This window comes from Salvelinus sp. IW2-2015, unplaced genomic scaffold, assembly GCF_002910315.2.
Source record: "Salvelinus sp. IW2-2015 unplaced genomic scaffold, ASM291031v2 Un_scaffold1063, whole genome shotgun sequence".
Lineage (NCBI taxonomy): Eukaryota > Metazoa > Chordata > Actinopteri > Salmoniformes > Salmonidae > Salvelinus > Salvelinus sp. IW2-2015.
Window position 1 is genome coordinate 287,487 of NW_019942713.1, and position 72,089 is coordinate 359,575.

Sequence of the window (72,089 nt, forward strand, 5' to 3'; positions counted from 1 at the left end):
GACCGAGTCTGTAATACCAATATGTTCAAGCAGACCACCATAGCCCCTGTGCCCAATAACACCAAGGTAACCTTCTTAAATGATTACTGACCCATAGCCCTCAAGTCTGTAACCATGAAGTGCTTTGAAAGTCTGGTCACGATTCACTTCAACACCATTATCACCCACTATTACCCACTGCAATTTGCATACCGCCCCAACAGATCCACAGATAATGAAATCTCTATTGCACTCCACACTGCCCTTTCCCACCTGGACAAAAGGAACACCTACGGGAGAATGCTGTTCATTGACTCCAGCTCAGCGTTCAACACCATAGTGTCCTCAAAGCTCATCACTAAGCTAAGGGCCCTGGGACTAAACACCTCCCTCTGTAACTGGATCCTGGACTTCCTGACGGGCCGCGCCCAGGTGGTAAGGGTAGGTAACAACACATCTGCCACGCTGATCCTCAACACGGGGGCCCCTCAGGGGCGCGTGCTCGATCCCCTCCTGTACTCCCTGTTCACCCATGACAGCATGGCCAAGCACGACTCCAACACCATCATTATGCCCCCATTCTCATCGACGGGGCTGTAGTGGAATAGGTTGAGAGCTTCAAGTTCCTTGGTGTCCACAACACCAACAAACTATCATGTTCCAAACACACCAAGACAGTTGTGAAGAAAGCACGACAACTCCTATTCCCCCTCAGGAAAAGATTTGGCATGGGTCCTCAGATCCTCAAAGAGTTCTACAGCTGCACCATCGAGAGCATCCTGCCTCATTGCATCATCGTATGGTATGGCAACTGCTCGGGCCTCCGACCGCATCTCAATACAGAGGGGGCCAAGCTTCCTGCCATCCAGGACCTCTATTCCAGGCGGTGTCAGAGGAAGGCCCAAAAATTTGGCAAAGAATCCATCCACCCTAGTCATAGACTGTTCTCTCTGCTACCGCACGGCAAGCGGTACCGGAGCGCCAAGTCTAGGTCGAAAAGGCTTCTTAACAGCTTCTACCCCCAAGCCATAAGACTCCTGAACAGCTAATCAAATGGCTACCCAGACTATTTGCATTTCCCCCCCCCCCCCGTTTTATACTGCTGCTACTCTCTTTTTATTATCCATGCATAGTCCCTTTACCTTTACCTACATGTACATATTATCTCAATTACCTCGACTAACCGGTGCCCCCGCACATTGACTCTTTACCGGTACCCCCTGTATATAGCCTACTGCTATTTTATTGTTGCTCCTTAATTATTCATTATTTTTCTGTTTTTCTTATTATTATTACTCCTATTTATTATAAAAAATGTTTTACTTCAGTTTATTTCAGTTAATACTTTCTTAACAATTATTTTCCCCTTAAAACTACATTGTTGGTTAAGGGCTTGTAAGTAAGCATTTCACTGTAAGGTCTACACCTGTTGTATTCGACGCATGTGACAAATTCGATTTGATTTGATTTTGATTCGATTTGGTTTCTCAAAGGAGGCTGTGCAGTCTTGCCCTTTACCGGTGTCCATTCAGATAGGACAGGTTAAGCCTGAAACAGAGGCAATTTCTTTTGGGCTATTGCCAGTGTATATGTGGTAAATCTACTTGATATGATATGGCGCTTTCACCATTGGATCACCAAGACCTGTGAATAAATCTACACTGAGCACATCAACCTGCCTTGCCATCGGCTGATTTCATGCCCTTACGACTGCCGCAAGGTCCCTATTTTACAATTTTATTGGCTAATCAAAATGTGCTGTTGACAAAATAATGAAAAGGGCTGTCTGGTAGCCCCAATAAATACACAAAGATTTGTAGTTGCATGTAAAGATTGTTGACATGGTCCATCCAATCAAAGCTACTGTACATATAATGTGATTTAATGTAATTTTATCTGTGGCCAATGGCCTTGATTCTTCTTGGATGGGCACTTCTAATGTAACTCTATGGCAGCACCCAAAGGGCTACAATTTCTAAGACAGAACAATCACGGCCCAACAATCCGCATTTTCTGCTGGCTGCCCCACCACCACAAAAAGCACTGAGCTAGGCTGAAACACCTGCATTTTGGAGCTGCCTTACTCAAGAAAACAAAAAAGAGACCATGTTTGTATGCGGCTTTAACTCAATGATATATATTATTTTTACATTGCTTGCAAACTGATATGTGACACTTATTAATGCCACAGGCAAGCCTTTGTGCAAAAAATGTGGGCCTCAAAACAGGTGGGGCTCCGCAGGAAGGTTTTTATGCGTAAAGCCATTAATCTCACACACCTTGCACAGGCAGACCAAGAGTGCGTTCAAAATAGGTTGACAGTTCTACCCCATTACACACACCTCACATATTTCCACCCCTCCCACCTCAGCGCATGCGAGCTGATGTTAAACAGGTCAATTACTGAACCAGGTGTAAGGAGTAGAAAACGCCAGTACGCCTGCTTTTACTTGACGAACGTGCAAACTAACGTGAGTTTCACACTTGCGACTCTTTAGCGCCAGCTGGAAAATGGAGCGCTACAAGGTCCAGAGCCTGCTCGTTTTCTGTTCTACCTGATAATTAATTGCATCCAGATTAGAGGGGAACAATGGAAAAAATGAAGTGGAGCTGGCTTCGAGGTCCAGAGTTTAGTTTGAGGGCCTTAGGGTGTTTGCTCTAGTCTGCCTGGAGTGCCAGGTGGGCACGGTTTGTACTTTTGGTACTTACCCATTGCAACAGGCAAGCTCAAGTATTTGAATTGACAATATGGTTGTGTGTCATTTTGTCAGATGCCTACTATAATTACAGAGGACACTTGAACACTTGAGATGAGAGATGGTGTCTTTTGTTCTGTTTTATCTTCCAGCATACCTTTGGATCATTTCAAGATGTCAGCAAAGCTGTAGACCGAGCCCCGCTAGTGTGCAAATATTTTTACAATGCGAAATTATAGGGGCTTTGGTTGAAAGTGACTGAATATGTCACTACCTTTGTTCAACAAGCTGGCTGCCATAAAGGAAGCAAATTGTCTGGTTTCGGCATAGAGGGGCTTCACTCCTCTGTACAAAAAAAAACGACCACCGTCGGTGGCAGTGGCATGTGGCTTGGCAGATGGGACCATCTCCAGTATACTGGCCCAAAGTGGTTGTTTTTTCCCCAAAGTATGACTCTGTGGTGACGACGCCCAGATGGAGCATGGTCAGTAACCAAACAGCATTACAACCCTTACCCTCCCTTCTGGACCTTTGACCCTATCGGCAAGCCACCAGGCCCTGTGTGTGGTGCTGCATGTCATCATGACTTGACAGCAAGAGACACTCACTGTATTGTCCTATTCCATGGGTTCCATTCAACTCCGACATAGCCTTTTGTGCTTTTGGCAGAGGTTGCGCCTTCAAGATTGGAAGACTGATTACGGAAGGCTGCGGGGTTATTTTGTGTAAATATATTGTCTTTTTCACAGCCAGTTCCACGAGGACAGTCTGTCATTTGCATCCCAATTGAAGGGCTATATGCTTTTCACCCATTGCATTGGTGGGACGAAACGAGGTGACACTGACATACAGATGTCCTTTACTCTCTGTCACGTTCTCTCGATCTGAAGCTGAGCATTGAAACTTTGGACCAGACTGTTTATTTTTGTTCCCAGTCAACCCAGGAACTTTGTATTGATATGCACGTTCTGCATGTAATTGTCCAAATGTATATCCCGTTATTCACAGGACAGAATTGACTGTTTCATCTCTGTGCGTTCTTCAGTAGGCCCTGACAACAAGCCCTTGTCATCACGACACTCACTGCTAGATTTAGAAACGTTGCATATAATAGAACATTGCCGGTGATGAACCCTGTTAGTCACGTTCAGAAGCCATAAGTTGTCTTCCTGTCCGAGTGTCAGCAGCCTGTTTATCCCTTACGCCACAGAGCGAGTGAAAGCGCCTTGGAGGAGGTGAGATATATATGGGATGGGTCATTTTTTACAAGCCTGGGACATACAGCTTCATTTACACACAAGGCAGACACAATTATCAAGGGTTCTGCATCCTTGTTGTTCAATCGCCCCTTTCAGTGCAATAGAGATGGCGTTAGAGCTTTGTCTTATAAAATCAGCTGACAATCTGCACATTCGGGTTGCGTTCATTAGGGCATGCAACGTAAATGTTTTAAATACGTTTTGCAACAGAAAATGTGTGTTTCTTATTGTAGAAGTCCACAGGAAGCCCCTTTCAGTCACATTTTTCCGTTTGGTGCCTAATTAACACAACCCAGTTATTCAGTTCACTAGACAGAATCCCTGACTGCATGTCGAAGATGAATTTGAAGATGAGACGGACAACATCCCGGCAGATTGATGCTCTGTCTTTGTAATGTGTGCGGTTTAACATAACTGACTACAACGCATGTAATCATAAAAGACATCCCAGTGCTATTATTAGAGACGTCCAGCAGTGCTTGTGTCTCCACGCATCTTACAACCAAAGCTAAGTGTTGGGTGGGAACTTTTCTACGGCTCACTTTCTTGCCAATCCCTTTCAGCCACTGTGTGTGTCAAAAACACTCACACGTACTTGATCTACACAAATCTATCAATCTACAAAATGCTAATATGCAGGAATAGCCTACTACATTACTAGTACAGGATAATATGTTCAGTATGTCAGACTGTATAAGTGAGTTAATTAACAGCTGTAGGAAGCTGGCTCAGATTTTTGTCACAGTGTAGGCTACAAAGTGGAGACAGGGTTGGATGGGTGTACTAGCCTTCTAAGTAAGCTAGCTAGGTAAGAAAGGCTTGGTTGTGTGTATTAGCTGTAGTGAGCAAGCTACACTTTGTGTGTTAGCTGTAATGTTGGCACACAGGCTTGGATGTCTGTGTTCGCTGTGACAGGAAAGATATAGGCTTAAAAGGTCTTTCAAGCCACGCTTGGCTTGGCAACTAAAATCTAGCATCAACCATTTTTTTGCTGGTCGAAATTGACACACAATATACAAATAAAACAACTGAAAAAGGTGACATGGCCGGCGGCCCATTTAGCTGTTACGTTTTTCTGTTGTTGTCTTGAGCCCTGTAATAGTAATTTACACTTAGGGTAGGTGTTGATTCAGGGGAACATATGACAGGCACTAATTTGCAATATAGTCTTGTTAGCTTGGCTTTTATAACGTATAAGGCTTAAGCAGACAGACAGACGACAGACAGACAGACAGACAGAGAACACGAAGAAGCACAGAGTGACAGCATAGAAGATGCTGAGACAGATAGAGAGCACAACAGGGAGGCAAATGTAATGGAGCTAAGAACATACCGTAAGCTCACTCCACAACTAGCTTGAATTGTTATCGATGGAGCCATCCAATTGGTACCTTTTGGGTGGCTCAACCCATTTGGACGTTGTCAAGGAGGGCTGTCATGTGTGTTGCAAAGCAGAGGATCACTGGTTTGAGCCCAGTATGGGGCAGTCAGTCAGTGGAGGAAGCTAAGCTGTTAGCAGTACACTGACCCCTGTTACACAAACCTTAGCGTTGAAGAGAGTGCAAAGCTGGCCTACATGTGTTAGCCATAGCCTGTATGTGTTAGCTATAGCGGGTGTGCTAAGCTGGCCTGTGTGTGTTAGCCTAGCAGACATGCTCATGCCAAGATGGGCTGTATGTGTTAGCTGTAGCAGGCGTGAGAAGGTGAGCTGTGTTACCTGTAGCAGGTATGCTAAGCTGAGCTATGTTGTACATGTTCGCTGTAGCGGATGTGCTAAGCTAGACTGTCTGTGTTAGCCGTAGCATAGCAGTCATGCTAAGCTGGGCAGTGTGTGTGCCAGTGATTTATGCAGCTCCTCTGCCATGTTTCTGCTGAATGCAATGTAGTGGCTAGAGTCCCTGCTGCTGGAATGACAGGTCTCCAGTTTGAGCTGCCAGAAACCTCAGCGGGAGAGCACCACCTCCCTGCTGGATCCCTCTCTCATTCTGTCTGTCTATATTTGTATCTCTCTATCTCTCTCTTTTTCTCGAACAGTCTTATTCACAATCAGCTTCTTGTTAGCTTCCTCTGTCTGTCTTGGATTCACATACATGCAAACATATGTACGTACACACACACACACACACACACACGTACACACACACGCACTTACACACAATCCCACACACACACACGTTGGCCTGATAAAACTTTCAAGATGAGTGTCAAATTGGCTATCAAACATTTACACTTTTCAATGTATAAATCCTACCCACTTGTTTTTACCGTGAAAAGGTTCACACTAGTGCTTGCATGTCCATTTCTTTAGCTTGAACATTCTATTCTCCTTTGACGGACGGCACAGTGCCCCTCCTCTTTCTTCCCTCCCAACCAAACATCACTCTAAAAAGACATATCAATCACACGTGGCCATATGTGTTGATGGTAAACCCTCACGGAGAAAGGGAGGGGCCTGATAGGCCCATCTGCTTTGGCTCTTGGAACATTCCTAAACTCTTCCATTTGCATGGCTGTCAGGCGGACATTTAAGAGTTAGTCTCTGTCTGTCCTGGAGAAGAGAACACAAACAACGCCATTATTCCAGAGCCATACATTTAGAAATACATGGCTCTGCTCTATTCAGTTCAATTAGAAGACAGAGAGCATATTTTATAGGCCCACTATCTGATCTCCGGTGACTCATAGGCTGCAGAGGGCCTGAGATTGGATAAAACTTTCAATTGGACTTCTACCGAAATAAAGAATGTGTACGAACACAAAAATACATGACCACGTGAAACCTAAATGCTATGCATATAAAGTTAGAGAATTAAAATGAAAAATGTAATGTTTTAATACACTTACAACATTAATTTGATGAATGGTTATTTATTCATGGCCTCAGTCCTGACTAGTGATTTACTCTCTCTCGCAGACTCTGTGTGAAGACTTTAAAGGAGTGTTGATGACCCTTAACTCGGGGCTGCAGAGGGCACAAACTGACCTTTTACCCTAACTCCTGTAACACACACACCAGCCTCCTAGGATGCTTCATGGGACTCTCAAAGGTGCGAGCAACAACAGTCAAACACCTCCCCTCCTGCTACATGTGCCATGAAGCAATTACCACCAACTATTAACTGCCATGTAAATATTAATTCCAAGCAGGCTCAGGGTTTTTAACTACCTCCCTGCATGGAAAGCACTGGCCCAGTAAATCAAGCTGTGACAAGTCAATGGTGAGCGACACAAAAGGTTAGTGAGCTCGTGAAATGTAAATGTCTATGATACAGCAGGAAAACATACAAAGGTTGAGGGTAGGCGGATATTGTTTGGCAAGTGGGACTATTCCAGCAGAGACATTTGCATAAAATGTACTTACTCTTCATGGATACATCTATTGCATATTGTTTGGAGTTGATCTCACTTTGGATAGCAGTTCAGTAAGGATAAAGGATTAGAAACAGCTTTGTCGTTTGTTTTTGCCTCTGTACCAACCAAGGTTATAATCGTAAACAAAAACTAAATGTGAGACTAAAACAAGCCTTGAAAAACGATTTAATAAACTTAAATAAAAATTAACGGATCCATTTGAGAAAATAAAACTATACTGAAACTATTATCTTTGACAAAAAAAGTACTAAAATTAAAATGAAAACCAAAGCAAATTATATAGTTTCCGTTTTTTGGGTTATGATAGAGAAAGACACTTACGCAAAAGCTGATGAGGCATTTCTAAGTCAGGCTATTCTTCAAGAATCAACGGGTATCCTGATCAAAATTGTACTAGATTGTAGGCTAGCTCTAAAGCTACAATCTGTTAGGGACAAAAAGTAGCCTATATGTAGGAACACTAACACTAAAACTACATAATTGTCACGTTCCTGACCTATTTTTATGTTATTTTGATTATTGTTTAGTTGGTCAGGGCGTGAGTTGGGGTGGGCATTGTATGTTGTGTGTGTTTTGGTTAGTCTATGGGTGTTGTATGTGTATGGGATAGAGTTTGTTAGGTTGTCTAGTTATGTCTATGGCTMSCRAGATTGGGTCTCAATCAGAGACAGCTGTCATTCATTTGTCTCTGATTGGGAGCCATATTTAAGGTAGCCATAGGCAGTAGGCTTTTGTGGGTAGTTGTCTTGTTTAACGTTTGTTGCTTGTCTGTGCACTTGCGTTATTTAGCTTCACGATCATTTGTTGTTTTTTGTTTGTTTGTATAGTGTTTTCGTTTCATGTTCATCTTCGTTCATTTATTAAAAGAAGATGGCTTATTTTCCTCATGCTGCGTTTTGGTCCGAATCTCTTCCACACGATCGTGACAATAATTATAAACTATTAAACTAAACAAAACAGGTTTGAAACTAAACTGAATTACACATAAAAAATGTACAACTAATAGAAAGAAAAACGAATGGAAAAATACAAAACAGTAATAACCTTGGTACCAACCAACAACTGAAAACCAACCGGGTTTATGACTCTGGCAGGGAGCATAGCTGTTCTGTGGTTGAGTGCCATTCATGTGGAAGTGGTTAGAAAGTGATTATGGAAGCCGTATTTGCTGCAGCAGTGTCTTGCCTCTGTAAGTACATCAGAGGGGTATACTACGTACTGGGTTTGAGGAGTTAGCGAGGAAACTTTAGTCAACTCTGAGTTCAATTCGGCATAACCGGTCATACGGAGTGGCTCAACTTTTATCAATGGTACATTTCTATGGCAATGAATCCTTCAGACCTAACCTGCTCCGGGGCAGGCTAACTCAGGCTATCTCCGGGCTCACTCAGACCTAACTCCTGGATGACAGTGTCTGAGCCACGAGTTGAGAACCAATGAAATCAGATACCCACCTTCTCTCGCATCCCCTTCATTTGAGGTAAACAACTGATTCAATATTTTATTATTAAAATGTGTTTTTTTGCATGTAAAAAAAAGTCACGTTAAAATAACTATCACATAAGACATTTAGTAATGATAGCAGTATTTTGAATTTTGCGAAAGATAAATGACAGCCGCAAACAACAATAGATATATAATCCATAGATTGCCATTCCCAATCAAGTCAAGACTGGCAGCCATTGCTAGTTTACCCATGAGTCAAATTGACAGGTTTAGAGGTTCCAAAACTCTTCTATGGATTATACTTTTATGGCCACAATGCAACAAGCTGTTCCACAGATAAAAGGAGCTATAGGAGTGGGAGCACACCAAAGATGGCATTAACGATTAGTAATAAAATAAAGATAGCACTTCTAAAAGCCTATATTACACCATAGCCTACTGAAATGGCAAGATAACGTTTCTTTCATCTTGATTTCGGCACAAATGAAAATGTGGCACTGACTTGCCCATGGATTAATGTTTCAGCTTTGTATCAATGAAGAGTTTGGCGTTTGACTAGCCATGTCTGATATGCACATGCAGTTACAAGCCTGCTAGAGTTAGCGACAAGCGCATGAGCAATATCCACCATCGTAGTACGGATGAAGCCTGAGCTGGAATGTGAAGCTAACTGAAGCTGGTTAGCTTTAGAAAACCCTGAGTAGATCTAGCTTGCTTCAAATGATACCCCTCTGGCTGTGGTCTGGGAGCCATTTTGTGATAACATTTAGCGAGCCTGGCAATAAGAGGTTTTAAAAGCATTACCATAGCTTTTACAGGACCCCCTGTAACTTAGCAGTTTGCCAACAGTTTTGGACAATAGCATGAAGAAGCTACTTTCAATGAAATATTGTACTTTTTGGTATAGAGTAATTTCATTTGTTGAAATTTGGAGTCTTCATTGATAAAGTCTGCACAGGTACAGTACTTCATAGCATTTTCATTATGAATGATTGTTTAACCGTCCAAGTGTTAAGGGATTATGAAGGCTTCAGTTAGCCTTAACAGTTATGTTTTGTTCAAAGTATGATTGATCATTTGTAATAAGTGATTTGTATTTAGGCTTTTTGGACAACCCGGGAACCACCTTTATAAACATGTTTTCTGGTTCTCTAAATGTTTTCGACACATAAAATGGTTCCCTCACAATCACTATAGCAAAATGAAAAAATATATTTTCATCACCTCTTATCAAGACATTGATACTGTATTGTGTTGCGGTAATCTATCCCTTTGTTATAAAACCGGTCCTCTACACTCTCGGTGCTACCATGTAGCTGGCTGTCTAGACATCATGACACCCTACACTTGTTGCATGTGTCTCTGTCTACCCCTACCGTCACCCCCAGTTCATTGATCCCAGTTCAAATTGCACCCTATTCCCTTTACTTTGCACTACTTTTGACCAGGGCACTGTAAAGGAAATAGGATGGGTCGTGGTCTAAAGTAGTGCACAATAAAGGGAATAGGGTGCCATTTGGGATGCACTCCCAGTTCAGCTGAGATGCAGTTTGTTAAGGGACGGAATTAACGATCTGCAACCAAACAGTGTTTTGTAAACCAATATTACATTAAACGGTGCCGGTTTTATGTCCCACAACTTCCTGGCTTGTGTTTTACGACCAATGTGGGGTTAGTACTAGACTGGAATCCAAAATTATATGCTCCGTTTCACCATTGATCAATGCAGCGGTGGCACCACAGGTACGAAAGTGGTGTGGCAAAATGTGTAAATGTCTTTTCTGGGGCCTGGAGTTTTTCCTGATCAAATGACCTGGGCAAGTAAAACTCTGGGTCCTATTTGTAGGCTATGACAAAATTGTATTATTGTACAGTACACTGATAATGCAACAATTTCAAAAATGTTACTGAATTACAGTTCATATATGCAAATCAGTCAATTGCAATAAATTGATTAGGCAATTAATCTATGGATTTTACATGACTGGGAATAAAGATATACGTCTTTTGGTCACAGACACCTTAAAAAGAAGTAGTGGCGTGGATCAGAAAACCAGTCAGTATCTGGTGTTACCACCATTTGCCTCATTCAGCATGACACATCTCCTTTGCATAGAGTTGATCAGGCTGTTGATTGTGGCCTGTGTGGAATGTTGTCTCACTCCTCTTCAATGGGTGTGCGAAGTTGCTGGATATTGGAAGGGAACTGGAACACGCTGTCAAACACGTCGATCCAGAGCATCCCAAACGTGCTCAATGGGTGGGTGACATGTCTGGTGAGCAGTGGAGATTTTAGCATGTAAATCTTGGTGAGCAAAAAAAGAAAGAAAGTGGGATCCATGCCAGCAAAGCCACAACACTAAACAATACATTAATTGCACTATAACGGTGACAAACGGCGTCCACAAACTGTCCCAACAGCAGATTCCTAACAGCAGCCCCAACACCTTACCACTGCTACACCTGGCTATCAACAGAGCCTTGTCTGGCAAAGAAACAGTTCATTCAGCCTCATTTAATGCCTTTTAAAAAACATAGCTGATATGGCTGACTTGCTTAAACAAATGTGGTTTCTACGGACAATTGAGATGTACAAACTATGGCATAAGGGGACAACAAGCAGATGAGAGGCAATCCATAATTTCAATTAAGACATTAATGAGCGAACAAGGACAGACGTAGTCAATATAACTATTTGTTCAGCACTTTTGAAATGTACAGCAACAGAATTCAGAATATGGGCCGTTCTTTCAGTGTTTTCTCTGTACACCAAGTCAGAAATGTAGGATAAATAAAGGGGGCATATAAGCAGACAATGAAAACTCTTAAAATATTAGATGATTGCATTTCTTAAAAACAGGTTATAGGCTACATGTGCACCACCGATTCAAAACAGTAACGTTAGGTGAAATTAAGAGGTGAAAATAGACCAAATTATTAGGGTGAGGCACATGGGCTACTAACAGCTTACGACACAACATACACTTAGTATTACTTTCTTAGCTACAGTATACATATCTCCCTGGAATATTACATAATTTATGCAGCAGCATATAATACATTTTTGGACTCACCTTGTTGTGATGTGCTCACTTGAACAGGAAGGTGGCGCGGTTGTCCTTCGTGGGCAAATTTTGTCATCAAAGAAAGAGAAAGAGAACTCGGATTTACAATTCCGAGTTGAATGAGCGTTCAAAACTTATTTTCCCAGTCTGAGCTTGTTTGTTCCAAACTTCCCAGTTGCAACGCTTGTAGTTAGCCACTGTCACCGATTCCTTCCAAACCACTCATTGTTGAATTTGCAATTTCCAACTTGTTGTATAATGTTTCTTTCCAATGGCTGATGAGCACCGATACATTTTATCTATCATTTCTCTTCATTCTTTCTCTATAATGAACAAGGATTAAAAAGGATTTGCCAGTAGATTGTCGACTTGATTCATGATGATGACTGCTAGCTAAGATTTTGAAAGTATGATGTTGACATGATCAGTCCAATCAAAGCTACTGTATATATAACGTGATTTGACGTCATTTTATCTGTGGCCAATGACCTTGAGCCTTCTTGGATGGGCACTACTAATGTAACTCTAATGGCAGGACCCAAAGGGGTTGAATTTTCGATGTCTGCCCTTACTAAAGACTTAGAATTGGCCGTGACGTAGTTGGAGTGACAGAACACTGAGCCAATCACGACGCAACGCTCCTATTTTCTGCTGGCTTGTCCCACCACAGAAAGCATTGAGCTAGGCTGAAACACCTGCATTTTGGAGCTGCCTTACTCAATAAAACAAAAAAGAGACCATGTTTGTATGCGGCTTTATTATCTCAATGATAAAAAAAATTACATTATTTGCAGACTGATATGTGACTCGTATTAATGCCAAAATAACATGCAAAAGAGGCAACCCCTGCAAAAAAAATAGATACATATATTTCTTTTAAATGCAAAGAATGTGGGGCTCAAAACAGATGGGGGCTCTGCCAAGGAAGAACTGGGACATTTTCAGCTTCCAGGAATTGTGTAGAGATCCGTGCGACATGAGGCCGTGCATTATTATGCTGAAACATGAGGTGATGGCGGCGGATCAATGGCAAGACGAGGGACCTCAGGTCATTATTTACACATGCGCATGCCCCATAAACTATATGACTATAACGATACACAAACACGCATGGACACACGTACACACACACATGTTGTCCTTACAAATGGACACTCATGTACGCTGTGCGTGGACAAACAGAGACACACAAGCAAACCTGTGTGTGCCTGTTAGACACACACACTCAAACCTATGTGTGACTGTGTACACATACTCACATGGATATGGCACATTCATCTTCCCCTCCCCCTACACACACATACACACACTCTCCTATCTCACGCTTCATTCAGACCTGCCTCCTTATGAGTCCCCTGACAGATCCCTGCCGAGTTGTCTCAACACACACTCTCCTATCTCACGCTTCATTCAGACCTGCCTCTTATGAGTCCCCTGACAGATCCCTGCAGTCGACTCAACAGATACACACACACACACTCTCCTATCTCACGCTTCATTCAGACCTGCCTCCTTATGAGTCCCCTGACAGATCCCTGCCGAGTCGGCTCAACACATGCACACAGACATTCAACCAGCGGTTAGAGGACTCTGGACCCTGGTATAAATCCATCCAGTAAGGTATCTCCCAGACTGTTTCCAATGTGAAGCCTGGCATGCATTCCAAATGGCACCCAATTCCCTTCATAATGCACTTATTTTAACCAGGGCACATAGGGCTCTGGTAAAAAGTAGCGCACTATATAGGGAGTAGGGTGCCATTCAAGATGCAGCCCCTGGTTCCGGCTAAGGAGTGTCTGGAGAACAACGTCTGTGATCTATGCCCCTGTAATTGTTAGGAGAACATTTTGAGGCTTGTGATGTCATTAAAACAGAGACAGGCTAAAATGTAGTGTAAATCCGGCTGGTAATTTGCTGTAAATCCTGACGTGTAAAATATATATTTTTCCATTCTGTGGATCGGTCTTTGCTGTTATTAAATGTTTTCTCTTGCCTGTGAATTCTGAAACGTAGTTGCTTTTTTCCCCCTCCTCAGCCTGAATGTGGAGAGTAGCGTTGTCTGTCTTCGCCCTTTCTGGTCTTCGTGCCTGTTCTCCAGAATGGCTGGTTAGCTCGTGCCCAGACACTCACTGCTGCCAATCCACCAGCCCATGTGACCAAGGGGCCGTGTCTACCCCGCTTGGGCATCAATGTAGGGTGGCGACGGGCCTCTCTGCTTTACCTCTTTATCAGTATTGGGAATAGCGAACTACATGTAGTTCAACTAGTAATTTAACCACATTTTGAAGTAGCTTGCCGGTAGCTGAACTAAATTCAAATCTAAGTAGTGTTTTCAGCAGATAATAACTGTTTTGCCGTGTAGCAGTGTATCGAGCGATTGGAACTACACACGAATCAAATCAAACCAAGCTTTATTTATACAACACATTTCAGACATGGAATGCAAAGCAATGTGATTTACAAGAAAAATCGAATGAGAAACAATGAAAATAAAAACAGAAATATYTATTACACTAGAAAAATTACGTAAAAGCAAAAGAATGACACAACCTGAACAACTAAAAGGCACCCTGAGGAAAAGCAAAGAAAAAAATATGTGTTTTAAGATCTTTTTTATATATGTCCACAGTTTTGGCCCCCCTCAGGTTCTCTGGCAGGCTATTCCAGAGGCTGGGGGCATAGTAACTAGAGGCTGCCTCTCCATGCCTCTTGGTCCTAGGCTTTGGGAGAGTTAAAAGGTCAGGACCTGACGTACCAACGGAGTACATAACTTAAAAGCATATCTGACAATCGTGGATTGATTTAAAAAACAATAGAAGAATCTTAAAATGAATTCTAAAACTCACAGGCAGCCAGTGCAAAGACCTTAAAACCGGTGTAATGTGTTCTCTTCGTCTGGTCCTAGTCAGAACCCGTGCTGCAGCATTCTGTATGTTTTACAGTTGACCAATGGCTTCCTTGGGTAGACCAGACAGGAGTACGTTACAGTAGTCAAGCCTGCTTGTAATAAAAACATGGATGAGTCTCTCTGTATCAGCCTGAGAGAGAAACGGCCACACCGTGGCAATGTTCCTCAGGTGGTAAAAAGCTATTTTGGTCACATTACAAATGTGTGATCCTAAATTTAGTTCAGGATCTAAATTTACACCTCGGTTTTTGCCTGGGGTTTTATCTTTATTGCCCATGAATTAAAATGCAAGGCTTGATTCTCTCTCCAACAATAAGTACCTCGTCTTGATTTAGCTGGAGGAAGTTGTGAGACATCCAAGTGTTTAAATCACTAATACAGTCTAATAATTAATCCAGGGATCTAAAATCCTCTGGTGACACAGAAATGTAAAATGATGTATTGTCTGCATAGCAGTGAAAATCAATTCTGTGCTTTCTGATAATGCTGCGAAGGGGTAACATATATAAACTGAACAGTACCGGACCCAAAATCTAACCTTGCGGAATGTGATTTCTCTGAGTTATGTTCACCAACATTTTTCTAAGTTGGGTGAAAGGCAAACTATATTTTCAGAGTAGCTTCCCCAACACTGCTCTTTATGGAAGTGTATAGTATGTGGGTGCAGGACTAGAGCGCAGGAACAGCATATGTCTCTAGGTACAGATCTAGGATCAGGTTCCCGTCCCCCAATCCTAATTAACCATTGAGTGTAGACAGATGAGCACAATATTTTGCTGCCATGATTTACTATATATGACACTGGGGCAATGGTTCAATATGTAAAGGAGAAGAAGACTCAGAAGACCCATTAGAAAACCGTTCATATGTATAGATCAGAAGAGAGCTAGCCGTGCATCGGTCTGTGTCTTTGTCTTTGTGAGCGGAGTCGTCTGCATTTAGCCCGATATAGTAGAATTGAACACACAGACACACACAAGTACTTACACATACATTCCCCCCCCCCCCCCCCTCTCTCTCTCACATACGACACTGTTTTCTCTCTGTCATCCTTGTTGTACTGCAGGTTGCCCTGGTGGGTGACCTCTGGCTGAAGCTGGGTGTTAATGGTCGCCCCCCCCTGGCAGGGTCAGAAAGAGTTTACTTTAACGACATGGGAGAGGGGATCCCAGAGGGGAACATGACCCCCCATCACTCATAAGGAGGTGGAGGCGGGGGTATCCACTGCTTAATATTGTAAATCGGGAGTGGACGGAAGAAAAAGTAGCGAGAGGGTGGGGTGACCTGGGGATCTCTGAGGTACCGGAACGCATAAGAAAGAAATCACCTTATAATAAAGCATTGCGTGCAAATCATCACATTTCCATAGTTGCATAGAGCAGGAGAGTAGAGGCACAACAGAAGTTTGTACACATGGGGGGAAAAAATTGAGATCCAGGAGAATTAATGAAGATGCAACTGAACGAACTTTTTATATTGCAAAAATGTGACAATTATTTTTCAGGCAAACACGAGGAGAGTACCGGATCTGGCCAAATAGATTCTGGAACGAAACAGTCCAAAGCGAAGAGTACCGGATCCGGCCAAATAGGTTCTGGAACGAAACAGTCCAAAGCGGAGAGGTGTCGGATCCGGCCAAATAGGTTCTGGAACGAAACAGTCCAAAGGGAGAGGTACCGATCCGGCCAAATAGGTTCTGGAACGAAACAGTCCAAAGCGGAGAGGATTGTCGATCCGCCAAATAGGTTCTGGAACGAAACAGTCCAAAGCGGAGAGGTACTGGATCCGGCCAAATAGGTTCTGGAACGAAACAGTCCAAAGCGGAGAGGTACCGGATCCTTTTTGCGGGAGGATCCGGCTCAAATTAAGCACTGGTATCGAGGTGGCAAGGGCAAATGACACGGATACCCCCGCTGCTGTACTGTTCTCCTAGTTAGTATGAAAAATGCACGAGTATCGAACATTGTCTGAACATGATGGGCTAATATGTAGGCGTCTAAATAAACTAAAACATTTCAGCAGATTAAACAATAAATGCTCAAACAAGGTTGACAAGATTAAGCAAACGTGCAGCAATACATTTCAACACATTTACATTTCTATGTTTGTGTGTGCTTGCATCCCTGCCTGTCGTGTGTGTTTGTCACCATTCTTATGAACACGTGCCTCACACACACACACACACACACACTCCCTCTGACACACAGGAGATAATCCGAATCGCAGACCCCAATTTCGCTCAATTTCTCCAGGAATCTTGGTAATCCCACTGAAGGGCTGCCTCCCTCCCACGGTGACATCCCATAATGGCCCTAACGCCCGAGTGTCTGGGGCCCCCCAGTTATGGCTTCACATCCTCGGATCAGCCGGCGTTCTCCATCTCTCAACCTGTCTGTATGCAAACATAGACCCCCTCCTCAGCCACTGATCTGACAGCCTTTTACTGAGCCCTGTGTGGACATATTTAATGCCTCAATAATGCCTCAATAACCACTGAGTGATGAACGAAGCCTCGCCGGGAACTTTTGTTATTTAAGTATGTGTGTGTATCAGTAGTGTATGTGCGTGTCCATGTGTGTTAGAGTCAGTGGTCCCACATATAATATGTCTTTGTTTAATTACCTGTTCTGATAGGGAGCATTTTGGGGGGGGAGAAAAAGATTCCAACTGAAGAGACCACAACATTAAGGGGATACCATTTCTCTTAGGATCACAGATGTCCTCCAGGCACTTCCTCCTGTTACCTAAGATTCACTGCTTTCCATTGGATACTCAGCAGCTGGAAGAAAAAGGCAGAGAAGCAGCTGAGACCATAATAACAGCAGGATAACTGTGCAATGGCAACAGCATCAGGGCTTAATACACACGTGGACACGAAACCAAAAACCATAGAAACGTATACACAGATGTACACACACACACACACACACACACAAACAGAAACACAGGATGCAAGTTTGTGGAGGTGATAGAAAGAGCCAAGAGTTTGGTCCTCTGGTCTGTCTTCTCTCTTTGTGTGTGTGTGTGTGTGTGTTTGTGTGTTTTGTGTGCGCGTGCATGTGCATGTGTGTGTGTGTGTGTGTGCGTGTGCGACCAACTGGATTCAAACATGGGTCTCCAGCATCACAAGACTGTGTTGGCCTTCTGAGCTAAAGTTTACATGATTTTCAGGGTGTTCATAGCATATATTTCAGAGCACCTATACCCAGCCGGTTCAAAAAAGTATATTGAAGTGTATAACCACATTTTGAAAGGCATTTATACACTAACAGGCCCATATCCTTAGGCATTGTGTGTGGCCCCTTTTCTCTCCAGCTTCTGTAATGATGAAGATAAAACCCAGGAGGAGTGCATTTCTTCTCCCCAGACACCCCCTCCTCAACCAGGAGAGAGCGCGTGTGTGTGTGTGGGTGCGAGTGTGTGTGTATTGTGTGTATGAGAGAGAGAGAGAAAGAGAAGTGCCGTCGAGCCTGGCAGAGGGATCAATTTGCCCACCGTGCGCAGAAACTGCTAAATGTTAATCACAACTTTAATTTGGACTGCATTAGCATTTTGATGAACTTGCAGTGGTTGGCTGGCGCACTCGAAGCACCTTCAAACGCGACGAGCACAGAGGAAATTACTGTGATTAATTAGGACGCACACACACCAGATGGGCACCGTGAAGGGCCTGAGAGAGAAGTAAGTGTGTGTGTGTGCTGTCTCTTATACACATCTAGATGTGTATAAGAGACAGGTGTGTGTGTGTGTGTGTGTGAGAGAGCCGAGAGAGAGGGGGTGAGTTGATATGTGGTAAAGAAAGAGAAAGAGGGAGAGAGGATTGTTGCTCACAAGAATTGTGTGTGATCTCCAACTGTCACTCTCTACGTCAGATGGTTGGTCTAGAAACACACACACGCACGTGCGTGGTCACCGTAAGGGTCTATAGTGATAGCTACACACAGATTGAACTCAATGAGAACGCGAGCGAGCCAATACAGTCTTTAGCCCAGAAACAAACAGCCAATCCAATCATGTGTGAGCGTTGGCTTACTGAAAACACAACAGGCAAATCCTGATCAAACATACGCCATGTTTACACACCGTTTGAATTATATAGGACAGAATGTCTCTGAAATCATACACTCTCCCACCTTACAGCCTCTTTTCCCTCTCTCTGTTTTCTATCCATCTGTTCTTATTCCCTTTATTATGAATAACAGGAGCACACACACATTCCATTCTCCAGCCCTTGTCTACTTCCCTCTTCTTCTTTCTCCATCTCAGATGAGGTGCAGCCAATCAAGTTATCAGGATCCCGCCCCACAGTCCATTGCACTCAAAGTGTTATTGATGAGACGGGGTTATCAGCGTGAAGTGTAAAGGGAAGGGAAGGCCGAGAGGACTGAACGGGAATGAGGAAATGAAGGAGAAAAAAAGAAATGACAGAGGTGAATTTCCCTCAATGAACCTTGGGCAGTCACATTTCGACTTAACTCAAATGTAATTTTGCTGCTAAACCCTACATTTCAGAGAATGGAGGAAGATGGTTTGGGGGTGGAATACCCGTTGCCTGGGACCTGAAGATGTGTGCTAGTTCCCCCAAATGAATGCCTAGGCTTTAGCTCAAATGGCTAACACAGACCTGTGACATGCAGGAGAGGTTTGAATCCTGGGAAGACACATTGGCTCTGGGCACATCATGTTTACAGACACATATCCTGGTGATATTCCATTATGATAATGTAATTGTTATTATTAACGTTAAATGTTCATTGGATGATCATGCTCGGTGTTTACATTTCTAGCCAACAGCTGATTGGACCAGCCACTCCTGCTGCGTGAAAACTGTTGTGTTATTTTAGCGCGCGAGAGGAGAGATTTTATGGGCTTTAGTGAAAACTCCTGCAAGCAAACACTATTAGCGTTCCATCTTTAAATAACCTTTACCGAGTTCCGTTCGCTTGCTTTTTTCTTTTCGTACTGGGGAGAATTTCAGGCGTTCCACCGCGAAGCCTGATTTGTAAAAAAAAAAATACAAAAAAATACAAATGGAATGACGGGCGGGCGGTGCAACGGGCCAGGACCTGGGAGGCATGGATTCCCTGCGGTGACAGCCTGCAGCAGAGCAGGATGTTCAGGCAGGACAAAACCCATCGACCACGCATTGGCTGAGCTCATGGGCTCATAGCTCATACCCACAGACCACTTCCTGTTTCTATTGGCCTGACAGGCTGTCAATCAATCGCTGTATAAGAGGAAGATGACCTTTCAAAGGGAAGTTGTCTTAAGATACTGTATAGTGTCTTTACAGTAGCTATCAGTCAATCAACTCTGCTTAACGGTATTTGAGTGTTCTACTGTACAGTACATTTAAATTTGACTTTGTGTCCTTGGGATATTAATCCAGACTTTGATATATGTGATTCAGATTCTTTTTTTTTAATGAAGAAGCATTATGCTACTATCTTTTCAAGCACTGTAAACCGATGACCAAAACTCCCATTTGTTTGGCGATTGTAATATTCTCGACGTGTGCATAGGCCTATACATTTTAAATCTCAAAAGGTACCGAAGAGCAAAAAAACTGTCTACAGTCGTGTTGTGTGTTCTTGCTCGGTGGAGATGATTATAACAAGCAAACCACACCACCAAGACGAACTCTGACTGCGGGTGTCTCCGTCAGCTCTGTCGAACAGGTGAAAAATTGTCACAGGAAATGAGTGGATTGGTCACAGAGAGGGATGGGCTCCTCTGGAATTGATTTACCGCTTTGAACAAGGCTGCAGTCTGGCTTCAAAAGGCATCGTATAGATAGATGGTGTGGTCAACCACGTCACTAGTTGATATATGTGCTGCTACATATTACAGACTCAGGGAGATCACATTAACGGAGGTGACTGGATCGGCACCCACAGATGTTCTGTGGGGTTTGTTTGTTTATTTGTTTGTTTGAATAGTCCTTGCGAGTAGATCATTAAGTTGCAATACAGGAAGTAAGGAACGCTTTCTATTTGCCTAATGATCTCTCCTGCCATTCAAATAATCTCATCTATTTTTATGTGTGGTGCTAAATCCCTATGCAAGGTCTCTCGCTCTCTCTCTCTTTCTCTCACACACACACACACACACACACACGCACACGCACACGCACACACTCTATGATTGCTACAGCGGGTTGGCGAGCTGCTCTCGGGCATCTCCAGAATCCCCAATTATCGCAGGATGCAGCATCAATTTAAGTGCTAATTGTCTGCGTAATGAGAGCGGCTGGCTAGCACCCGGGCGGTGCGTCCATGCCCCCCTCACAGCGCCGGCTGTTCCATCCCGCCCAACGGAGCGCCGGTCCGCTAATTAAATAAGTGCATGCGCCGCGGCATTCTCATCTGATTCACACGATGGAGATTAATCGTCCGATGAATATGTTTGACTGATACCACTATTTTGTCATTTCAATGGCTGACCCCCAGCTACGCGGGTATTCTCTGTTTCCTGCTCCCGCCTCTGTCAGTTGCCCTTTCTTGTGTTGTTCACCGTCTGTCTTGTTGAAACATGGTGTTCTTTGAAACACTTTAGGCCTACTATTGAAAGAGGGAGTGATAGGGAGTCGATGTCCTTATTACATGAATTCACATGTTCATAAAAAAGAAAGCGGCAAGAAATGTGCAACGTGAGAGGCTATGAGCATAATTGTAGAACACTGAAGAAGCTTCGATAGGAAAATAGCTCTTACTTGAGCCAGGCATTTCTCCAAATAAAATTCACTAATTTGTGTTTAATGATATTCCCTATTTATTGTAAAACGGTTATTCCATATTCACTGTTGGTAAAATAACGCAGACATACTATGTCTACAGCATAGCCCTAACCCTACATATTTATATTTGTTCAATGTTGGCCTATTGTGCGCAATGGCTTCTGGTCTAGGCTAGAGTTGATTTTGTGATGTAGGCCTATAGGAACAGGAATAAATTATACAAATCGACTTAATGTAATTGAGTGCCAATGAGAATATGTGTTCAATTCCTCTTATGCACATAAATACTTATCTTAGGGTACATGCAACCTATTCCTTATAAAAAAAAGATCTTGTCACATGTGCCCAGAGAATTTGGGTTATAGGCAGCCTACAATTATCTTTGACGATTTCAACGTGTCAACAGATTTGACTAAAATCTAGTCTCAAAATGCGTAGATGTATCATACATGGGTTGTTGCATATACTGCATCGTACCACGTGGGCCTGACATAAAGTGTTACAAAAGTATTTTTATAATTCAAAACACAGCTGCTTTTTCAATTTGTTTTGAGCAGCACAACGTGACAGTCAGAACGTGGACGAACGACTCATTCTGCAGCGAGACTGTGAGAGCGTGTTGTGTCAGTGCGGTGTCTAAGGTTCACGGCTGATGGTAACACTGCAGCGTCTAACAACAATAATTAGATTGCCTTTTAGAGAGCAATGCAACCTGAAAGTTGAGTTAATCAGCATGCGATCCGTGGTCGCGTAAGAGCATTTAATGTGGAAATACATATTTCATTTGGTGAAATTAATGAATAATTGGCAAAACAATAGGCCAAGACTAGCTCCATAACATATATAGTGTTTCTTTTATCGATATATCCATTCTTTCAAATGGACTTGAAGACGTGGAGGAGGCCTATGTTATTAAATTGTTTTCTTGTCTGAAACCGTTTAATCGGCAGCACATTTCCTCATTTATCGGAGGTTAACTGCGTAATTTTGCTATTTCGTGCGCAACGTGCAGCTGGGATTATTTTCTCTCCCTCGCGCGCCGCAGGTGGATTTCGCATTTAAACCTGGACACCCATAACCAAAGCCAAGCGCGATGTCTATCCGGGATGAGGATAATAAGATAGTGAGACAATGGCGGTCAGAATTAATTTAATTTGGGCCTCGTGTGTGTGTGTGTGTGTGTGTGTGTGTGTGTGTGTGTGTGTGTGTGTGTGTGTGTGTGTGTGTGTGGTGTGTGTGTGTGTGTGTGTGTGTGTGTGGTGTGTGAGACAGAGAGAGAGAAGGTGAGAGAGAAACAGAGAGCATGATTATAGGACGTTTTGAGCAAGTTGTTTCAATTTCTTCAAGTAATTTAGCTTCTAAGGTTTGTGAGATTTGTTGTTTCAATGATGCTACTAAGAAAAAATGACTAATTCGACTTTACATGTTAGTAACTTAGCAGGGCGACTTTTACAGTTACATTTAACCAGAGCGACCAGGGTTACGGCTTGGGGCTTCTGGCCCAAACTCTCTCAACCACTAAACAACAATAATTAGATTGCCTTTTACCACTAGGCTACCTGCCGCTCAGTTAGTGCGTTCCTCTTAAGGTAGCGACAACCACGTATCACAGTCATATTATTGCTTGTAATACTGCATATGTGGACGTATACTGACAGTGTTGTAGCAGCAGCCCGTGGGCTGTATTTCAAGACAGAGACACCGATTGCATAATACAATTATACAGCACGCTTTGCAATAAGTAAAAAGTTTCAAGCTTTGAGATCCAAAGTAAAAGAATCTATGCGTAAACAAATCAGTATTTTTTTGTTATTAGATTAAAAGACTATACATCGCTGATATCCAGTCGTGGATTAACGAATGAATATGTTTTTTTAAAGGAATGTATAAGTCAATAATAGACATACTGTAGACTACAGGCCTAGTAAAACTACAACACCATAAAAATGTAGCCTATAACATTTACATGTACATTTTAGTCATTTAGCAGACGCTCTTATCTAGAGCGACGTGCAGTATGAGTGCATATATGTTCGTTATTTTTCTTATAAAATGTAGTCCTACACAACGTTTAAAATGCCAGTAGCATAAAACAAACAGATTTTGAAATAAACATTTTAAACGATTTGGCTAATAAAAAAACATGAATTAATGGCCATATGATTCAATTCCGGTAAATTAATACTCTTGGATTTGTGTAAAAAGATAAGTAATAACCTAAGGTAAAACAGCCAATAACGATTGGCGCTATATCACGCCATGCACAGGCCACTAACCCTATACCCTATAATAAAAGGTACAACCAACAATGTGACGGGCAGACAAATCAATTGAGAAAATATATCTTCTGTAATGTCTTGGCTATGGGCTTATTATTGATCAATTGTATTAAAGTCATTTGGTATGGCACAGCTGCCTAAAAAAAGGAAACTCAATATGTGACAAAGGGAGGGAGATTAACTGTTTTATTGCAGTAAATACAACCAGATTTCGAACTAAGCACTCAACAACATAGAAATAAAATATATATATATTTTTTTTAAGTCTACCATGCATATGTGCATTGGTGAGGTTCAGAATGATTCTGGTTGGTTTAGCTATGTAAAACACACCACATTTAGCGTAGACTCATTCACCCATGGATAGCCAATTGTGTTTAGATGTATGATGAGTGAATACAGCTCGCCAGACAAAACAGTGAGGTCCGGGCACGGTTTCCTCCAGGTTCGGCTAAATCTGTGTCACAAATCCCACTTTCACTACGGGTTCCTGTGTATTTCTATCAAGCGTGTCCAATGAGAAAGTCGGTCTCGATACTTGCTGACCAATAAGAGCGCAAGTGGTAGTGGGCTGGTCCTGAGCAGCTCGAGAGAGAGAGATTGAGATAGTTTGGAGACGAAGTCTGGACACGAATTCCACTGGTCTTGCGTCCCTAATTTAGAGAAGTGTATGCGTGGAATTCCGCGAGGAACTGAGACTAAACTAACTGTCTCGAGTGGTGAACTCGCTCCAGGACAGGTGAACTCGCTTCAGGACAGGTGGAATCCCCTGCGGGCAGCGCGAGAGTAGTGAAAGTTAGAGGATCTTTTTATTCGATGAGGTAAGTAGAAAAAAACATCGACAAAATAGGCTAAAATATTTCCACACTCTATAGGCCTGGTCATAGTAGTAGAATTATCATTCGTTTGTTTATGATTTAATATTACATATTATTTGTTGCAATATATAATGTATAATTTGTTATCGATTATTGTTATTATTAGGGTATTAGTATTATTATTATCATTTGTTGTTATTATTATTAAACTATATGCTCAAACAGCCACATTGTAATAAAGCAATAATAAAGCAATATTGTCACATGGATAATCCATTTGATTTATTTGAGCAAATAGCCTACATGTTTCCATAGTTTGAAACGCCAAGTAGGCGTTTTGGGATGACAATGCATTTTGTTGATCAAAAATATATTGGTAAGCCTTTAATGATATTATGGCTTGTGCTGTGCCCTGTGTTTTTCAGTACATGGAGAAATGCCAGTATCAGTTTGCTTTACACGAGAAGAACACGGGATATCAACTTATCCATTCGGCGCATGTTTCGGTGTAGGAATTCGGGAACCGTCAGAAGTGCATTGGATTCAGTTTATAACTGAGAAGTGCTGCTCTCATTTCACTTGACCGTGGCCACAGCGCGCGTTTTAAGGGTGTTAGTTGAAAAGCCAAAATCATGACAAATAGACGAAACCGAAATCCTTCTATATTCTGGGTTTGATGGACCGACATGACAGTAATGGAATGATAGCCTAACATTTAACAAAAAGGAGGGGCAGAGAGAGAGAACACACAATGAAGGAGAAATCCAAAACTGCCGCAAGGACTAGACGGGAAAAGGAGAACAGCGAATTCTATGAACTGGCCAAAATGTTGCCTTTACCCTCGGCTATCACGTCTCAGCTGGACAAAGCGTCTATAATACGACTGACAACAAGTTATCTGAAAATGAGAATTGTCTTCCCTCAGGGTAAGTATATTTTAAGCTTTAACAATACAGTCTTCTCTTATATAGGCTACGCCATTTGCCATTTATCTGTAGGCCTATCTCTCATCTGGATTTTCTGTTCGTTTTTTATTCATTCACCTGCATCTGCCTACTGATTACGGTAGTCTATTGTAATTGTATATTATGTTTACTGTGCATAGGTTTATTAGGCTACTATATTATGTAATGATACTATTATATTTATATTGCGATGACACCTAGCAGCTTCTGTCTTTCTGTTGCAGTCATTGCTGATGTTGTTGTTGTATCTTATTAGCCTTTTGATACGTTTTTTTCCCCAGCTATTGCTACAATAGGCCACCATGTTGCTACAGTAGGCTAGTGTAATTTCATGCGTGCGGATGATCGTCGCAGATCCACGTCTCGGCGTGCCTACATTTAGGCCATTTTCGGGGTCAGGGGATCGAAATGCGTCGGAGGCGATTAGGCACCATCTTCCCTCGATCTCAACGGGCTGCTATGCTGTGTGACTGACACTGACGGCCGCATCAATTATAAAACGCCCTGCGTGCCACTGGCATCTGATCACCTGAGGCGCGAAACAGCGGGACTAGACCTAATTGATCCACTCAGGTCGCTTTCAATTTTTCCGGATAAAAAATGTCAAGGCCTCTGGGGTGTGATCTCTTCATACTTATATTCAGTCGTACTCATATTTGATTTATCACACATGATAGCCTACTCATAGTCAGATTTACTCCATTGACAAAACCCGGAAGTGCACTTTAAATGCTGGTAAAGCCCAAAGTGCACATTACTGCTGCTATCACTCAGAGATGCATCTTGGAGGGCATTGTTATGCTCCTTCACTCATTCACAAAGATTGTTCAAAGGTTGTTCTACCACCTCAACATATGAAAATGCACATGTTTGACTTACTTCGTCCTATTCAATTATCAACGACATGGGCTAATTAATAGCCTAGTGCATGGCTGGCTACAACTGCCAGCATTTTTTCCCCCAGACACAGATTTAGATTAAGGTAGGCTAATTCGCTTGCCCGATATAGCCTATTGTTTCACTTTTGAGAGTTGCAAAACTTTTCTCTCCTGATAGGCCTACTTATGCCACAACATTTGTACAATCAAAATACATGATCTACATTAGTCATTTTATTTTCTAATGGTCTGTTGCTTGGTAAACATGCCTGGGCGAAAATATATAACAATAGCAAGAACGACATAACGACAGACATAAAGTCAGCAATGGAATAATTATACAGACAGAAAAAGTAGGACGACTAAACAACGCCAAGTAGAAAGTCATAATAAACACCATGGCCTCAGTAAAATCGACAAAAATAACTAGATTGAACAAAACAACAATGACTAGCAATGGATTCTGACTCATACACAGTGTTTGGAGGAGGGGAGACGTGTGTCCCGAGAGGAGTGACTGACTGTGAGTGAGTACAACAGAGCGGCGTATGTCTGTCTGGGGATATGAGGGCTGAGAGAGAGCGGCTTGTTTTAATCCAATCATTGCAGCAGGCTCAGCCTATACCCCGCCCGTTCCGGTGTTTGGAGGATATTTTGGCATTGCTGTTTGGCCGGAGAAGACCTCGAGAGTAGCCAACATATTCAAATAATGATTTACATATTTTCATTAACCCTTGTGTGGTGTTCATGTTTTTGTTATTCACCCAATGTTCGCAGGTCTGATGCACCCACATGATTAGGTTTTTTAAAACAATACAGCCATAACAATTAACGTAAAAAATACTTACTACTTAGATGTTGACTTATATCAGTTACAAGCAATATAGACGGCATACATGGTTAATATTTGCCATTTACCTCTGCTAGATCACATTTATCAATAAAAGCGCTATTCGTTTTTTTCGATAAAAGTAGATTTTTGTAAACAAAAATCTATTATAATCAAGACATGGGTGGAATAAATCATGCTTATCTTGAACAAATATAAATGACACAAGGTTTTCATCAATATTGATGTTTATTGCTTTGAACTGAATTTTTATTTTATTTTATGGAAATTATAAATGAACCCCGTTGAACACAAATTAAAGCCGGTCTACACACCACATGAGGGACAGTTTTACTGTGTGTGTGTGTTGCAAATGTATTTCTTGCACTTGATGCATGTGTACTGTGTCTTCCTGTCCTTCTTGGGTCCACACACATCGCAGTGCTTCTTCTTGTTGCTACCGGCTGCAATTATATAGTGATGAAAACCCTTAGTTCAGGAATTTTACTAATATCTCACTCACATATATAGTTACACCAGGCCAAGGAAGGAGAGTCACACACACACACACACACACGGTAAATGGCAAATATTAACCACACACACACACACACACACACACACACACACACACACACACACACACACACACACACACACACACACACACACGCAACAACATCACTCACACTTACTTCTGGTATTGGAGTTGTTGGTTCTGTGGGTCGGGTGGATGGGGCACCAGCACCCTTAATCCTCCTCACGATGGCTGCAGAAGCTGGGGTCCTTGGGATATGTTGCCTCCTCTGGATTTGAGGTCTTAACAATGCCTTGCCCAGCTCCTCGAGAAAGAGCCGTCTCCTCTGGAACTTCCCTCTGTTCCAATCTGTGTTTAACGCCATCCAGATGGCAAACGCGTCTTACACTGAGATGTCCAAGATGTTGAAGAATATCACAAGTGGCCAGCGTACGGTTCTTCTTTTTCAGCTGTAGCAAGTCACCAGCTTGTCTAAATTGTCCACCCCTCCTTTTGTGGCATTGTAATCCATTATGATTTCTGTTTTTATATGTTCCTGGCCACAAATTCTCCCATCCCTATGCAGCGTACTCATGAGTACCATATTTTTGCCTTTCTTGGCACGTAGGACACCAGGGACGTGTCGGCTGTGAACACAAACTTAGAGGAAATGATAGGCCTGTTCCGTGTATTCAACAGCTGAGGTGGGAGCTCTGGCTTGTTTTTTCATACTGTTCCTACCATCGTCAGCTTCCTCATGAGGAGCTCCTGTCCCAGCTTGTGCGCAGTAAAAAACGGTATTGCATGTGATGTTGTGGCCACGGACTCCCTGTATCACTTCCAGGAAAACCCCTTGGTTCATCCCTTGGTTCTTCTCAGGAGCTCCTCCATCTGGCTTCACCGTATACACTTGCAATTTCCACGAATATGATGAAGCAGCATCACAGYCAGCCCAGATCTTGATTCCATATTTTGCAGGTTTATACAGCATGTACTGCCTGAAGGGGCAGCTGCCCCTAAATGGCATAGGCTGCTCATCAACAGTAATGTTGGGCCCAGGGTTGTAAAACAGGGAAAGGCAGTCCACCCACTTGTCCCATACTGACCTGATTGCAGTTAGCTTGTCTCTCTGCCGCTGAGCTGATCTTGTGTCTCGGTTATTGAAGCGGAAAATCTTGGAAATAATGTGGAAGTTTTCCAGAGAACTTGTTGCACGGAAAAGTTCCCTGCCAGTTTCTGCATCCCACAGGGATTATGTGGATTCCCCACTGGATCTGAGAAGACAAGCAAGGATAAGAACCCCGAAGTATCCAAGTAAATTAGTTTGGTACATCTCTCTGCAAAAACACACCTTCCCTCCAAATGAGTGCAGTCCAGAATGATTTTCTGTATGGTGTCTGGGATGAACAGTTCAAAAGAAGACTTTATGTCCTCCGTATGAGTAACAGCCATCTGCGTCGGCCTTGGTTGCATCCTTATCACGTTGGCGTTCATGTGGGGTGGCTCATCCCTTGGGCAAGAAGACCATTAAATGTCTCTTTTTTTTTTTTTTTTACATCCATATGTCTCCTCCTGCAGGCTGTTGATGAGCTGGTTGCTGACTGGCTGGTCCTGGGGCTGGCTGCTGACGGGCTGGTCCTGGGGCTGGCTGAGTGTCAATCTCATCCTCTTCTTCCAACTCACTGTCAGACTCTGAATTGACAGACACAGGATCCTCATATTCTGAAAATTCTTCATCTTCCAAAGTGGAAGACGCTCCTTCCACACTAGCTTCTTTCTCTGCAAAAATATTTCTCAGGCCCTCTGAGCAGAGATTATTTTTGCCATACTGATTGTGGTAAGGAGCCACACATGCAAAGATATTTATTTGTTGTGTCCCTACCCCAATTTACACCTGCCTGCGGTAGAGTGTGGGAAAATACAGCCTTTTTTTACAATAAATCGAAATAATGTATTGTAATAACATTGTGCAGGTTCCCGCAAGACATTGTGTAGTTTCACACACTGCAAAAGGTAAAGAGTGCATGAAAAGCGGGAGACAGGCTATGTGCTATGTTCAAACAGCAGGCCCAGGGAGGAGGAAGACAGAGTGCTGGCACACAGGAAACCTTTTTGTTTCATTTCTACTTGTTTTCACATAAAAACACACACTTCCCCTCACTTTTATTACCCTCGGGTCCAGTGGACCCGAACACCACATACTGTATGTAATATAAATGTGTAGGAGAGTGCACACGGTGCACTCAGTGAAAATGCGTTCTTTTACATGTTCTTCACAGAAAATGAGCCAAGGCCAATGAGTCTCAGGTTGAAAAAAAGAATTCATTGTGTCATTTTTCTTCTAGGAACCTTTGAAAATGGGTCCCACAGACCCGGACACCACACAGGGGTCAAGAATGTTATTTTCAGGAATTTCTTGACACTATTTCTTCCTTCCACAAGATATAGTCCTGACACGAATATAGGGTTGTTACCCAAGCAGGCTGGTTGTTGGTTCAATTAGTTCTGTTGGCAGAGACATTTGTTCTGTATCTTTAGACACCGCCCAGTAGTTGGTTTTAAATGTTCTACTGACTTACTGGCTGGCAACCCCTTACTTGCTAGCTAGCCAACTACGGTTAACATATAGTCGGGTCAAACAGTGCAGCCATAATAACTACAAAGTAGCTGTATTTGCATTTGTTTACGCTGTTTTCTAGTGACATTTATTTGGATACATCCAAAACGATGAGCTAATGATGCTCGATTTCGCCTGGCATAGAACATGTGCTCTCTAGCCAGGACACTGATGTTCAGAGGAGCTAGCCAACAACACCGCTAACAAAATCACTTCAAACTGAAGCAGGAAATAACTAGCTGCACTTCGTTTAGTTGTACCTGTTTTCTATTGATACTTCTTTGTTTATATCCATACAAGATATGCTGATTCGTGATTTTGACTGGCTGAGAAAAGCTGCCTGCCTGTCTCATAGCCTACTATGCAACAGCTAGAGATCGAATTTGAATATTGAAACAATGTTGCAAATGTCAGAGAGGCAGACAGCAAGGTTTATACAAATCTCTGCGGTTGAAAACGAAATGTTAGTCGAAAAGAAATGTGAGATAATCTCTGTCGTTCCTGACCTGTTTTCTGTTTAGTTTGTGTGTTTATTGGTCAGGACGTGAGTTTGGGTGGGCATTCTATGTTATCTGTTTCTATGTTGGTTTAGGGTTGCCTGGTATGGCTCTTATTAGAGGCAGGTGTTTTGCGTCCTCTGTATTAGAGTCATATTTAGGTAGGCGTTGTCACAGTGTTGTGTTGTGGGTGATTGTCTTCCGTGTCTGTGTAATTGTTTGCACCATACGGAACTGTTACGGTTTGTTCGGTTTGTGTAGTCTATTTGTCCTATTCGTGCGTTCTTGTTGTTTTATGTAAGTTCGTCGTATAGGTCTGTCTACACTGTTTGTTGTTTTGTTAGTTTAGTTAAGTTCGTGTTTTCGTTAAATAAATATGTGTTCAAACTTCGCTGCGCCTTGGTTCGATCAATACTCCTCCTTTTCGGTAGAAGAGGAGGAGGACCGCCGTTACAGAATCACCACCATTCCAGAGCCAAGCAGCGGAGTAAACGGAGTAAGGGACAGGAAAGAAAGGAGCAATGGACATGGGACGATATATTGGACGGAAAGGGTTGCTACACATGGGAGGAGATCCTGGCTGGTAGGGATCGCCTCCCATGGGAACAGCTGGAGGCACTGAGAGAGCAGAGCTACCGGGAATTATGAGGGGACCGTCTTGCACGGAAGCCGAAAAGCCCGTGAGTAACACCCAAAAATTTCTTGGGGGGGGCTAAGAGTAGTGGGCAAGGGCAGGTAGGAGACCGCGCCCACTTCCCAGGCTTACCGTGAGAGACGGGAGTACGGGCAGGCGCCGTGTTACGCAGTAGAGCGCACGGTGTCTCCTGTACGAGTGCATAGCCCAGTGCGGGTTATTCCACCTCCCCGCACTGGTAGGGCTAGATTGGGTATTGAGCCAGGTGTCATGAGGCGCTCAACGCGTCTGTGTCTCCAGTGCGTTCCTCGGGCCGGCTTACATGGCACCTGCCTGCATGGTTTCCCCGGTTCGCCTACATAGCCCGGTGCGGGTTATTCCACCTCCCGCACTGGTCGGGCAACCGGGAGCATTCAACCAGGTAAGTTGGGCAGCTCAATGCTCAAGAAGCCAGTACGCCTGCACGGTCCGGTATTTCCGGCGCCACCTCCCCCCCAGCCTAGTACGAGTACCTACAGTACTACATTACGCACTAGGCTACCAGTGCGCTCCTGAGCCCTGTTCCTCCTCCACGCACTCTCCCTGTAGTGCGTGTATCTAGCCCGGTGCCTCCAGTTCGGCCCACGCACTAAGCCACCTGTGCGTCTCCTAAGTCCTGTACACACTGTCCTTCTCCCCGTACTAGTCCTGAGGTGCGTGCCCTCAGCCCGGTGCCACCAGTGCGGTACCACGCACCAGGTATAGAGTACGCTTTGAGAGTTCAGTGCCCCTGTCCCTGCTCCCGCACTAGTTGAAGTGCGTGTCCTTAGCCGGTGCCTCCAGTTCCGGCACCACGCACCAGGTCTACAGTGCGCCTTATCCGGCCAGAGCCATCCGTCCCCCAGCGCTATCTGAGCCACCGTCTCCCAGCGCCATCTGAGCCATCCATCTCCCGCGCATGAGCCCCGTCTCCCAGCGCCATCTGAGCCTCCGTCTCCCCAGCGCCATTCGAGCCATCCGTCTCCCCAGCCGTCTGACCGCCCGTCTGCAATGAGCCTGCAAAGCGCCCGTCTGCCATAGCCTGCAACCGCCCTTCGCATGAGCCTAAGAGCCGTCCGCAGACAGGAGCCGCTAGAGCCGCCCCCAGACGGACCGCTAGAGCCGTCCGTCAGACAGGTCGCCAGAGCCGCCAACCAGACAGGATCTGCCGAGCCGCCAACCAAACAGATCTGCCAGAGCCGCCAACAGACAGAGCAGACCAGCCAGACAGGACTGCCAGAGCCGCCAGCCAACGAGATCGCAGAGCCCCAGCCAAAGATCTGCCAGAGCCGCAGCCGAGCCATGAGCAGCCAGACCGTCAGCGAGCCATGAGCAGCCAGAGCCGTCAGAGAGCCATGAGCAGCAGAGCGTCAGAGAGCCATGAGCAGCCAGAGCCGTCAGCCACCATAGCGTCCAGAGCGTCAGCCAGCCATGAGCGTCCAGAGCGTCAGCCACCATGAGCGTCCAGAGCCGTCAGCCTGCCATGAGCGTCCAGAGCCGTCAGCCTGCCATGAGCGTCCAGAGCCGTCAGCCTGCCATGAGCGTCCAGACCGTCAGCCTCGCCATGAGCGTCCAGACCGTCAGCCTGCCGACTCAGAGCGTCCCTCAGAGCGTCCAGAGCCGTCAGTCAGCCATGACTGCTCCAGCCAGAAGCGGCAGTAATTCAGACTGCCCTCAGTCGCTAGACTCGAGTCTCTCTTCGGAGCTGCCCTTCAGTCCGGAGTTGCCCCTCTATCCTGAGCTACCTCTTTATCCTGAGCTCCTCTCTCTCCTAAGCTATCCCTCTGTCCTGAGCTATCCTATGTCCTGAGCTACCTTGTCCAGACTGTCCTTGATTCTGTGTGTCCCCTAATTTAGGTGGGTTATTTGGAGGGTGGTCATTGTGGGAGCTAGGGAAGCGGATTGTTTATGGTGGGGTGGAACCAGCCCGGAGCCTAAGCCACCACCGTGGTCAGATGCCCACCAGACCCTCCCTGACTTGGTGATGCGTTCGGAGTACGCATCTTGAGGGGGGGTATGTCACGTTCCTGACCTGTTTTCTGTTTAGTTTTGTGTGTTAGTTGGTCAGGACGTGAGTTTGGTGGGCATTCTATGTTATCTGTTTCTTGTTGGTTAGGTTGCCTGGTATGCGCTCTTAATTAGAGGCAGGTTGTTGCGTTCTCTGAAAGAGTCATATTTAGGTAGGCGTTGCACAGTGTTTGTTTGTGGTGATTGTCTTCCGTTCTGTGTAATTGTTTGCACCATACGGAACTGTTACGGTTGTTCGGTTGTGTAGTCTATTTGTCCTATTCGTGCGTTCTTGTTGTTTATGTAGTTCGTCGTATAGGTCTGTCTACACTGTTTTGTTGTTTTGTTAGTTTAGTTAAGTTCGTGTTTCGTTAAATAATATGTGTTCAAACTTCGCTGCGCCTTGGTTCGATCAATACTCCTCTTTTCGTAGAAAGGAGAGGACCGCGTGACAGTCTCGATGCTTTTTATAGTGGAGATCAAGTCTATTAATTGCCTGGCTGGGCTGATTAAACAGTGGATTGCACAGTCAGATAGAACAGAGTAGGCTTTTTAATGTCATATATTCAGCCAGTGGTAACTTGTGGAATAGACACCAGCCGGAATGCGGTTCTAATCAATCAGCATTCAGGATTAGACACACCCATTGTATAAACAGACAGAAGAACTAGCCAAAAGTTGTTTAGAGAACATGGCTCTTCACTTTGTTTGAGTGAAAGAGAGATGAGTACTGCCTGCTGAAAATTACTTTTTTCAGATCACAAATAATTACAAAAAATGATTGTGTCATGTCATAATCCTATTTGGAAAATTATCCATATAGTTACATACTAGTTTTATCCAAGTACTGGGCACACCCCTACTATCAATCAAGTTATAGTAACTAGCTTGTATAACTATCTTAGCTGGCATGCCTGCTGGCAAGGTTTGTAGACTTTAGAAAATAAGCAATTACTAAATGTAGGCTACTGAATAAGACTCACCATTTTAGCAGGGATGCAGAGGGGATATTTAGTTTCTTAAAGAAAAATCACCACCATTCAGGAGGAGACAGACACCTCAAGTAGTATGCTTAGATATGCAGAAAAATAGACATATTTTTTACATAGAATTAAGCATAATAACTATGGCTCTAGGTTGCAGGAAAAAGCTGTTTCAGATGTTTGAAAAATGCTTAAAAATCCCCCCCCCCCCCGCAATCCTCACATAATTTGCTCCCCCTAAGATGTCCGGGGTTCATGACATCCCTGTGACTGACTGCATGGTGAATAATACATGTAAGTGTATTTGCTACACATCTGCATCTATTGGTTATCTAGGCCTTCACTTCATCTAAACCATAAAGTTTCCCAGTGTTGTGTTTAGGGTAAGCTCATGACAAATGCCTTCACTTTATCTAAGCCATAAAGTTTCCCAGTGATGTGTTTAGGTAAGCTCTTGACAAATGCCTTCACTTTATCTAAACCATAAAGTTTCCCAGTGTTGTGTTTAGGTAAGCTCATGACAAATGCCTTCACTTTATCTAAGCCATAAAGTTTCCCAGTGTTGTGTTTAGGTAAGCTCATGACAAATGCCTTCACTTTATCTAAACCATAAAGTTTCCCAGTTTTGTGTTTAGGTAAGCTCATGACAAATGCAAGGAAGGACATTGCAAGAAACTGAAAAAAAAAGTTTACAAAAAAAATTGCTTATAGGCCTATAGCATCTGCCATATCATGTGACAGCCTGTCATTCTCACTACAGTGTTATGCCAGCGTTATCGCAGGTCACCTAAACTGAACAGACACATGGAATTGTTTTCACTTGATGTACACAATTGCCGGTGCAAGTTGCAAGAAATCATGAGGTAGGCTACTTAGATCTGATGATACACAGTGACTAATGAGGACTGATGATTAAAAAACTATAATAGGCCTATGTTAATTAATTGTATGACCAAGGCCTACTGATAGAAAAACCAACACCATTATTTGGAATGCTTTCTCTGGGCTAATTGTAACTTTGCACTATTGTGTTTGCATTAGCCTATAAGCTATCAGCCATTATGTATTATAAATCCCTGATTATTGCTAATCAGAATCATCTACAATAAATTTTTATTGTGACCAAGTATTTGTGCACATGATAATCAATCAAATTACTGTACATCATATCAGACTCTACCTACTGTACCTGTATTTGAAATAGCAAACATTATATTTCATTACCATTTGTGACATTATAAAGGAGCCTACATTGTAAAACATTTCCTGTTGATTTTACAGTAACTGGCGACCAGTTACATGTAAGTTACTGTAAAAAAAGGAACAGTATATTGTTTTTTATGGTTTACTGTTGCATTAATTGATTTGCAGTACCAATAACGCTTATCTAGTTGTTTTATGGTAACAAATACTCTTACTGTGAAGCCTTCTTTGCATATTTCCCAGTGTGTCTTGCCTTTTGGGAGAATTGTACAGTTACCTACCATCCATGGCTGTTAGTGACAGAGACATAGTTCCATCATTTTCAGTCTTGTGGCTTTCACCAAGTTAGTTCTTAGGCGAATGTTATCATGACAAGTAAACTCTTTATGACAATACATTATATATCTCATAATAACTTCTTTTGATGTCTAGTTTTATCCTAATACAGCGGCCTGAAACTCATGGTTTACAGGCCACATTAGGCCTGCAAGTAGTGGTGCAAAATTCCACTCTTTCCCAAAATTCCCAGATTTTCCAAAAATCCTGGTCGAACGATTCCAGATTTCCTGTTTATTCCTTCCTGTTTCCAAGACACTTCCAACTGTGATTTCTGGAAAATCTGAGAATTTTGGGAAAGTTACAAGTATTCTGCAACCCTACCTGCAAGTCACATTATGCTGGGTTGCAAAGTAATGTGTAATTCCTGTTGGAATCCAGCCAGAGTTAGGATATCCAACCACTGGAATTTTCATTCAGCCGCAATTTGCATTGAGATTGACTGTCAGGGTTGGGGACATTGGGAGTAGACTATCTAAACCATTGACTATCTAAACCATTTAAACTGGAACAACCATTTAAATTACGGATGCAAAAAAATCTAACTAACTAATTGTGTAGAATACGTTTAATCAATGAATCAAAGTGCATGCAAAAACACAGATAAAAAATAAACTATTTAAAAAAATCTACCTGCAGTAGAGCATGCTGGGAAATATGATACAAATTATTTCTAAGACTGTATGGTACCAATAATAATACTGTAGTCTTTTTATGGTACCAAAATTATCTTACTGTAATCTTTTTTTAAACTGTTGTTTTACAGTAGCTTACAGTTTTACGGTGCCAATGTGTTATAGTATTTAATTGACGGTACCATTACTGGTATTTAATATATTGACAGGGGTGTGGTGGGGGAGGGAGAAAGTTGTTCGAATTCAGGCAAAATTATATTGCAATTTGCCTAATTTCCACAAGTGACCTGCGTTTTACAAGTAGCTCCTATTTTTTGTGTGCTTGTTTTACTTTTTACGATGGAAAATTATTTATTTTTATGATGTGCCTGATTGTATATTTTTTCTATAATATAAAACAGCATGGCCACAAACAAAGCAATGGATATAAATAACAAAACAGGTACCAATTATCTAAGAATATTGGTATTTATTTGTAATAATTATTTGCTCAAATGTTTTCTCACTTGCTTTTGATTTTGTTGCCCTGTGCTTTTAGTGTGGAATTCTATTTTGAATATTATAAATACAGTAAGTGACCTGCTACAGTGTTTTATGTAGTATTTTTTTTACGGTAAAGTCCGAAATGAATTTTTCCCAAAATACAATGTTGTTTACGGTATTCTACTGTATTAATTTTATACAGTATGTTTCTATTGACTATATATTAATTTACTAGGGCAATTACATTTTTTTACAGTGTATCTATCCTTTAGAAAATCATTATTACGGAAATATGCCTAACTATTTCTTCAGCAGTTGACAGAAGTTATCAATTGCTTATAGAAAACATAGCTGAAAAGTAGCCAATATAGGCACAGGATGAATTATTTTGGACTATTATTGACATCGATTGGCTAAATAAGCATTTTGATTAGGCTTGTATTGAATTTGATGAATGTTTTGGTATATTTTGTATTTCTTTTTTATTTAACCTTTATTTAACTAGGCAAGTCAGTTAAGAACAAATTCTTATTTACAATGACGGCCTAGGAACAGTGCCTTGTTCAGGGGCCTAAACACTAGGCGTTCTTTATGAAAAAAGAAAACGTGCCTAATTAAAATAGTCATAAATGTGTCTATAACAGAGAAAGCCCTAAACCGTTGTCCGCCCAAACTAATGTTCGGCCTAATAGTCAACAGAATAATATTGGTGTAGGCCTACCTGTAATGGGTTATTGAAACTGGGGAACAGCTCAGCCTGTCTGAAACCTCGTAATCATCGGAAAAATATCCCTAGAGCAGAGATGTGGGAAGTTTCTCTGTTCACATCGACTATTCTATGGTTCAGGGCACTTGACGTCCGTTAAGTAGCACTTCAAACGCCAGGTGCATCTATTCTTTGCCTATTAGGCCTATTTGTAAGACATGTAGGTTTGCCTTAATGCTCATTGAGTCCGCGGTTTCGCCTCTCGAATACACCAGACAAAATTAGTAAGCTGTACATATTGTGACCCCTGTGATATAGTAGCTGAGTTGAATTGCGAGATAAACAGCCTCTCGCCCATGATTGCAGTGGCTAGCGCCATGCAATTTGAATATGTCGCGCGCCTGCAAGAAAGTCCAGACAGGCATGCACAACAACATATCACATATCAATATATTATATAATCCTTACATTCATGTCAACGTTTTTCTAATAATGTGTCTATAAAGCAGGCCTACTTTCGACTGGCCATGTTGTGGAGCTAAAATGAACAGGAAATTGCCAGACTAAAAATATACGTTTTTGCTAAAAGTATAGTATGGCTTAATTGCGAAAATATCAAATAGCCTATAGGCCTTGTGTAGAAGAAAAAGGGAAAAAATATATAGAATAGGTTATACTCTCCTTGTCCATTATTATAGGCCTAAATCACTGCGTCACGCTCAATGCAAACCAACGCCGCATGTTGTTTTCGGAGGGAGGTTACTTTGCATGCGTGCAGAATGTGAAATATGTTTTCCACGGCACCTGGGTTAATTTGACTTCTAAACAAATAAGGAGATGAGCTGTGCAAAAGCTATTTCAAATGTTGACCAAATCATTTGCGTATTGTCGTTGAGCTGTGTAAACGCGAAGGGATCGTTTGGACAATATTGAAATGCGAAATGGTGGTGGGTTATTCGAGTCTTTACTCAGARACGGATTGTTTTTGTACAATTAGCATTTTCTAGCTGGCGTTGCGAGAAGAGCCGCTCGTATTTATTTGCATTATCGAGTTTTGTTGGTTCCGTTGAGGATGTCATATGATGCATTTACAGTTTTGATTTTCACTTAATTTGTATCAACTTTCTGCAGCCTTTTCTTCATCGTACTTTAAAAAATGTTTTTGACACACATAGTTGTATGTATTATTACTATTATTAAAATATATAGGGTTAGGCCGGCAGAGAGAACTGGCGTAATAAAAACCAGCATAAAGAAACATTGTCACATGCGTTGTGTGTATTATTGCACGACTATATGGTTTACGAAAAGGAGCTGATATATTGGCGCTTTGTTTCAGGTTTGGGTGAAGCTTGGGGTCACACGAGTCGAACGAGATCTTTGGACAATGTAGGACGTGAGCTGGGATCCCATCTTCTCCAGGTAATTTGGGAAGCTTAGTCTACCAATCGAATAGAACATTCACTGCAAAACATGATGGTTTAAATAGCCTACTATTAATGAAAATAATCATTCTTAAGATGTATGTAGACATGTTACATTTGATTTGATAGGTTGGATCCCACATTCTCCAGGTAATTTAGAAAGCTTACTCATTTATATTTTCTATATTACTGTCAAATATTATATTACAAAAAATTATGATTCTCAAAATGTAGCCTATATGTCTACCTAGTCATGTTCTGTTACATTTGGTTTGATATTCGATCTCACGAATGCATTGAYTGCTCTTGAATAGGCCTCATATTTCTTTGATCTACGCATTCATTTATGCCTTTTTTTTTGTCTCCAGACATTGGACGGCTTCATCTTTGTTGTGGCGCCGGACGGAAAGATCATGTACATATCTGAGACAGCATCAGTCCATTTGGGACTCTCTCAGGTCAGCACCTGGTCATAGCCGATTCATCTTAGCCTAAGTTTTATTCGGTCGAGTGAGTCGAGTCTTTTTTATTTGCTATGCATAAGGCTCAAGAGCGCGTGATATCCATGTTAAAAACGTTTCTCGTGTTAGATATTATGGAATTATGTTTGAATGGTTGAGTGATTTAACTCTTTTAATTACCGAGATAATTCTTAACAGGTAGAGCTAACCGGGAACAGTATTTACGAATACGTTCACCCCGCCGACCACGACGAAATGACTGCCGTTCTCACTCCACATCAGCCGTACCACTCACATTTCGTCCAAGGTAGGCTACACGAATATAGGCCCAACTTGGAGAGAATCAAACCCCGTATAGAATACATTTTTTTGTACGTTGGATAATAGACTGATATTTTCAGTCTCCTCTTCCAGAATGCGAGATGGAGCGCTCTTTCTTCTTGAGGATGAAATGTGTGCTGGCGAAGAGAAACGCCGGCCTCACCAGTGGTGGATATAAGGTAGACGATTTGCAATGGAAGTATGTAGCCTAATGCTACTTGAAAGTACTACATATGTTGTATACGCATTCTATTGATTTAATAAATGCCAAATTAATTATAACTTAATTAAGCGTAAAGGTAGGTGTAAGTATAATTTATGGAAATGTTTAAACATTTACAGTGAGCGTTAAAACATGACATAAAAAGACTGGACAAAATAGCAACAAACCCCCTCCCAGGTGATCCACTGCAGCGGTTACCTAAAGATCCGTCAGTACAGCCTGGACATGTTGTCTTTCGACGGCTGCTACCAGAACGTGGGCCTGGTGGCAGTGGGACACTCTTTGCCTCCCAGCGCCGTGACAGAGATCAAGCTGCACAGCAACATGTTCATGTTCAGAGCCAGCCTCGACATGAATCTAATCTTCCTCGACTCGAGGTAGGTCTACAGCAAAACATACAAATAAAGCATGGGTTGAAAGATATGATATGGAGGAGAATAACTGAATTACATAGTCCTACAGCAGGTGTTTTGATGAGCCAGCCATGACATAAACCAGCTAAAGTCGTTTTTTGATGTTTTTTCCACTAGTGCTCTGTGACAGTTGTTAAATGACTATTAAGTCCCCAACTTAATGGAATAAAAACAGTATTGAATTCACAAACATGAAATGCTACAATATATTCCATTATTTATGGAGTTATAATGGCTTACTGCATGAAATGTCTTATTGTCTTAAAGTGGAATCCTGGACCTCAAGCCACTGGGGTCCACTTTACAGAACGTTCTGTTCCTTCTCAGCATGAAAACAAGTTTGGATCAAATAGAACTCTGAGCATATAATGATACATGGAGGGAGAACAGCGTGAACTTCAATACATGAAAGTCCATGGCTGAAAGAGAGGACAAAAACATTTGCCTTCTCACCCCTTCCTCCCTCCTTCCCTCCCTCCTTCCCTCCCTAGGGTGGCAGAGCTGACTGGTTACGAGCCCCAGGACCTCATTGAGAAGACCCTGTACCACCACGTCCACAGCTGTGACACATTCCACCTGCGTTGTGCCCACCACCTGTGTGAGTTAGTTACAGTAGGTTGGGCCCTGCCTCGTCAGACTCTACCTTTTACTGGACTTCTGCCTCTTTTCCTTTACTTTATCCCACACATTAAAATACATTTCTGAAAATACATTTTTATCAAAGGACACAACTATAAAATACACCAAACTTAGACCTCTAACACACATACAGTATTACCTAGCTTTGCCTTTCAACACTCCAGGGGAAATCATAACTTGAGATCCACACCACATGTGGTACTCTGACTTAAAGGGTATTGATTCAAAGTTAGGATTCAGACCCTTTAGAACACACACCAGAATGATGGTCAGCAGAGTGCAACTGAGTGCCTCAGACCAGAATATCGGCCATCCTTTTCAATACATTTTCCAACGGTTCGACATGTGGAATCGAGGACAACAGGCACCGCTCGTTGGCACACAACAGGTGGTCCCTATAACACACCATGGGGACAGCAAGCGATGGAACGGCCCCCTGCCGCGCTCAGTTGTCAATCATTCATTTAGAATGACCCCATTATAGGTCAAAACAATCCAAACTAAAATATGTCTCCTCTTCTCCTATCCTTCTCCTCCTCCCCAACTCCCACCCCTTCCATCTCCTCTCCTTTGATCCTCACAGTGCTGGTGAAGGGCCAGGTGACCACTAAGTACTACCGCTTCCTAGCCAAACAGGGAGGCTGGGTGTGGGTGCAAAGCTACGCCACCATTGTCCACAACAGCCGCTCCTCCAGACCCCACTGCATCGTCAGCGTCAACTACGTTCTTACGTGAGTCTCGTTCTGTTCAATTCAACTCAGTTCAATTCGGTTCCATTCAAATCAATTCAAGCTACTCCCTTTCTATACTTCATCAACATCTGAAGCTGTGGAGGACTAAATATATAAAGATATTATTATTATCATCGTCATCATTATTATTATTAATTCAATTGAATTTGATTTMACTTCATGACACCCCTAGGGGCAATTAGGATGGCGTTGTCAGAGCAGAAGCAACAAATAATTGAATGAAGAAACATAAATATCTCCACATGCAATACATGACCTTCTCGTGGCCCGTGATATTAGTGAAATACTAACCTCGTCCCCAGGCTATTGCTCACAGTGCATATAAGTCTGGCACGTCAACTATTCAAAGCTGGCCTCAGTGGGAGTCACCATAGAATTCTATGGGATTGACCTTACCAAATCAAGTATTTGTCACACAGGCATCATAATGTCTGGAACGGAAAGTATGGAATGGTATCGAACTCATCACATGGTTTCCATGTGTTTGATACCTTTTACATTGACTCCATTCCAGCCATTATTACGAGCCGTCTTCCCCTCAGCAGCGCCCAGGAAGGGGGAGGGTTAGGGGGAAGGTGTTGTGGGAGATGATTGTTTGGTAGATGAAGCCAAATGAGCCAATGCCTATGCGAGGGGAGTTTCTCCCGACCTTTTTTCATTGGCTAATGAAGGCCAAGTTTGACACATTGGTCCACCCAGACTCTGCGCATTTGGGCAGAAGTGTCTGGGAATGTGATCAGTGAAATACCAACAAACTTAGTTCATGACCCCAGCTAGACTGATAGTGGGTAGGGCTGTGTGTACCTCTCACATTCTCAGTTTGTTCCCTTTATGGCCTATCTCTACTGCTACGTCCTACTTTTCACAGAACATGTTTTTTTCGGGTGCGATAAGACCTTTGAGACCAGTAAGATAAACATTGGGGGAAAATACCTACTTTCAGAATTGACCTGGTGTCTAAGGAAAGAAAATCTATATCACAGTAAACCGGAAATCGATAGCCATCTCATACCTGCTGCCCGTGTTGGATTTTCATTGTTAGGTTTGGATGATCCTGACCTAGCTCTTTAATCTGTGTGTGTGTGTGTGTGTGTGTGTGTGTGTGTGTCGTGTGTGTGTGTGTGTGTGTGTGTGTGTGTGTGTGTGTGTGTGTGTGTGTGTGTATTCATTTAAGCCGTCTGCATTTCAACTCTTGTGTATTTACTATTGTTATGTATTTACCGCAAACCCCAACACACTCAGAGATACAACTCAATAAGGAGTGAGGCTTCCCTAGTGAAACATGTTGGGCTTGTATTCAGGATGAAACATGTTGAGCTTGTATTCAGGATGAAACATGTTGAGCTTGTATTCAGGATGAAACATGTTTGGCTTGTTATTCAGGATGAAACATGTTTGGCTTGTATTCAGGATGAAACATGTTTGGCTTGTATTCAGGATGAAACATGTTGAGCTTCTATTCAGGATGAAACATGTTTGGCTTGTATTCAGGATGAAACATGTTGCGCTTGTATTCAGGATGAAACATGTTGCGCTTGTATTCAGGATGAAACATGTTTTGATTGATGTAACATTGAGTTACAATTGGGTTCTCCCTCTATAAATGGTCTAAAAGTAATACAGATTTGTGTATTTTTGCGGCAGATGGAACACTTCCCCACCCCCAGCACTGGTTTGATTGAATTCCACCCTGTGAGATACACCAACATACAGTAAATAAACATCAAATACCTTTCAAATACTGCTGATTTTTACAATACATACTAGACCAGCAAAGCCATTTCATCACCTTAACCTACAGCATTTCATTCCATCAGTTCACATCGTTCCGTTAATAAATCAAGATTCTGGGATGGAGAGCCAGTGGCTTATTTCAGATGGGATGTGGTCTGACTTTGACCCCCATGTGGAATTCAGCTAACACAGCTGAGTTTGCACAAAAGCCTATATCAGCACTATTGGCTCCAGCATAGGTCACCGAGAGGACACATAGGATGGAGAACCAGTCACTGCTACTGTACCTGCAAGAGCAATAACTGTGTATGTGTTTCAAATAACACCCTATTCTCTGTAGTGCACTACTTTTCACCATGGCCCATAGGGCTCTGGTCAAACGTAGTGTACTATGTAGGGAATAGTGTGCAATTTGGGATGCAGARTATGTCTCACAAAACACTGACTATCCAAATATTGCCTTTCCCATTGCAAGGTGCCACACACATAAAGAGCGGGTCATATTAAGCAACATATTACAGCAACTGGTTGAGTGGGGTCAGAGACAGGGAACAGGGGTTTAAAATGCCACGTGCTGGTATTACATACTGCTGATGTGATAAGTTAAGAATAGGGCCATGTTTGCAGAGCGTTTGGCACAGGAACCGTTTCATGACGTTGAAGTCTGATAGAGTTCATTCCCAGGACAGTGGGTTGTAATGCTAAGGTGGTAGATACATTGTATGATATGTACATACAGGTGACAAATGAATAGTCAATGTTATGTTATTCAGTCTGGGAGGGGGTTGTGTGTGTGTGTGTGTGTGTGTGTGTGTGTGTGTCGGGGTACATTTTCACTTCAAGAGAATGTAAGATGAGACTGAAGGAGTAGATTCACAACAGGCATGGTGTTGACATTATGGGCATGGTTGTAATTTGTGTGTGAGTGCAAGTGCGTGTGTGTTCTGACAATGTTTGTGCAGTAGCAATGAATCATTAACCTTGCTTCGGGTGTTGGATGTGTTTCTCAAAAATGGGAGGGTTAATCTCTCAACCTAGTTCATCTTATATAACCTTTTCATTTCTAACTGTCATCCCATTTAATAAATGAATCTCAACTTCAAAGAAGGTGTTAGTGAATTATGTCTCTCTCACTATCAATAGTAAATATTGGCAGACAATGGTATATATATTTGCGGAAATTACTTATTGTACATCATTTTATATACTGTATTGCCACAATTCTGTGAAATWACATGTTTTAAATGTGCTCACTACGTGTGCAGGTCCCACCTCTCTGTGAAACGCGGATGAAGGTCTATTGAGCAAAATGTTGGTTGAGGGATCCATTGAATTGTTCATGGAGTATTCTGAATTACTATTGCGCCGGAGTTTCATCTTTTTTTGCTAATGTGCTCGCTCTCGTCTGCGTCTGTGTGTGCAGAGATACTGAGTATAAGGGAATGCAGCTGTCCTTGGACCAGATGACCCCTAGCAAGCCGGCGTTCCACTACAACAGCCCTCCAAGTAGTACAGAGGAGAGGAAGGGGACCAAGTCCCGTATGACACACACCAAGGCCAAAATCAGAGTGTCTCCCTACCCACAGCAGGTAAGACACTTGGTACTGGTGTGGTGTACTTGTTCCCTCACACAGTAATACGAATAGAACAGGTCTGATTATCTCTCCCTTAGCCACAAACTCCCATGCTCTCTTAAGCCCGGTTCAGGTACAACAGCCGACATAAAGAGAGACGTTGCCTCCTTACAATGACGTGATACATATTTGATACAAATTTGACACTTGTTGTAGGCAAGGTGTTGTGACAAACTAGTATCATGAAAATACATGCACCAGAAACAAGGCACACTTTGTGACTTGACAGACCAGAAAACATGACTAGTGTACAACATTCTTCATCAATAATCAGTATGATGTGTCTTTAAGGTAAACGTCACAGAAGATGGAGAGGGTGTAACACCACCTTCTACTACTTTAAAAACGTTGTTTAAACCTTGTATATTCCAAGTTCTAGTTTCAACTTTTCTCCAGTTTTCAGCCTTTCAACCCGAGCGTTCCGAGTCCGACCAGGACAGCCAATGGGGAGGTAGCCCTCTGACAGAATCTGCCTCCCCTCAGCTGCTGGACCAAGGTGAGGGAGCGGAGGGCGGGGCCTGTGCCTACAGACTCTACCCTGACTCCGGCTCCCTCTGCTATGGCCTGGCTCTCTCCGAGGAGAACCTCACGCACAGCCACACCCACTCCCACCATCCCGCCACTGCCTGCGACAGCGGTGCCCACTGCCAAGCTGGCCGTTACTTCCTCGGCGCTGCTCCCCAATCTGGACGGGAGGCCTGGTGGGACGCAACACGCTCCGTCCTCTCCCTGCCCAAGTCATCTTTGGAGAATGGCGAGGGCTACGACCTCGCTTCCTACCACAGCGTGGTCCATGGTGAGGTGTTAGGGTCATAGCCATCTGGTTAGAAAATCATCAAATGTCACTTTCCCCTGGTAGCTCCTTTWTTGAATAGGCCAAGGGCATTATGGAACAAGGGAAGTTGTTTACACTGTTTCTCGCCAGTATGCCGATTGTTACCATCTGTTTGCAATAATTTCCCACTGTTCAAGAAACGTTTTTATCTTTCATGTCCTCAAACTGAGAGACAACACCCAAAGGGGCTGCTGCCAGGAATGCACTGTCTATTAAGGATTTACATGACTTGTTCAGTTGTATGCACATTATCAAATATACGTTCACACTTACTGTGCAAACAATAGTTGAAACAGGTGCCAGCTAGGTCATGTGGATGAATGAAAAAATCAGTCTGTATATTACAAAATGTGGTCCTCCATTCCAGTCATATTTTAACTTTGTATTAAAATCCCCTAGAGTCGATGTCTGCGCCCCAGTGGAAAATGAATTAGCATAATAAAAACAGCGCCATAAAAAAATCGATCAGTTTAAGATAGAGCTATCTGTATTGGATGTGTCTCAGATGTCGCACTTCCGCATCTGCGGTGAAAGGTGACAGAGCTAGAGTCAGACCATGAGACATCCTGCAAATCGGCCTGCTCACAAAATCGTCTGCAGCGTCCAAACGGTTTGGCCTACCATCCCTCACAAACACAATGGTGTTCTCCATTTTGTTCTACGACCCCCACATGTGTCTTGGGACTCGTCTGAAGTCGGTACAGCCAATCTGTCAACTTCTGTCTGTGGCGTACGGACAGTTTGGGCTACACACTAATATGACACCTTTGTGGAAAGGTGAGACTCGCACGAACATGCACATGTAGGTTGTTTTGTTCTAGGACGACTCGTCACAAGACTCATCTGAAGGTTCCCCGGTACCAGTGAAGTGCGCAAAAATAAGGGGTTAAATGCATGTAAAAAAATAAATAATAATAAATCCTCCTGATCTTTCTTAAATCTCTCAGAACAAACTTCCTTTCGATTTTTTTTGGGGGGACTATCTGTTGTTCCATGTAGTGAATCTGTTATTCAATGCGTTTGTATGGGCTAATAGCAGTAAGGCTCACATTTAGTTTTCATCAAATAACTTATTTTGATTTTTTGGGGATACATCAAGGGGTCTTAACATTCTAAATCAAATAGCTAAATGATCCTCCGTCTTAAAACAATTCCATATAGCTTAGGCAGGGATTAGACTGTTATGGGTTAATTGCAGTCATAGGCACTAACTCACGTGAGTATTACATAAATATGCAATAAATCCATGAACTGTGAAAATCATAACAATATGTACATTTGAGTTTGGGATGGCTCTAAGAGTTTTGTTGATTAAATGGTGGTATTATTATTACATACATTTTGAGATTTTAACCTTGGATTTTCTAAACGTTGCCACTTTGTCTAACAGGAAGGGGTCACTGGGACGAAGAGAGCGTGGTCAGCTCACCGGAAGGGGGCGGAGGCTCCACCAGTGACTCGGGCGAGCGTTGCCGCGATGGCACTGGCAGTGACCATTTCCGGYCGAGTCCTCAGGAGCCCAGCAAGTTGGAGACTCTGATCCATGCCACGCAGCACATGATCAAGGAGGAGGAGAGCCGTTTGCAGATGCGCAAGGGGCCACTGGACGCCCTGGGCCCAGTGGGGGGCCCCTCCAACAACAGCCACAGCCCCTGCTCCTTCACTTCCTCCGCCCTGCCCCTCCCTCAGGCCGCCATGCCTGGCGTGGTGTGTCGCGGGCCGGGGGTCGCCAACGGCATCAACCTCACCCTCACCTCCGAGCGCCTCTATCCCCGCGATGATGGCGGCAAGGTTTTGGATTCCCACGGCAACATCGACAACAACACAGCCAGCCCGGCGTCTCTGTCGCGCCTCAGCAGCCCCAGCACCGATGGGATCCCCAGGTCAGGCCTGTCTGTCTCAAAAGACTACCTGCAGGGTCAGACAGACGTCTCGCCCCACCACCCTCTAGGGCAGCAGGGGAGCCCACTGCTTTACCAGGCCCAGGAGATGCAGCCCCTGGACAGGCATGCTGCCTACGCCCTGACCGGCTTTTCCCAGGTGCACCTGTATGACGCAGAGAGCCTGAGGAACTACTCTGGGCTGGGCTGCGGAGGGGCTCAGTACGACATGGTGCCCCACATGAGGATGCAGGCCGACCAGATGCAAGTACACAAGGGCACATCAGTGATCATCACCAATGGGAGCTGACCATACATAATGGACAGACCAATCCTAGTGTCTCAATGATGGAGTGTGTATGTGGGACTTTTGAACTGAATCCTCCTCATACAGTTCGGTCTTTTCTTTTTGTTTATTTTTTTGCGCCTGACATAGGACTTAGGATACTCCCCATAACACCGGTCTGCTCTGTTACACTTCACTGTGCCCTTGAGAGCCCAGACCCAACAAGCAAAGCTGGTTGCAATGATGTCAGGCTGGCAGCTTTTGTTATGCCTTAGTCAAGTTGTATACTGATTATATAAGGTACTTCTTTCAATGCCTTTTTACCGACCAGAAAAATATGTCTTGACCTGGTTGTAATTTGGTTACCTACTGAAATTGTAACCAAAATATGACATCATTAAAAAGACATCTTAACTTGTCATCTTGTTATCTGACGTCTTCAAACCAGTTTACAACCAGAAACTGACGTAATTATGACGTTTCATGCCAAATCTTGCCCTCTGGGCAATTGAATTCCTCCCCTGCATTGAACTGAGACACTGCAGAATGACTATTCAAGTTTTCAGTGAGCTTTCAGCTTGGTTAAAGATAAACCCAATGTTTTAGTCCCAACATAGTGTCATGCACCAGTAAGTAGGCCTATCGGAGTGAACTCTCACATTTTCTCATGGTAGTAGACAATATGCAATTCAATTGCATATACCCCCTTGACCTCAAAACTGATTTAGTATTGCTTAACTTTCTCACAAATACTTCAAAATTGTATTTCTTTTAATTAAATGCCAATGTTTTTTCATATTTATTAATTAATTAAAATTATTTTTATTTAATCTCATTTTTGCGGTCAAAGTACAACGTTTGGTGGCAGGGTTGCTTTAGTTTCAAAGTTTGCATTATCTGTGTACCCCTTTGAAGGGTTATATATTATTTGCCCAATTTCCCCTGTTAGTAGAAGTCCTAAAAGGATACTGTGAGATTCTGGCAATTAAGCAGTTTTTCTGCTTACCCCTAGCGTATGCTAGTGTATGCTACTGTACCTGTAGACTTCCAGTCACTGCGCTAGTTAGCATTGGCTCGAGAAACTACCTCTAACTTCCTTCTTACTGCACGCAGAGGCAAAAAAATGGTACACACAAGTTCATCTGACTCTGGGTAAGTCAAAGAATTCATAGGCAGAATCTCGCAGTATTCCTTTAAGGCATTACATCAATGTGTATCACTTTAAACTTCTGGTGCTTCATGTGTTTGAATTGAGAAAATAATATTGTTTCTGTTTCACTTTTCGTACCCCCGAAAATATGTAAAGTATCTCTTGTCTAATTTTATTTATGAAGTAAATATGTTCAGAAATTGCTTTCTTTTTTTTTGGACAACGGCTCATAAGAGTATTTATTAACTGGGGATAAAAAAAATATTTTGATTCTAAATACAGGTGCAATCAAACCCTCTTTTGATGTTGTGGTTTTAATTTAGTCTTTAATGTGTGGGAGGACTCGGTTTGATCAAACGAGTGGATACGACTTGTTAAATAACACTTTGAGCGGCGTTGCACTGCTGTAAAAGCAACATTTGAAGCTGCAGTTATTTTGGTTGTAATTTCTTCCAATTGACAGTTGGCCTCATATCACTCCGTCACGGCACACAGCCTGTGTTACTCACTTCCGCTTTAAAATGTTCTTGCCTTTTCCTCTCACTTACAGTAAGACAGTGCCAGGAGTATACATGGGAATGCATACGGTATGTTCCTGCCATAGGGTTCATTCTGACTCGCACATTTAAACACTTTGACCTCACTTCAGCTGTAATAGTCCTCCGATGTTTTTCTAATGTACTTAAGTTATTCAGATGTAGTCGTCCACCAGCATGCCTGTCTGGAATGAAAGGCTCCCTGACTGGCGCCTGAGAGCGAAGCTCCCATCACTCACTGTTGACATGGGCATGTGATGGACCGCATGTGTTACCAGCCAGCCAGCACTGACGTTCCAGGAGGTTGAGCCATTACACCGCTCTCTGATGTCATCTCCAGATGAAGGCATAAGAAAGAGAGTGTGTGTGTGAGTTCATGTGTGTTTTCTAATGTATCTAAAGGGGGGTTAGGGCTGCAGTCCACTGGCCCCTTGCCTGAAGTGCATTTGAGGCATTCACATGCAGAGCAGGCCACAACTCCAGCCAAATACTGGGGCCATCGCCCAGAACCAACACTGCTCCATAATAACCCAGCTACAACCCCAACAGCCGCCCCTATCCTCCACACTTCTTTGACATATTCAAACAGCATATTAAGGATGTTTTCTTAGATGTCATTTTAGCGACTAGATAACAACCAAAATATGACATTGCCAGGCATCTCGGTATCATCCTAAAAATATATACTGTAGAACTTCAATGAACACAGTCTCAAATAGCTGCCTGTCCCTTTTAATAGCCAGGGAATGGCGCGCATTTCAAATAAACATCTGTTTCAAATAAACGCTGGGTCGAAATGAGTTGTTTACAAGGTTACCATGAATGGTTTATGAGGTTAAATGTTTGATTTGTTACATTAAATAATTCAGTATTGACTCAAAAAAAGGTATGGCAATCATTCGATTTTATCGCCAGTAAGAAACTGTCGGCCATTGGCTGCTAACAGCTGAGAACTGCTAACTAACTGACAAGCATAAAAAAAGTCAACAAATTCAGAAATATAGGTCCTTTAGTGGCGAAAGTAAGAACTGCTGAAAATGCGTAGCCAAAGCGCAGAAAAAATATTCTGTCAAGGAAAATTCGTTAAATTTCTTTTTTTTCTTCTTTCATACACAGTTTTTATGCTAGTAAAGTCATTCTGTAAAAAAAAAAAACACGACAGCTGTGATGGAAACAGGAAGTTTTGGTTAAATTGTATATATGTCGACAAAACATTTGTTAAAATTAATTATGTGAGAAATGGCAGTGGAAACGCCTTGATGCGCAAATATTTTTTACAATAACCATCGATGAAAGTGCACAGTGACCTTGATTCTCCTTTTCAATGAATATCGAGGGTCTTATTGCGGTGACATGATGATCAATGTTTTACTGCCATTTGACCCCCCAAAATAATCTCGCTCTTATCCATAATGTCACCATGTAGACTTTCCTATTGGCTGTATCTGCCAGCTGTTGGCTAGAGCGCACGTACCAAGACCAGAGTAGGCACATTTGCTATTTAACACAACAGTCTTTGTGACAAAATTATCATTAGAGTTGAAAATGAGATGGAAACACATTGAACTTTTGATTTGTATTCGGCAAAGTACATTTGTGTACTATGTCATCGGCATTGATTTTTATCCGCACTGATTTTTGTTTGGTTGAAACACCACTGGTGGGAAAATGTGCATATTTTCTTTATGTGGATTTTTCAATATTTACATGAAAATCTGTCTTCAATTGGATGGAAACCTYGTCATAGAGGCATACTAAGGCAAGAGAAACGTGACACAGTGTGCAAATGATAACACATTATTGCAGCAAATTACGAAATTTATTAAAATGCTGGAAGTGAATCCTGGAAATTAAACAATTAACTATGCAAATGAGCAAAAGCTGTGTGCATTAAGGAAATAGACGCCTGGCTCAAATAGAAGCCTGTCTCTAATAAGCGCCTGTTGTGTTCAGTGATTTAAGCAAGTAAATGCCTGGGCTATTAATTAAAGTTTTACGGTATATTTGGTTGGTTGTATTAAAGGTATCTAAAGTCACTTCAACCAGAAAACCAAATTTCAACAAGAAAATGACATCATAATCCCTGATAACAAAAATGTATCACATGAAACCAGAAGATCCATTTGTGTCCATAGAAACATGTCTCTTCTCGCATTCTCACACATCACAATGGAGTACAAATAATAAAAAAACACAACCACAACAATGCTAACTGAAATAATTCACAATTCATCTAAAACAAAAGCATTGTTGTGAATTAAAACCCTGCAGTGTTTACATCAAGAGGGGTACAACTGAGCGTGCCCAACTGAGCGTGCCCAACTGAGCGTGCCCAACTGAGCGTGCCCAACTGAGCGTGCCCAGATTGTGTTAGCGAGGCGGCTAAGTGTGACATAAAGACCCAGAGACATAGCATAGCATAGCATGTGATGTGGTAAACATGCCAGTAAGTATTTTATGGAAAACAAAATTCCAACCACAGCAGAGAGAGTTTCAATTTCTACCTCTGAAATGGAGGTTGGGAAACGATAGAGGAGAAAGGAGTAATCACCACGGGGTGAGGGAGTGCACAGCACACGGCCGAGCCCAGACAAACCCAACCGTCCACTTGATTGATTTCAGGTCGGGGATAAAAGCATGATTGCATATTCGTACCTCAATTAAAGGGTTACTCTAGCGTTTTCTCTGTAATTCAACCTGGCGTCTGGTAAAGCTGCATGCTTTTCGGCACATCTTTATTTACCAGGCACAGACCAGCGCTAATATGAAAATGTTTCAGTATCTTGTCTAACTTAAAGATGACGTATGATTAGAATGAAAAACACTGCAACGTTGCGTCTTTTATCTCTGTGCTGTTTACTATTGGAAAATACCACTAACTCTATCTCATTGAAAAAATATGTATGTGTGTGTGTATGTTTGTGTGTGTGTGTGTGCATGTGTGTATGTGCTTGCAGTGCGCTTACTTTAAGACATAAGCAATGACTATCCTGCTGTGAGTAAATCAGGTTTTCCGAAGTTAAAGAATGATGGCTCGTAATGGTTTAATTCCAGGAAAAAAAACATCTATCACCTCTGGCTAGGAGAGACTACCCATCCAGAACCTTTTGTCCTGGCCGATTTGCCATCCGTTGACAGGGAAAGTGTGCTTCTAGAACATTTGGTAACCCTTTATGAAGACTTTCAAGAATACACATGAGTAAATTATTAATAAATAGTGGTATTTTTTAACTAGGCAAGTCAGTTAAGAACAAATTCTTATTTACAATGATTGTGCGCCGCCCAATGGGACTCCCAATCACAGCTGGTTGTGATACAGCCTGGATTTGAACCAGGGTGTCTGTAGTGATGCATCTTGCACTGAGATGCAGTGCCTTAGACCGCTGCGCCACTCGGGAGCCCCCCATTGCTCCTGCAGAGTAGGTTACATACAATTAACAAATGAGTATTTTATGATTTATGGAATCTATAAGCATCATACATCGAATGCAAATTTGTAGCATTCTTTGAACATTTTCTTCATATTTTCTTATGCATGTAACCAAAACATTCTAGAGCTTTAGACTAAATTTGCACTATAATTGCCATCCACACAGGTGTACATAATCTGTGGCGCTTATAGATGTATATATATATATATATATATATATGTTATAAAATCATGAACTTTACAGGTATATATTGAAAGGAGAAACAACTAAGTCACTGCAGTGATTTTCAAAACTCTCCTCGGGGAACCCAGACCTTTCATGATTTGTTGTAGCCCTGAACTAGCTCGTCTGATTCACCTAGTCAAGGGCTTGATAATTAGTTGACAAGTTGAATCAGGTGTGCTATCTCTAGAATAGTTCTAATACATGGAATAGCTGGCGTGTCCCTGAGTGGAGGTTTGAGGACCGTTGAACTAAGGACACAGTGCAGTGGAATGAAGACTTGGGAAAACACCCTAGACCAACTAGTTAGAGACACCTTTTTAATCTCCAAGCCAGACCTCAATGCACCTGAGCCCATTAGATGTTCTGATTGGCTGGGCCAGGAGACTGAGGTCAGGAGGACTGGTTAAAGGTGCGGTGGTCACAGAGGAAATGAGGTTTCTATTTGTGTCTAAGTGCTGGAACACTGGAACAGGAACTGGTGCATGACAGCATGGAGGAGCACTTCCTTTACACACACTCTACGTGTTGATTGGATTATTTTTTATCCTACGTGACCTATCCAACACAATTATACCCTGTTCTCCACTGTACTTTTTTTTCTTCATTTCTTTCTTTCATTCATTCATTCTTTCTTTCTTTCACAAACACTAACATATGTGCGCGCATGCACCCACACAATCCCTTCTCCAAAACACACCCACACAAACACCATCACTCAGATGGTGTGTGTGTGTGTGCGTGAGTCATAATGCTCCCCAATCACGTGAATCCCTTTGTTCCTGATTTCACGCTTGGTTTGCACACAGCTTGAGCCGGACTGGTGTCATCACTTCTCTGCCTTTCACTCCTGCCAAATCTCTCTCTCTCTCTCTCACGCACGCACGCACGCACGCACGCACGCACGCACGCACGCACGCACGCACGCACGCACGCACGCACGCACGCACACACACACACAGAGATCCCTGGCAACTCTTCCTGGTTTTGTGCCACATGTTGGTTCCTTGTTTGTGTCTTACTCTAACACATGTTGCGGTGTTTTTCTTGTTTCTTTGTTTGTTTGCTTTTCGGTCTATTCTTGGTCCATTCTTGGTCCATTAACATCTCCATGTGAGGAAATTAATGAATCTGAACATTCATCTGTCACTTGATTCACTTCTAAGCAGATATAGTATAATGAATTATGCAAGACTGGTTTGACTTACATGGTTACCATCATTCAAGTGACTTTGATAGATACGGTAGGTCTATGCAAACATAAATATATGTTGTGGGAAACCTGCCTCCGAAGTAAATAGAGAAAACATGCAAATAAACACAAACAAACGTGACATACAATATCCTTGTGTAGGTTCTGCCCATCCAAGCACTGGCTTAGTGCCACTCACCCGTAGGAAGAGATGTGAGCCGTAGCTCAAGTTTGACATTTCTTGGAAGATCATCTCTCCACTGAGGTTTTCTCACTTAAAAGTGAATTCAAATGCCAATGAATTTGCTTTGTTCCCTCACATCCATTAAACACTCGTTTTAATGAGGATGACTGTGCAATAGCAATGGTCGTTGTACATTATGAGCCCTCTCGTGTTCTTAGTTCTGATCAGATAAACAAATAAAGCACTGCTGGAGCCAGGAGCAAGAGACAGAAGAGAGAGGGAGAGAGAAGGAGGGGACAGGATGAAGGACAGGAGGAAGGAGAGAGCGAGAGAGAGTCCCAAGAGAGACGGTCCCAATGCACAGTAGCTTTTAGACACTGCTTGCATCCCAATGAAGAGATTCCCTTGCAACAGAGAAGCAGGAGGGCCTGGGAACAGACACTGTACAGCGCCAGAATGTTAGTAGAACATTACCAGAATGTTACCATAGTGTCACTAGAATGTTACCAGAACCAAGCCTGACAGACAAAAGTAAGTCGCACCTGAACCCATTATCAGAACTGGCCACAAACCTAAGGCGAACTTAACTACTGTAGATTTCATACTATCATTGTGTATTTATAATACACCCGCCCTTCTGTGTTTGTCTCTCTCTTCAGTCTACTCTTTCACCCTCCTTCTCCCCTCTTCTCTCTCTCTCTCTCTCTCTCTCTGTTCCTCCATCTTCCTCCATATATTTCACACGTTGTGTTTATCTCTCTCCTCTGTCTACTCTTTCATCCTCCGTCTCCCTTCCCTCTCTTATTCCGTCTTCCTACATCTATTTCTCCCTCTCTTTCTCTCTGGTTCTCTGGCTTTGCGAACGGCTCCGGCAGCAGCAGTCTCCTTCATCTTTCTCCTATTTCTCCCACTCTGTCTCTGATTGGGCTCATTGGCTGGCAGCAGTAAAAGTGTTAACGTATGCCGGGCCACCTCCACTCTCCTCTCTCTCCCTGAGGAGGATTAATAACGAATTATGTCAGGTCACTCGTCCAGATGGGCCTATCAGATGGGTCCACTGTCTGCTCCTCACCTCCGACAAGCACCTCCGACCCCAGGGTCACTGTCGCCCCTGGCAACATGAAGTCTCGGGCCAACGGCAGGGGCCCACTCTTGGGGGCGACATGGGGGTTGGGGGGAGATGAGTTGGGAGTGTCTGTCCATCCGCCCATGACTGGTTAAAACCCCATGAATACAGGAGGATTCCCCCTCTGCGCTGGGGTTGGGTGGTTGATCTCCATGGTCTTGATTTTGGTATTACTAGTTGCATCCTCCTCTCTGTGATCAAGCAGATGGCTGAGCGCGTGGAGACATGCATTCACACACATTCAACGCACGCCTCGGCGGCCGGCAGATCGACCGCTGCCACCCTGAATGGACCCGACACAAGCCGATCCACCCCTTTCTATCTCATTATAACGCTATAGAAACATAAGAACATAATAGGGAGGGAATTAAGTGCCTGCATGGATGTCAAAGGGGGGAGGGGGCGGGTGGTTCAGGGAGGCAGGGAGAGAAAACTGGGACACGAGCTAACAAGCAACAAGCTTCGCGGCTCGCCCCCTCCGCTTTGTGTGGTGATTAGCACTCTCCACAGGGGCTGATGGGTAAAAGACGAGCCCTCTGGGATTCGGGGGCTTATAAAACAGGCACTTAAACAGCCAGGCAGAGTGGCAGCAGCGATGAAACAGACACAGGCGTCTGAGCATCTGCCTGATAGGAAAACCTGTGGTGCGCTATGTGAAAGGGGATATGGGTTTAGCATATAGATATGGCCCAAGCGAGTGATTGATGTCTGTTTAAAATGTGATGAACCATTAAAATGTAATTGAAATGTAGCCATATCAAAGAACTGCTGAATCACGCTGTGACCATTGCACACAATGCAATCTCGAAGACAAAAATGGACCAGGGCTCATCTTTTACACGTTAGCCCTGTGCAGTGTCCATAACTATGACAATTAGCCTTAATCTGTCAAAAAATCTGGCATATTACAGAAATAATGATTGATTAATTAATTAATGTGTATTTATTTTCCCTGTCTAATAAACCTAACAAAGGGTTGTGTGACAAAAAAGCATTTAGTAGATTCTTGATACACATGTACGGTTAATACACTGAATGCAATCATGGTTAGCCTCTCCCATCTGTCTAGCCAAAGTGTTTTATTCCGTAAGTCAAGCAAAGCCCACTAAACTCTTGAGGAAACAGAGAATTTGCACAAGCAAGCCCCCATACAACTGTCTCTCTTCCCCCATATGGCATCACCGGTCCTCAGGATCCAACTAGAAGACAAAGCACCTCAGATCAGAGGAGACAAAAGATGCTCCTCTACAAAGGAAGGGTCATCTCCAAGACACGTCTCATTCTTTTCTCCATTTAGTCCGTCCGTCCGTCCATCCTCTCTTTCTCTCTCTGAACATAGATGAGGTACTTTCAGAGCCTATCTATCTATCTATCTATCTATCTCTCTGTTTGTCTGTATGTCTCTTTATCTAGTCACACTAACAATCATCTATGTATCATTATAACCAATGCTATTTGAGTAACTATTCACAATAAACCGTTTTTTGACAATGTGACTACCATTCAGTGAGTTTCTTCCCAGCACAGATTGGTTAGTGACTAGGGTGGCTTCTTTTAGAAATACTCTTCGAAAGTACTTCAAATACTCAAATACACTAACTCAAATGCACTCCCATGCATTTAACCCAGGTATTTGAAAATGCTGTCGAATACAATTCGTCAGACTATTTGGTTTTTACAAATAACCATTTAAATACTCAAATAAAAGTACCTGTTTTGGGCTGTGTATTTGAAAATTCTCAAATACAGAGAAAAAGTATTTTAAATACCAGATACTCAAATACAAATGAATTTGAACACAGGTCTGATCAGTGACTTGGGTGGATATTCTATTGTTAACACCCAACACTTAAATCAATGGAATTACTAACGTCATTGTTAAAATTGGTAGCTCAATTACAGTAAATGGACGGGTACGTGTGGATAAACACAGCTAATTGCTCCTGAAAAGGTTCATTATGATCATCCGACAATTACTTAAGTATTGTTGTGCTGTAATGAGATTATCTCTACTGGTCATGTTTCTCCTCTCCATCTCCCAGACAATGGGCTGCAATTTAAGCTGTCGCTCTCTCTTGCTCTCGGTCTCTCTCACTTTCTCTCTGTCTCTCACTGTTTCTGTCTCTCTCACTTTCTGTCCATCTTTCTCTCAAGTTTTCTCTCTCCATCTCTTTTTCTATATTTCTATTTTGCTCTACACTTCTCTCGCTGTCTCTCTCCGTCTATCTTTTTCTCTCTCTTTATCTCTTTTTCTCCATTTCTATTTCTCCATTTCTATAACTTCTTTTCAAATGTTATTTTTCTTCCTCTCTATCTTCCTGTCTCTGTCGCTTTCATTTTTCCTCTCCATCTCCTTTATCCTTTTTCCTTTATTGTCGAAGTCTTTCTCAACATGCAGTGTTTCGGCAAATAGTAGTTGTGATTCCTGAGTAAAGGCTCAAAGAAGCTGTTTATGCAGTTGCTGGCTGCTAAACCGCTGTTTGTTTGAGGTCATCAGAAGCAATCCACTACACAACTCTTGTAGATCTCCTCATTCATATTTATAAATGTGTTATATTGACACAATGTTACAGCAGGAATGAAATGCTGACCTCTTGAAGAGCAACCTCACACCATCAGGTAGATGTATTCCTCAGCTGCTTAACGAATCAGGAAAATTAACCTCCATACACACACCTCATTACCCAACACACGCCACCTTTCATTTCACAGCAGGCGTGTGATGTCATTACCACGCACCAAGGCCTCCCATTGGCCAGAGGCCTGGATTTTCCCTGTTCATATATTAGCACAATGCATTGATTGGCCCATTGATTACCCTATAATCCAATCACACGGCTGTTATTGATCTATTATAGAGTCCCCCCCCCCCCCCCAGACAATAAGCACTCTGCCACAGACTCTGAATCAATAGGCACAGAGGGAGAGGAGTCTCCTCACAGCTAATTGGCTTATGAAATAAACCAAACATTTAGTTTTCTACGTACATTCCGGGATCAATAAGGAGCTTAGGCAATGAATTCAAATCAATTGTCTTGAGCCGGACTGTGTGTCTTATTCTATTTTCTTTTGTTCTGTTGATTATTGTGCATACTGCTTTGGTTACTCAATCTCTATGTCTTCCTAGATATTCTCAATTGTTGTTGTTATGTTTTGTATTTTCCTCTTCCACTTTCACACTTTCTTTTTTGTGTCTCCCTATTTCTCTCACCTACATCTCCATCTCTGCCTCTGTTTCCCTCTACCCCTCTCTCTCTTCCCCCCTCTCTCCCTACCCTCTTTGCTCCGGGTGCTGAAGATGTGGATGTCGATTATGGCAGCCCCCCGTACCTCTCTGAATCAGAGGGGTTGGGTTAAATGCGGAAGACACATTTCAGTTGAATGCATTCGGTTGTACAACTGACTAGGTCTCTCTCTCTCTCTCTCTCTCTCTCTCTCTCTCTCTCTCTCTCTCTCTCTCTGTAGGTCTCTCTCTCTCTCTCTCTCTCTCTCTCTCTCTCTCTCTCTCTCTCTCTCTCTCTCTCTCTCTCTCTCTCTTTCTCTGTCTRTGTCTCTCTGTCTCTCTGTCTCTCTCGCTGTCTGCCTCTCTGTCTGTCTGGATCAAGGTTGCCAGGTTTGGCGTTCTGGGAGGCCACATCTGACTCCCAGCTGTGAGGTCACAGGTTTCCAGATTGTGCAGCTGCTGGTCATAAATCACTCCGGGTCTTGAGGAGTTTCTGGCACTCCTTCTGTCAGGCATGAAACAAAGATGTAGAGCAACAGGGGCTCAGAGGTACCCTGACCTGTGGAGCAGCAGTTGACCGCACCGACGTAGAATTGTACAGTACCGCATGACAGAGCACAACAGTATGACATCAAAGTGCCATACCATACTGTGAAAAAGCTATACGGATAATTAGACTGTATGAAGTGAATTCAGAGCCCCGTGTATATGACCAAGGACGTAGTGACTGCAACCGCAGGAAGTGAGCACAGAATGCGACCATATTGTAAAACTGTCATACTGTTAGATTGGCTCAAGTTGGAGCCCCATATGTAAGGCCAGGGATGTCTTGCAGTGACCGCAACCATATTGTACCATTTGACCGCACAACGCAACCCTATTATAAATCCTACTGTTTAAAGTGAAGCCAGTGTATCTACATGACACAACCTGCTTCAGGGCCGCTAATGCTGTAATTGAACTACTGCATTACAGATTGACCATGTACCTTACGCGTAACTTCGTATGCAAGCAATTACCACGGCGCAGCAGAGGAGGCTGGTGGGAGGAGCGATCGGAGGACAGGCTCGTCGTAATGGCTGGAATAGAATATATGGAACCGTATCAAACATATGGAAACCAGATGTTTGACTCCGTTCCATTTGTTTCATTCCAGCCATTAAAATGAGCCCGTCCTATAGCTCCACCCACCAACCTCCACTGCTACACAGGAGTGAGAACCTGCAAGATGTTGGCAGTAAGGCACAGAGATTTTGTGTCCGAAAATGGATGGATGATAGACAGAGATGTCTATTTATCTAGTCACACTAACAGTGTGACGGGGGTGGAGGCTGTGTGCTAGATAACAGAGATGTCTGTTATAATATGTCTGCCTTTGCACCGTATGCCACTRGTCCAAAAATCATTTTTGACAGACAACAGACAATTGATGAATACATCCCATCTGGTTTGCGCTTAGTGGGACAATCATTTGTTTTTCAACAGGACAGTGACCCAACACACCTCCAGGCTGTGTAAGGGCTATTTGACCAAGAAGAGATGGTTAGGGATGAGTTGGACAGCAGAGTGAAGGAAAAGCAGCCAACAAGTGCTCAGCATATGTGGGAACTCCTTCAAGACTGTTGGAAAAGCATTCCAGGTGAACCTGGTTGAGAGAATGCCAAGAGTGTGCAAAGCTGTCATCAAGGCAAAGGGTGGCTACTTTGAAGAATCTAAAAATCTATTTGTTTAACACTTTTTTGGTCACTACATGATCCCATATGTGTTATTTCATAGTTCTGATGCCTTCATTATTATTCTACAATGCAGAAAACAGTAAAAATAAAGAAAATCCTTAAATGAGTAGCTGTGTCCAAACGTTTGGCTGGTACCGTATATAGAATTTCATCCGTGTCCACGCGTCTCTCTGTGGCCGTGGCCACAAAGAGAGACATAGAAGGAGATTAATGTTTGTACGGCAACATCGTTTTAGGATGCTTTTTTTGCAGTGCTTTGATACATGCGCCATTGTGTCAAGATGTGTCAAGGTAAAAACAAATAGTGATCATATAGGATGAGCTGTCTCTTGAATGAAAACCCGAATTCTGCCCATCTCCTCATTCCATGGCAAGACAAGCCCCGAAGCTTACCGAATCTTGGGGTCAATCCCATAAATCTAGTCTTGGGTAATGAATCTAGGTGGAGTTTCTCCAGCAAACCATTTACAAGGAGCCACCACCCAAGTAGAAGACCAGAGCCCAAAACTCTTTAAAGGTCAACTGCCCCTTGTAGAACCAACTGCTCTGGTTTTAAACGGCCTATGTGTCATCAATATGAGTCAGAAACATCAATTCTGGTGTCAAAATTGACTACAAAGTGTAAATAGCATAATTTTGGTCATAAAGTCAGTCTCGTCCAAAAGAACGTCAAACTACACCCCCAAGAGAACAATTTTTTTGCTTCAGTCATGGCTGCTAGCATTTCTTAATGAGCAATCTTCAAAATGAGGCCATATCAGGAAGTGCATTTGCCCTTTAAGACAACAGGCTAGATTTCCCTTAACATCAGTCACAATCCTCTATACTTTTTATTCCTTTGGATTGTGGGTATGCACGGGGGTGGAGGCTGTGTGTGTGCATGCGTGTGCGTGCATGTGAATGTGGATGTGTATATGTGCATTTCTATGTGTGTGCGCGTGTGCATTTGTGTTTGTGTGTCCTTACCTATTCAGTGTTATCTAAGCACGCCACTCTATTTGTAATTCAATACCTGCCTCCCCTTCAAATGGCACCTCATCGTAGGTTTACAGTTTAGGCCTACCCCAAACAAGGCAGCGCACTTTCACAGAGATTAGGCCAATAAATTGGGTGTTATTTTACTAGACATTGAATCCCTGGAAAGGTAGAAAGAGGCAGAGAGGAGAGATTGAGTGTGTGTGTGTGAGAGTGTGAGAGAAAGAAAGAGAGAGAGAGCACTTTAAGACATTTCCCATTTCCCATATCCATCTAGATACTTGTGTTACTAGTGTTTAGAGGCTGTGCAGAATGACAGACTGGAGCCTGTTGCACCACTAACACTATCGCCACAACACTGTACGTACATTAAAGTGCAGTACAACACAAAACACAACACTTTCACCCACATACAGTACAGCCTAGCCGTGTTTAAATTGAACTCATCAACACAGCTAATTGCTCCTCATTTTTTTGTGTGTAGGAAAAACAGTATGATAAGACAGAGGTGAGAAAAAAAGAACACAGAGATGAGAGAAAAGAAAAGAGGGTTAGGAACAAGAACTGAAATAATTGAAGGACAGGGGAAGATAGGAGAGGAGAACGAATGGGAGAGGAGAAGAGACGAAACAAAAAAGAAAATGAAGCAAAGCAAAGGGAGATGGTAGAAGAGAGGAGGAAAGGCTTGCAGTCCTCTATTCAGTGCTGTGAGGACCGATCGATATCTCAGTAATGAAGGTGGTATTAGATGGGGTGCGGAGGGACCGGAGCAGGGTAGGTGGATGCAGGAGGCCAGGGTAGGTGAGGAGAGAGACTGGAGCTGATTCCCCATAGCAAACAACATCCTACCATGACCCATCAGGGCCAACACCTGAGAACAACGCATTTAAGTCCAGATGACCCTCTCTAGTCTTTCTGAATTCAGGATGAGCACACACACGCACACACAGAGATGTATACATGCTCACTGGCACACACACCCATGTTTGCATACACACACACATGCTCACACACACACACACACACATGCTCACACACACATATACTTGCATACACACCAATATGAACGCGCACCCACGCACTTACACACACATACACACAAACATACTTGCACACACACACCACGATCAATCACGTTTCTTTCACGCATTCAGTGCTGTAACTGTGTTGCACAGCCATCTCCAACATGCTATGCGAAGCTTCTGCCACAGTCCTTCAGCCCTGCGCTGAATGTGTCTGTCATCAATAAGACAAGTCGTAAAAGAAAAGAAGCCTCGCTAATCCAGAGTGAGAAAATGACAGCACTCGACATCACATTGTTCTTTCACCCACCAGTTTACCCATCAGTTTACCCACCAGCTTACCCACCAGTTTACCCACCAGTTTACCCACCAGCTTACCCACCAGTTTACCCACCAGTTTACCCACCAGTTTACTCACCAGCTTACCCACCAGTTTACCCACCAGCTTACCCAACCAGCTTACCCACCAGCTTACCCACCAGTTTACCCACCAGCTTACCCACCAGTTTACCCACCAGTTTACCCACCAGCTTACCCACCAGTGCCTCACACTGCCCTCACAAATCTACTACACAGAGGCAATTTGGGTCTGAATGGAGAAGACACAGGGATTGTCTTTGGTTGGTCACAGGGGAGGATAAGAGAGAGAGAGAGTGTGTGTGTGTGTGTGTGTGTGTGTGTGTGTGTGTGTGTGTGTGTGTGTGTGTGTGTGTGTGTGTGTGTGTGTGTGTGTGTGTGTGTGTGTGTGTGTGTGTGTGTGTGTGTGTGTGTGTGTGTGTGTGTGTGTGTGTGTGTGTGTGTGTGTGTGTGTGTGTGTTATGGGGGAGAGGAATGACACAGAGGTAACTCAAACTCAATCTGTTGCATTCTGAATGGGCTTCTTATGGGAGAGTGCCATGTGCTTGGGCCCAGGCCCTAACTAATCCAGCCAGGCAGACCCAGCACAGGGACACGGAAGGGTATTAGCATATGTGTGTTTGTGTCTTTGTGTTTGTGTGTCCCTCTCAATAGAAGGATCAAGGCGAGGATGGGCCCACTTTCTCTTTGTGCTCTAGTGTTTCTCTCCTTAAACACGAGCGTCCTCCTGGCCGCTGTAGCTGTGGTGGTCTCCGTCTCCACATGGAAACAGATGGTATCAAGGGTAATCAGGGGACATGCAATAGCGTCCCCTATGGGGATGATGTATACAGTGAGCTCCAAAAGTATTGAAATGAATGGTAAATAATGTATTGTGTAATATTTAAGTCACTTTTATTGTACTGTAAATACGAATAGAAAATGTTTCTAAACACTTCAACATAAATGTGGATTCTACCATGATTACGGATAGTCCTGAGAGAATCGTGAACAATGATGACAGACGCAGAAATATCATACCCCCAAGATATACTAACCTCTCACAATTACAGAGGAGGTTAGCATTCTTTRGGGGGGTATGCAACTTTCTCACTCATTATTATTCACAATTCATTCGGATTATCCGTAATCATTGTAGAATCCACACTAATGCAGAAGGGCTTAGAAACCTATTCTATTCTTATTTACAATAGAAGTAACTCCAAAATGACATAATTTACAAAGAATTTATAATAGGCACATAATAATCTGAAACAAACCAAAACAAACAGCATTTGTAGAGTCATAAGCTTGATGTAGCCATTGCGTGCTATGCATATGGGAACAAATACTTCACTTTTCACTACTTTAATACACATACAGTACCAGTTAGAAATTTTGACCCACCTACTCATTCAAGGATGTTTTTTTTTTTTTTTTAACTGTTTTCTACATTGTAGAATAATATTGAAGACATCAAAACTGTGAAATAACACATATGGAATCATGTAGTACCCAAAAAAGTGTTAAACAAATCAAAATATATATTTATATTTTAGATTCTTCAAATTCTAGCCACTGTTTGCCTTGACGACAGCTTTGCACACTCTTGGCTTTGTCTCAACCAGCTTCACCTGGAATGCATTTCCAACAGTCTTGAAGGAGTTCCCACATATGCTGAGCACTAGTTGGCTGCTTTTGCTTCACTCTGCTGTCCAACTCATCCCAAACCATCTCAATTGGGTTGAGGTCGGGGGATTTTGGAGGCCAGGTCATCTGATGCAGCCCTCCATCACTCTCCATCTTGGTCAAACAGCCTGGAGGTGGGTTGGGTCATTGTCCTGTTGAAAAACAAATGATAGTCCCACTAAATGCAAACCAGATGGGATGGCGTATCGCTGCAGAATGCTGTGGTAGCCATGCTGATTAAGTGTGCCTTGAATTCTAAATAAATCACAGACAGTGTCACCAGCAAAGCACCCTCACACCTCCATGCTTCACGGTGGGAACACACATGCAGAGCCCATCCGTTCATCTACTCTCCGTCTCACAAAGACACGGTGAAAGGACAGATTTCCACTGGTCTAATGTCCAATGCTCGTGTTTCTTGGCCCAAGCAAGTCTCTTCTTATTATTCGTGTCCTTTAGTAGTGGTTTCTTTGCAGCAATTCGACCATGAAGACATGATTCACGCAGTATCCTCTGAAAAGTTGATGTAGATATGTGTCTGTTACTTGAACTCTGTGAAGCATGTATGTGGGCTGCAATTTTTGAGGCTGCTAACTCTAATGAACTTATCCTCTGCAGCAGAGGTAACTCTGGGTCTTCCTTTCCTCTGGCAGTCCTCATGAGATCCAGTTTCATCACAACTGAATGACTCAAACAAATTAAGAAGGAAAGAAATTCAATTAACAAGGCACACCTGTTAATTGAAATGCATTCCAGGTGACTATCTCATGATGCTGGTTGAGAGAATGCCAAGAGTGGGCTCCCGAGTGGCGCAGCGGTCTAAGGCACTGCATCTCAATGCTAAAGGCGTCACTACAGACACCGTGGTTCGAATCCAGGATGTATCACAACCGGCCGTGATTGGGAGCCCTATAGGGCAGCGCACAATAGGCCCAGAGTCATCCACTTTTGGCCGGTGTTGGACGTCAATATAAATAAGAATTTGTTCTTAATTCACTTGCCTAGTTAAATAAAAAATATATAAAAAAGAGTGTGCAAAGCTGTCATCAGGGCAAAGGGTAGCTACTTTAAAGAACCTAAAGAAATATCAAATATATTTTGATTTGTTTAACACTTTTTTGGTTACTACTTGATTCCATATGTGTTATTTCATAGTTTTGATGCCTTCACTATTATTCTACAATGTAGAAAATAGTCAAACTAAATAAAAACCCTTGAATTAGTAGGTGTGTCCAAACCTTTGACTGGTACAGTAAGTGAATTTGCCCAAATACTTTTGGTCACCTAAAATGGAGGGACTGTGCTGTAATTTCTATTACGGTTCACCCAATACGGATGAAAATACCATCAACTTAAAGCTGGCAGTCTGCACTTTAATCTCATAGTCACTGTATCATTTCAAATTCAAAGTACTGGAGTACAGAGTCAAGGCAACAAAAAATAGTCACTGTCCCAATACGTTTGGAGCTCACTGTATTTCTCTATGTGAATATACTGCAGGAAGATTTGTATTTGTTATGGATCCCCATTAGCTGCTGCCAAGGCAGTTATACAATTGTAACGACATTACAATACATTCACAACAGATTTCACAACATATTAAGAGTGTGCCCTCAGGCCACCTCTACTACCACATCTACAACAGAAAATCCATGTGTACGTGTGTGTATAGTGCATATGTTATCGTATGTGTGTATGCACGTGTCTGTGCCTGTGTTTGTGTCTCTTCACAGTTCCAGCTGTTCCATAACGTGTATTTATATCTGTTTTTTTTATCACATTTTACTGCTTGCATGAGTTACTTGATGTGGAATAGAGTTCCATACAGTCATTGCTCTATGTAGTACTGTGTGCCTCRCATAGTCTGTTCTGGACTTGGGGACTGTGAAGAGACCTCTGGTGGAATGTCTTGTGGTGTATGCGTGGGTGTCCGAGCTGTGTGCTAGGAATTCAAACAGACAGCTCGGTGCATTCAACATGTCAATATCTCTGACAAATACAAGTACAGATGAAGTCAATCTCTCCTCCACTTTAAGCCAAGAGAGATTGACATGCATATTATTAATGTTAGCTCTCTGTGTACATCCAAGGGCCAGCCATACAGCCAAGTCCCTCTTTGTAGCACCTAGCCACACAACTGAACAGTAGTCTAGGTGGGACCAAACTACGGCCTGTAGGACCTGCAGGACCTGCCTGTAGGACCTGCCTTGTTGATAGTGCTGTTGAATTGTATTATTATGAACTGACTTCTCCCCATTTTAGCTACTGTTGTATCAATATGTTTTGACAATGACAGTTTACAATCAAGGGTTACTCCAAGCAGTTTCATCACCTCAACTTCCTCAATTTCCACATTACTCATTACAAGATTTAGTTCAGGTTAAGGGTTTAGTAAAAAATTGGACCAAATACAAGGCATTTAGTTTTGAAATATTTAGGACTAACTTATTCCCTTGTCACCCATTCTGAAACAAACTGCAGCTCTTTGTAAAGTGTTGCAGTTATTTCGGTCGCTGTAGTAGCTGACGTGTATAGTGTTGAGTCATATGCATACATAGACCCACCGGCTTTACTCAAAGCCAATGGCATGTCGTTAGTAAAGATTGAAAAAAGTAAGGGGCCTAGACAGCTGCCCTGGGGAATTCCTGATTCTACCTGGATTATGTTGGAGAGGCTTCCATTAATAAAGATCACCCTCTGTGTTCTGTTAGAGAGGGAACTCTTTATTATATACATTGTTTCAGCAGCAGACTATGATTGATAGCGTCAAAAGCTGCAAAGAAGTCAAAACAGATAACAAAACAGTCCCCACCTGTCACGCCCTGGCCATAGAGAGGCTTTTATTCTCTATTTTGGTTAGGCCAGGGTGTGACTAGAGTGGGCATTCTAGTTTCTTTATTTCTATGTTTGTGTGGTTTCCAATCAGAGGCTATCATTATCTCTGATTGGGGATCATATATAAGTTGTCCTTTTCCCGTTGGGTTTTGTGGGTAGTTATTTTCTGTTTAGTGTCTGCACCTGACAGAACTGTTTCGTTTTTTCACTTTGTTATTTTGTTTGAGTGTTTTTGAGTAATAAAGAATCATGAACACTTACCACGCTGCGTTTTGGTCCATGCCTTACGACGAGAGACGTTACACCACCGTCTTTTTAACATTAATTTATCTCAGCAAATCATTAGTCATTTGTGTAAGTGCTGTGCTGGTGAATGTCCTTTCCTATAAGCGTGCTGAAATTCTGTTGTCAATTTGTTTACTGTAAAAACGCATTGTATCTGGTCAAACTATTTTTGAAAAAGTTTTCTAAGGGTTTGTAACAGACTGATTGGTCGGCTATTTGAACCAGTAAAAGGGGCTTTACTATTCTTAGGTAGACGAATTACATTTATCTCCCCCCAGGCCTGAGGGCACACACTTTCTAGTAGGCTTAAATTGAAGATGTGGCTATATCATTCGCTCTTATCCTCAGTAATTTTCCATCCAAGTTGTCAGACCCCTGTGGTTTAAAATGTTTGGCAGCAGCTTATTGATGTCCTGTACTCGTGCTCCTGGATAGCACAACGTTTTTGCTCCAGGGACTGAGACATTTCTCACCATTGAACTGCCCAATACAATGGCCAGAGAAGGGAATGGAGAAATCTGTCCATTCCTTCCCCTCACACAATTCGTTGAATTAGGCTCCACGAGAAGCAGGATAGCTGAAGCCCTACTGCTCCCAGCGATAGGTCCAGACCTCCCACAGCAGGCAGTGCCCCATCAGATCCAGAGAGAGGGAAAGGAGCCGAACTCGAAGACGAAGCCACTGCTGGAGTCCGCGTAGTTGGAGTCAGTACCGCCGTCTCAGACAAAGGCAATCCCAGCGATGAAGGTGCAGGTAGATTGGGCACCAGTGCAGCGAAGCTATACTTTATGTCAATCTGCTCCGAATCCCTCCCAGTCACCCCCATCCACTTAGCAGCATGCTGCTGCCTTCAGTTTCCACAACTTGTGACCAGCGCTGATTGGAACATTCTTCTTGCTGTTCTCCATCTACTTCATTACAGGATGGAGAAGGAGAAGCAGATGGAGACGAGTTCCTTGGCAGGCAAGTTCCAGGTAGCATTCGGATAGGGACAGATGACAAAGCTGGGGAACATACATCAGGCCCAGGTGGCGTCCAGCCATAGGAGTTGAGAACGAGAAAGTTCTAATTTGCGTTTTCCACATAAGTTCGCTAAACACATCCACCTCATTCCTATAATCCTCCACTAGCAAACAATTGCCACATTGGAACTCRGGATTGTCCATATTGTCCCAGGCAAGAGCATAATAAAAACAGCTTCTACAGCGCTGGAAACGTTTGTTAGCTATTCCAGGTGAAGCGGGCTCCATTGCAACCTAGCTAGCTAGCTGGCTAGTTGGTAGCAGGTGTGGACAGAAGTTTTCAAGTTGGTGAGTTCTGAAGTTTTCAGTGTCGAGTTGGTGTTCGCTGACAGCAGCTGGTGCGGTAAACACAAGGAAACACAAGAAGCACAATGAGGGGCTATACTGATCACAATTTGAAAACTCACTCACACAATCGAAATAAGCACTTTCCTTTAGCTAGTGCTATTGCGAGCAATGTACAAGTTCCCTTCGGTAGTCTGGCTTGACAAAGACTGGCTCGGCTGTCTCAAAGAATGTGGGTGTGGCAGTTAGTGTATCAGGTTTCAGTAGGGGTTAGTGGTGTGGTGTGGAATTCATACATCATATATTCTGTTGTCCTTATACGTAGCTTAGTATTTTTTCGATATGCCGCTTAGCACCTCACCCTAATCAAGACTGGAGGCAGGAAATCTGATTGTCCTCAAGTTCATTGACGGGGAAAGGTTGAAACTAAGAAAAAGAGACAATAATTACTCAAATTTCCTTAAAGCTGGAATCCTTAATGGTGAAACTGCTTCGTCCGTTTGCGAAATTAGACCAACAAAGAAGTTACTGTAAACACTGAACACTGTCTTTTTTCCCACCTTGGCCATCACTGCACACTTGATAATAAAAAAAAATCCTGATGCGCGATGCTCCTCAGCTCTGTAAAAAAAGTAATATAACACTGGTGGTGAGGCTGCCAGTGGCGCTGTTTTCCACTACTGTAGATTCCATCTTTAAAAGGTAAATTCCACCAAATACACCATGACAGCGCAATACACAAGGGGTGGAACAGTGGCAAAGGTACCCACAGGACAAACAGAATAAAGAATGGTGGTGGCTGCATCATGTTATGGCAATCGTGTAAAGTACTTTAAAATAGAATTATTTACTTTTTACTCCATACATTTTCCGACACCCAAAAGTACTTTTTACAATTTGAATGCTTAGCAGGACAGGTAAATGGTCTAATTCAAACACTTATCAAGAGAACATCCCTGGTAATCCCTACWGAAACTGATTTGGCAGACTCACTAAAGACATACTTRGTTTGTAAATTATGTCTGAGTTTTGGAGCGTGCCCCTGCTCTCTGTATAACGTGTTTTAGTTTTTTTTAGATGGTGCCTTCTGGTTGGCTTAAATTAAGGAATTGAAAAGATTTTTACTTGAATTTTGATTCTTAAATATATTTTAGCAATTACATATACTTTTGATACTTAAGTATATTTCAAAACAAATACTTTTACTCAAGTAGGATTTTACTGGGTGACTTTCACTTGAGTAATTATATTAAGGAAGGTACTTTTACTCAAGTATGACAATTGGGTACTTTCTCCACCACTTTGTTATGGGTATGCTTGTCATCGGCAAAGACTAGGATAAAAAGAAATGGAATAGAGCTAAACACAGGCAAAATCTCAGAGAAAAACCTGGTTCAGTCTGCTTTCCACCAGACACTGGGAGATGAATTCACCTTTCAGCAGGACAATAACCTAAAACACAAGGCTAAATATACACTGGAGTTGCTTACCAAGATAACATTGTATATTTCTGAGTGGCCTGGTTACAGTTTTGACTTATATATCGTCTTGACAATCTAAGGCAAGACTTGAAAATATCAGGACTCAGAATAAGACCCAGATGCAGACAGTTCGAATCACAGATGTTTATTTACAAAACAGGGGGCAGGCAAACAATAGGTCAAGGGCAGGTAGAGGTTGGTAATCCAGGGCAGAGTCAGTAAGGTACAGAACGGCAGGCAGGGTCAGGGCAGGCAGAGGTCAGTAATCCAGGGCAGTGTCGAAAAGGTACAGAACGGCAGGCAGGGTCAGGGTTAGGGCAGGTAGAATGGTCAAAACCGGAAGAACTAGAAAACAGGGACTAGAGAGAAAGGGAGTATGGGAAAAAAAACACGCTGGTAGGCTTGACGAGACAAAACGAACTGGTAACAGACAAACAGAAAACACAAGTATGAATGCACAGGAGATAATGGGGAAAATGAGTGACACCTGGAGGGGGGTGGAGACAAACACAAGACAGGTGAAACAGTTTAGGGTGTGACAGAAAATGATTAAGTAGTACATAAAGTTACAGTATTTCCTTTATAACATGTTTAACTTCTTTGGGACAGGGGGGCTGTATTGAGTAGCTTGGATAAAAAGGTGCCCAGAGTAAACTGCCTGCTACTCTGTCCTAAAAGCTAGAATATGCATATAATAAGTACATTTGGATAGAAAACACTCTGAAGTTTCTAAAACTGTTTGAATGATGTCTGTGAGTATAACAGAACTCATATGGCAGGCAAAAACCTGAGAAAAAATCCAACCAGGAAGTGGGAAATCTGAGGTTTGTAGTGTTTCAACTCTTTGCCTATCCAAGATACAGTGGAAATTGGGTCATGTTGCACTTCCTA

General features: G+C 42.8%; 1 protein-coding gene across 3 annotated transcripts; it reads left to right on the forward strand.

Moving 5' to 3' along the window:
• The first annotated feature begins 24,228 nt into the window (after positions 1–24,228).
• Positions 24,229–49,916, forward strand: LOC112069639 (single-minded homolog 1-A-like). Of its 3 annotated transcripts, XM_024136986.2 has the most exons (13): positions 24,229–24,561; positions 24,984–25,484; positions 39,206–39,288; positions 39,420–39,440; positions 39,659–39,748; positions 39,950–40,058; positions 40,166–40,251; positions 40,473–40,672; positions 41,200–41,306; positions 41,931–42,078; positions 45,257–45,422; positions 45,864–46,263; positions 47,693–49,916. In XM_024136986.2, exons 2-13 carry the CDS (start codon positions 25,310–25,312, stop codon positions 48,490–48,492), a joined length of 2,385 nt encoding a protein of 794 aa, XP_023992754.1. In that variant the 5' UTR covers positions 24,229–24,561; positions 24,984–25,309; the 3' UTR covers positions 48,493–49,916. The 3 variants fall into 3 exon arrangements, with proteins under 3 accessions (XP_023992754.1, XP_023992755.1, XP_023992756.1); XM_024136987.2 differs by lacking the exon at positions 39,420–39,440; XM_024136988.2 differs by lacking the exons at positions 24,229–24,561; positions 24,984–25,484 and adding an exon at positions 38,589–38,813.
• The last annotated feature ends 22,173 nt before the right edge of the window (positions 49,917–72,089 follow it).